Below are 72,089 nucleotides of genomic sequence, written 5' to 3'. Positions count from 1 at the left end.
TAACGGTGCATAGAACCTTTATATGTTACACAGGGGTTCTTTAAACTTACATTCCATATCCCATTCACATAAATGGTTCTCCAAAGAACCACTGAAAGAAAGATTTTTTAAATAAGTGTTTCATCTTTGGCATCACACTAAGAAACCTTTGCTTCATGTTAAGTGATACTATTTTCATCCCACAAATGGGGAAATTCCACCTCTGCATTTAACCCATCCATGAAGTGAAACACCACATACACACTAGTGAACACACACACTAGGGGAGCAGTTGGGAGTTAGGTCTTGCTCAAGGACACCTCAGTCATTGACTGTCAGTGCTGGGAATCGAACTGGCGACCTTCCGGTCACAAGGCCAGTTCCCTAACCTCCAGTCCACAACCCCTTAAATTTTCCCTTGCCTTTTTGTGTTAATCTCGTTTGCATTTTGTGTGGGGGCTGCGGAGAGTCGGTCCTTCTGTCATGTAACAACCCCCGACGGTTAGTCTATTTCACTCCAATCTAGTCATCTAGTCACAGCTCCCCAATGATTAGTGTTAAGAGTGGGTCAGTAACCTGTTATTCATCCTTTATTTATTCTACTTCATGTTGAACTTTTTAAGTAGGAAAATTAGCCACTTTAAAATATTCCAAAATGTAGTTCTATAAATACAAATTGTTACATGTATAACATTTTATAACATTATAATACAATTATACAATTAATACTGTATAACATTACTCACCAGTAACGTTTACCCAGAGTGCATCACTGTAGTGTGTATAGTAGACTGGGTTTCCTCTGCCAGCTCTGCACCAGTACTGACCTCCATCAGAGAGTCTAACTGAGCTGATGGTGTAGACGTTGGTGATGGTCTCCTTCTCAGAGCTCTGTGTGTGTTTGGACCAGTAAAACGTCCATCCAGCAGACTGATGGAGTTTACAGTACAGAGTCACTGTGTTTCCTGTCAGTGCAGCTCCTTCAGGGTTTGAGGTGATTGTAGGTTTGACTTTTACTGCTGATGAAGAACAAAGTTCAGCTGATAGAATTTAGACTTTCAGCTTCATGTTATTTAGAGATGTAGCAGTGTTGGTTTAATGTAACACAGACAGCTTATGTTCAGTGTAACTGTCATGGTCAGTTGTTGAAGACTGAGACCAACTGATTGAACAAGTGGACTCAGGTGAACTTCTGTTTAGTCAGTATGAAAATCTACAGACACGTCAACCTTTTGCAGATCAGACTGGACACCCTGGACTAAACAAATCTGCTGGTGTGACTAATGTAAACACGGTTTCCTCAACCCATTTTTTGTTCACTTTAAATTGGCCAGCATTCATATTTTGTCCATTTTAAACATGTAAGTCTTCACTGCCTTTTACAGTCAGTTTCTATGTTACATGTTACCAGACTTACTGCTCTGTGAGCTTCTGAATTCTTCTTTATATCTCAATGTTTTAGTCTGTTAGTGTTACAGATGCTACCAGGTTACCAGAACTAAAAGGATGATGGACGTAGCAACAGTAACTAAGGAAGGCAGGACTTTCTTTGGATTTTGTAGTTGGTTAATTATTGCTGACCATGAGAACTTCTCTAATGCATGATTTCTCAAGATGATTGATCATCAGATATGGTGACACAAATAAAATGCTTTTACAGTGCACTTCTGAGGTTCTCTTGTAGGACTGGAAGTGTCCAGTTTTAGACTAGACTCTATTTACACCAACAAACAAATGTTTTATTTCTATTGTCTGTGGTTAAACTTGTCCTAAAGTTGTAGGTCAATGTAGAGAAAAACTTTATTTGATTCCAATGAACACAGCCTATAAGTTATTGATTGTTCAGGAGAAACTTCTAGGAGATTAGTTAATCCACTTAGTCAAAAGGAAGAGGAAATGCCAAGTAAGTGAAAAACCAGAAGATTCCTAAACTGGAGCTGAAAAATTATTATAAGATAAAAAGAAAACAACCGAGTTAAACATCAGATCTCAACATAATTGAATGTGTGACTTTCTGGAGTTTGAGAGAGAAAAATAAATACATTCAACTAAACTGGAGAAACTCAAAAAGGGGGGAAAGCAGAACATTTTTCACTGCACTTCCAGAAAACCCTAAAACCAGCCCCACTGATATGTGTGGTTTATTATTTTTACATTTATTAATTACAGTAATATATTTTTGACTGTTAATCATAGAAATACAGTGAGAAAGTCGCCACACTCACCTGATACAGTCAGTGTAACAGCTGCACTGGTGTGTGTGTAGATCCGGCCTGTTGACTGTGTTCCCTTACAGGTATAATTACCTGCATGAGTCTGATCAACATTAGAGATTTCATATTTCTTCCTTTGAGCATCTCTGAGAAGATTATTATTCTTATACCATTCATAATTCCAGTCATCTCCACTTTCTATTTCACATGTCAGAGTGACTCTCTCTCTGATGAACACATGACCAGCTGGCTGGACGTTCACTGTAGCTGTTGGTCTCTCTGTTCAAAGATAAATACTTTTGGAATGTATATTCACCCTGAAGATTAATGACTTTTACATGTTTCACACTTTAATAATTCTTTGAGTGAGGCTACAGTAAAACCACTTTCCATTCCCTATAAAATATCACTCTTACTCACCAGTAACGTTTACCCAGAGTGCATCACTGTAGTGTGTGTAGTAGACTGGGTTTCCTCTGCCAGCTCTGCACCAGTACTGACCTCCATCAGAGAGACTAACTGAACTGATGGTGTAGACGTTGGTGATGGTCTCCTTCTCAGAGCTCTGTGTGTGTTTGGACCAGTAAAACGTCCATCCAGCAGACTGATGGAGTTTACAGTACAGAGTCACTGTGTTTCCTGTCAGTGCAGCTCCTTCAGGGTTTGAGGTGATTGTAGGTTTGACTTTTACTGCTGATGAAGAACAAAGCGGTGGTTGGATAGTGTAGTGGGTAACACCTCTGTCTTCTACGCTGTAGACTGGGGTTCAATCCCCTGCTTGGACAAGCACCTGCACTATACCAATAAGAGTCCTTGGGCAAGACTCCTAACACCGCCCTCGCCTACCTGTGTAAAATGATCAAATTGTAAGTCGCTCTCGACAAGAGTGTCAGCCAAATGTTGTAAATGTAAGTTCAGCTGATAGAATTTAGACTTTCAGCTTCATGTTATTTAGAGATGTAGCAGTGTTGGTTTAATGTAACACAGACAGCTTATGTTCAGTGTAACACAGGTCATGGTCAGTTGTTGAAGACTGAGACCAACTGATTGAACAAGTGGACTCAGGTGAGCTTCTGTTTAGTCAGAATGAAAATCTACAGACACGTCAACCTTTTGCAGATCAGACTGGACACCCTGGACTAAACAAATCTGCTGGTGTGACTAATGTAAACACGGTTTCCTCAACCCATTTTTTGTTCACTTTAAATTGGCCAGCATTCATATTTTGTCCATTTTAAACATGTAAGTCTTCACTGCCTTTTACAGTCAGTTTCTATGTTACATGTGTCTGCCCTTTGAGCATACTTACAGGCTGTTAATAACTATTGTTCCTCTTTTATTCTGCAAACCACTTGCACTTTTGACTTACTGGATTTTGATGTTGAACTGAGCACATCCAGAGATGGAGAAAAACAACTCCATGTATGGACCAGCAGGTTACGACATATGTTAGAATGTGGTCGGGCCCTTCCTGGCTGCCTGCGTGCACGTGGGACAGGCTCTCTGTGTTTATAAAGAGGGGACTGCTCCTTCTTCTGTGTGCTTTGTGAATAAAACTCTCATCTCTCTACGAGAGTGTTGTTCATTATTGCATCGAGAGCTCTCTCTGTCTTGGGACTTAGTAGGATTGCCGAGCTGGTTTATCGCTTCATTCTCTGGTTTCTGAGGGAGAACCCTAGTCAAGGAGACCCTTCCTAACACCAGACTTACTGCTCTGTGAGCTTCTGAATTCTTCTTTATATCTCAATGTTTTAGTCTGTTAGTGTTACAGATGCTACCAGGTTACCAGAACTAAAAGGATGATGGACGTAGCAACAGTAACTAAGGAAGGCAGGACTTTCTCTGGATTTTGTAGTTGGTTAATTATTGCTGACCATGAGAACTTCTCTAATGCATGATTTCTCAAGATGATCGATCATCAGATATGGTGACCCAAATAAAATGCTTTTACAGTGCACTTCTGAGGTTCTCTTGTAGGACTGGAAGTATCCAGTTTTAGACTAGACTCTATTTACACCAACAAACAAACGTTTTATTTCTATTGTCTGTGGTTAAACTTGTCCTAAAGTTGTAGGTCAGTGTAGAGAAAAACTTTATTTAATTCCAATGAACACAGCCTATAAGTTATTGATTGTTCAGGAGAAACTTCTAGGAGATTAGTTAATCCACTTAGTCAAAAGGAAGAGGAAATGCCAAGTAAGTGAAAAACCAGAAGGTTCCTAAACTGGAGCTGAAAAATTATTATAAGATAAAAAGAAAACAACCGAGTTAAACATCAGATCTCAACATGATTGAATGTGTGACTTTCTGGAGGTTGAGAGAGAAAAATAAATACATTCAACTAAACTGGAGAAACTCAAAAAGGGGGGAAAGCAGAACATTTTTCACTGCACTTCCAGAAAACCCTAAAACCAGCCCCACTGATATGTGTGGTTCATTATTTTTACATTTATTTTATTACAGTAATATATTTTTGACTGTTAATCATAGAAATACAGTGAGAAAGACGCCAAACTCACCTGATACAGTCAGTGTAACAGCTGCACTGGTGTGTGTGTAGATTCGGCCTGTTGACTGTGTTCCCTTACAGGTATAATCACCTGCATGAGTCTGATCAACATTAGAGATTTCATATTTCTTCCTTTGAGCATCTCTGAGAAGATTATTATTCTTATACCATTCATAATTCCAGTCATCTCCACTTTCTATTCCACATGTCAGAGTGACTCTCTCTCTGATGAACACATGACCAGCTGGCTGGACGTTCACTGTAGCTTTTGGTCTCTCTGTTCAAAGATGATAAATACTTTTGGAATGTATATTCACCCTGAAGTTTAATGAAACTATACAAAAGATTTATGGAATATTGTGAAATAAGTTTAGAATATTTTGAACAGTCGTTCTAAACTAGTTAATAGTAAAAAGTAACTCAGAGAACATGACGGACCCCTCACTGTAATCCTGATGGGATCACTGTCCTGTGTGTTATAGACTCCTCTGCTCACTGCACACCGGTACTCTTCTTCTCCTGGACTAGACACTGTTATACTGATTGTGTTCAGCTGATGCTGTAAATCCTGAGAGTCTTTCTTCCAGAAAAAGGTCCAGTAAGACTGAGACGGCGTCTCACAGCTCAGAGTAACTGTGTCTCCAGTAAAGACTGAGCTCTGAGGATCCACTCTCAGTCTGGGTTTACCTGCTGATATAAAATGATGACGTCAGCAGAGCCGCTTTACTCTTTATAATATAAGAGGTAGTTTATCATCCTAATCTCGTGATCTGAGACTAACGAGACGGATGTTTTTATTTTCTATAGTTACAGAAATTAAAGACAAATTATATCCTCAAGTTTTCATTCAAAGGCCAGTTATTACCATCAGCTGATGCTGCCTGTGTTTATGAGATGAGCTACATGTACTTCTGACATTTTAAAGGGGAATTTGCCAAACTCACCTGATACAGTCAGTGTAACAGCTGCACTGGTGTGTGTGTAGATTCGGCCTGTTGACTGTGTTCCCTTACAGGTATAATCACCTGCATGAGTCTGATCAACATTAGAGATTTCATATTTCTTCCTTTGAGCATCTCTGAGAAGATTATTATTCTTATACCATTCATAATTCCAGTCATCTCCACTTTCTATTCCACATGTCAGAGTGACTCTCTCTCTGATGAACACATGACCAGCTGGCTGGACGTTCACTGTAGCTTTTGGTCTCTCTGTTCAAAGATGACAATATGATGAAAATCTGAAGAGAATCTTTAAAATCTGTACATTTGTATAATTTTCAAAAAGATTGACAGCTGATTTTAGTGGAATCTTTTGGTCTCTCTGCTCAAAGATGAGTTTTAATGTAAATGGGTTATTTTAACTGATGTGGAATTTAGACTGAAATCATTTAGTCTTGAATGACTCTATAGCTTAATTACTTTATAGTTTATTTTATTTAAACAAATCATTAATAATTCCAATTTTTCACTGGAAAAACATCCATAACACTTCCAGAACTTTACCAACTGTTTTCATAGTGAGTGTTTCAGTGGGGATTTTACTCAATAATGCTTTCTTATATGATTAGCAAGCTCAGCTCTGAACAGCTGGAAACACATACAACCATAATATTTTTCATTTAAGCACAAAAATCAACTTCATTCTAGAAAATGTGTTTCAGTGCTGACGATTCCTGATGTTACACTAGGATTTTCAGATTTGGGGCAAATTTACCTCAAAACAGTGAAAACTGCTCACCATGAGGGGCAGAGATGCAGCCTCACTGCCTGCTCTAAAATGCAGGGGCGTGGCTTAAATAAGGACCCCCTGTTACAGTAAGGACATGAAAATGAGGGACAACATTTCTGATTATTTTTATAATTGATCAAATAAATGTTTTATTAAAACGGGACCAAAGAGAAAATATTATGTAGGCAAGTGTAAATGTAGAGGTGAGGGTTCAGGACAGACGCCTCTCAATAGAAAATCCCTATAAATGTTGATTTATAACTATTTATCTTATTACTAGCCTGGATTTATTACTTTACACTGGATTTAAATACATCAAAACAATCACTGTTCATATTTAATAATTAATATAATAATAATGATAACAACAACAGCAATAATAATAATAAATAAATAATTTATTATATTAATTTAATATATTATTATTATTATTTTAAATGGACCTTCAGTTTTATAGGATTTAGTGTAATGGGCCATTAATTCTCTGAAAACTCATCACATTATTTTACAACTTTATAGAAAACTGAAATAAATTTATAACATAATTAAAATGAAAATTTGAAAATGTAAAATTAAAATAACAGTCTTTCTAAAATCAAGTCACTGGTAAAAAAAAAAAAAAGTAAACAGAAAACATGTCATACCTCTCACTGTAATCCTGACAGGATCACTGTACTCTGACTGAAAGTGTCCCCACCGTGTTAAACACCTAAACTCTGTTTCTCCTGGATGAGACTCTGTTATACTGAATGTGCTCTGATGATGATGATGATTTATAGTCTGAGAGTCTTTCTTCCAGTAAAATCGCCAGCCAGTAGACTGATACGGCGGCTCACAGCTCAGAGTAACTGTGTCTCCAGTATAGACTGAGCTCTGAGGATCCACTCTCAGTCTGGGTTTACCTGCTGATATAAAATGATGACGTCAGCAGAGCCGCTTTACTCTTTATAATGTAAGAGGTAGTTTATCATCCTAATCTCGTGATCTGAGACTAACGAGTTTAATGTTCCTCTGTTCTATGAATGAGTTTGTTCAGTGTGGAATTATTAGCCTTAGTATTGTTCATATTACTTTTTAAGATGTATTATGTCTAGCATTGAAAGCTTAATGGTTATATTGTACAATTCTAAGAGCTAAGAGTCAGCACATAAGGCTGTGTGCTGACTAATGTTGGAATACACAAGGATGTCAGATAACAGGAAATACCTCGAAGCTAATAGTAGTAGACCCTGGGATTAGCACACCACACATGTGGTTCATCTGGTCAGATAAGCAGAGCCATTGTCTGGAAAACGGGGGGAGTTGGTAAACACAGGGAATACCTTAAGCTGACCTTGCAGACGCACTCACGTCTCGAGCGCATCCTTAAACTTTTATGATGTGGATTGGTGAGATGGCCTAACACACACATTTGGAGGCTTGATGGAATCTACTGATATCTTGGGTAAGGAAGGAGCGGTCATGCGACTATAAAAAGGGAGTCAGATGAGAAGGGGTCAGAGCTTACTTGGGAGATACATGATGCATGTTCTCTGTTTGTAACCTCTCCAGAATTCTGTAATAAAACCGTTTGTTTCACTTCAGTCTGATCTACTCGTCTCATTTATTTTGCATCAACGAACACGCAGGACTGGTTTCGTCCACATCAGGCTGCACTGTAACTCCTGACTTTGTCTCTTTAAGACCCTTTTATCATCTTTGATCTATGGTGCATTGATAACTTCAGCTGCAGGGCTGTTTGTTCAGTGTGCTGCTGCTCTGATTTCTCTCAGAGGGAACGCTCATCTACAGGACTGTAATGGGGATTAAGAGCTCAGAGAGGTTCGTTTAGCAGGAATGTGACAGAGTGAGGAACCCACACTGCTGAATATGTGCAGAACTCCAGGTGCTGATTTCTCCTTTTCTCCTTTGTGCGCCACACAGCTGCAGTATATGTAAATGAGGCCTGTGAGAATCTGCACGTTGATCACGTGATATCGAGAAAGACTTTATTCATTTTCATTTTATACGGGTTACACGCGGCTTAGTGAATGTTCTACGTCATCAAGGCATCATTAGTTTCATTAGTGGACAGCAGCAGCTCCTAAGGTTGATAAACTGGTAGCCTGATTACATTTACATCATTTACAGGAAAAGCCCAATCAACTCTTTTGGAGTTGCTACCAGGGACACCTGAACACCCCCTAGAGCCCCTCTAGCACCAACCCAGAAGCAGCGGTTCCACCAACACAGCTGTGTAGTGAATGAGTCCTGAGTGGAGATGAACTTTATGGAAATGAATCTCCCCAAATCTTACTAGGACAAATTTAGGGGCTATAACCTCATATAACCTCATATAAACACATAACCATGAATAAAAATTACTAGTACAAATCATCTGCACTTTTTTCTCATTCACAGTATCCTGTTATAGCAGGGCACAACCTGGGGGAGGCGCTGCTGCTCTAATGCAGCACTGCCTCTTCTGTACTACCAAAGATTGGCTAATGTAGCGTTTATCCAATCATATCAGAGCTCATAGGTTGTAAGCCAATCACATCAGATCAGGGGGCGGGTCTCTTATGCACTGCAAAGTAATCAGTGACGAGCTGAAGACAGGATTTTGGCTGAAGGCTCAGCAAGATAAACATTAGACCTTATTCAAGATCTATAATCTACAGAGAGAGACGGTGATGAACAGCCAATATTTCCCCCAACAATATGGATTTGTGGTAAATTATGGTCAGCATAGCTGGACATCCGTTTATTAGCAGTAATAAAAATAATAGTAAATGGCTTGATCATTATTTCCTTGAGTTCTTGTAAATCTGAGATTAATAAAGTTCGTGTATTTCTAAACACAGGAAGAGAGGGAGGAAATGATTAAGATTAATACTCAATTTAATTGAACTGAGAAAATCTAATATTTTCCACCGTGACCATGAAATTCTGTCATCTAGCTTATTAAACATGCCTACAGAGCAAAATCACGACCCCACACCCTGCAGAACAAGCTTAACCCCTCTATCCATGAACATCTACTGACGCCCCTGTTGTCCACTTTATTATACAGTTCTCATCCTGTTCTGGCAGAGGAGAACCAATCACTCTGCCTTCTTGGTCTGTGAGCTTAAGAACTCTACAGTGTCGTTTTTCCAGACTCTGGGATGATTTCAGCAGCGTTCCTGCATGTTAGCTACTTTCTATTAGCAGGATTTTTTATTGAAATTACAACAACGTCTACACATTTGGCTTTGATGATGCTGCCTCAGAGGTTTGTAACAGTGTTACCATCAGTCTAAGCTGATTTTCTAGAACCTGTTAGTGAATCTGCTGTCGCGTCTTTTACGTGAAGCCATTTATGCCACCAAAAGTAGATTTACATGCTGATTTAGTGGTCAGTGTTACAAGCAGTCTTGGCCAATTTCTCCCATACCTCTCTCATTATATCATAGTTATGGCCTACAGAGTAGCCAACTTATACATCCTAACAAACAGGCAGTCGGTCTGGGTAGTTCAGCCTCCTGCAGAGATAAATACAGCGGCCAATAAGTCTATAAACAAACCACCTCTAAGGTCAGTAGAGAATCAGCCATGTCACTGCTGGTTGGGTCATCTTGTAAAACAAGCTTTTCCACAAAGCAGACTAGACTACACAGACTGCACTACACAGACTAGACTACATAGACTGCACTACACACGCTGCACTACACAGACTACAGTAGCCTGTCCTCCTCGCTGGTTGTGATAATGTTTGTGTATTAAATGTGGGGAATAAGATGAAAGTGTGTGTTAAAGTGAATGAAATACTGCAGTAGAATCAGGTAATGATTCACCTTGAGTTTGTCCACAGTGGATGAGCACAATCAGCACTAAAGCAGGAGAGGAACAGAGAACATGGTGCATTAGTGTGAAGTATTAGCTGGCATCACAGGTAGAATGAAGAAGTCTGAAAAAGGCCGTGCACAGCTGGACAATCAGCTCAAATCACACAGTGTGAGTAAGAATCAGCATCAACATCATGAACAAAGCGCTCGCTCTTCACCATCACCATGACCGCTGCACCATCACAGATTAGAATTAAGAAAAAAAACAATGTACATTTCAAAAGACATGCAATAAATAAATCAGTGAAAATCTACAGTTAAAACACAGGCCTGCTTTTAGCTCAAGAACAAATCCAACAGGTTTAAAGTGAAGACGGTTTTGGTCACTTTCTCTTGGTCCCACAGTCACATCATCTGCTGCGTTTGACAGCAATCTGACAGACATCTCAAGATTCCTAAAGATTCACACTAAACAAACAGTAAAGCTTGTTTTATATGATATTAATGACCTTTTTATTGTAAAAAGTCTGTTACTGAGTGTAGGTGACAGAAGTCTCACCTCGGGTGGTGCAGCTAAATAAAATGGGACATCAAGCAAAATGGAGCTGCTAAACATCGCTAAGTGTAAAATAAATGAACATCCTCTACAGAGAAGACGCTTAAATACGACATGTAACATAATCTTCTGCACATTTTAACACGTTTTTATTTATTTGTAGAGTTTAACAAATTGGAAAAGATAAACATGAAATATAAAATGTCGTAATTTCTGTTTTCTTTTTTTCCAGCGTGTTAAAATCAGCAAATAAACAGCCGCTGTGCATTAAACTGTGCAGAAGTGTGTTCTGTGTAAAGGATGTGATCACTTTATGTTCTTTCACATGAAAAATCAAATGAACATCATTTTACTATTGAGCTAATCAGGCTAAAGTTCAGCCTCAGCACAGCTGATATTATATTAATAAAAGATTGGAGTTTTATAGAGTTTGTGTTTGCTGTGTTTGTTAAAAATCAATTTGCTAGACTTTTCAAGCTCTTACAGCCGGACCCTCAGCCTGATATAACTAAACCCACCTATCAGAGAAGTACAGACATCAAATAAAAGCAGCTGAATTACAGACAATCACTTTATCAATAACTTCATACAGCAGCACTGAATCTAATGAAGATATAAAGAGAAGCTTTACTCACAGAGCGGCACAGAGAGAGAACTGAGCTCCATACTGTCCCAGTAATGACTGACTGACTGTTCTGTGTTCAACACTCAGCATTTCCTGTGTTCTTACACACACAGTACGTCAGAGAGAGAGAGAGAGAGAGAGAGAGAGAGAGAGAGAGAGAGAGAGAGAGAGAGAGAGAGACAGAGAGAGAGAGGGAGAGAGAGACAGAGAGAGAGAGAGAGAGAGACAGAGAGAGAAAGAGAGAGAGAGACAGAGAGAGATAGAGAGAGACAGAGAGAAAGAGACAGAGCGATATAGAGAGAGACAGAGAGAAACAGAGAGAGAGAGAGAGACACAGAGAGAGAGAGACAGAGCGATATAGAGAGAGCCAGAGAGAGAAACAGAGAGAGAGAGACACACAGAGAGAGAGAGAGAGAGACAGACAGAGAGAGACAGAGAGAGAGACAGAGAGAGAGAGAGAGAGAGAGCTGGACCTGCTAGAGAAGTACTGTCAGACCTGGGCCCTGACAGTAAACCCTGATAATCCAAATGTAAATCCCTGATAATAAACCCTGATAATTCCAAATGAAAGCCAGATCAGGAAAGCAGACATGTTTTCTATCTAGGAGACACCGCCCTAGACCACACCCTCTCCTATAATTACCTGGGGCTCAGAATCAGCGCCTCAGGAGGCTTCGGTCTGGCAGTGGATGCACTGAAAGAGAAGGCCTGCAGAGCCCTCTACTCAAACTCAAATTCAACAAGATTGACATCCCAATTCCAATCTGGCTGAAAATCTTCGACAGTATAATCCTGCCCATTGCGCTGTACGGTAGTGAAGTGTGGGGTCCACTCAGTCGCCATGACTACACTAGATGGGACAAGCATCCCATTGAAGCCCTGCATGCAGAATTCTGCAGATTAATTTTACGTGTCCAGAGAAATACCCCAACTAATGCATGCAGCGCTGAATTAGGCCGATTCCCATTAATCATTAATATCAAAAAAAGAGCTCTCAAATTCTGGATGCACCTAAAATCAAGTCCCACAACAAGCCTACAGTTTCAGGCCCTCCAATCCCAAGAGCTGAACCCTGAAAAGAGTCCCCTGTGTCAGCTGGTTCAGAGACTGACCAACACACTGACCCCTAATAACCCCAACTCTCTGACCAGCCCTGCTTCCCAAACACCAATCAGAATAACCCAAATTATTAAACACCGCAAAAACACTTATCTGGAACATTGGAGAACCCAAACTCATTCCCAAAACAGAATGAACTGCTTTCTGACCCTAAAACACGAATATGCCCTGGCCACGTATCGCCTCACTGTCCGAGATACGAAGCAGAGACAGATCCTCACCAAATACAGACTGAGTGACCACAGCCTGGCCGTCGAGAGAGGCTGCGTTAAACACTCCTGGATCCCGAGAGAGGACAGAGTGTGTGGTCACTGCAGGACAGGTGAGGTTGAGACAGAGGTGCACTTCCTTCTGCACTGCCCCAAATATGAACACATCAGAAATAAATACTTCAGTCAGTTTGAAGAAGAAGAGAGCGGCTTCAGAGCGCTGACCGACAGCCAGAAACTGACCATTACACTCGGAGAGGGTCCATCAGCCCCCACTGCAGCCAGATACGTACACGAGTGTCACACACTCCGGGACAGTGAGTGCAATACCAACCCCCCCAAACACACACACACTAAAACCCACACACACACACTTTGTACATATTATCTGTATATAAGTTCTTTCTTCTTCTTGCTTTGTTTCTTTGATGCTGTATGTATATTTAATAATTATATTATTTAATTAACTTTATTAATTAACACTTCTATATGTATATTTTCTTTAATATATATGTGTGTATTTTTCACTGTTTATTTATAGTATGAACGCTTTGACAATACAAATATGTGAATTTGTCATGTCAATAAAGAACTTGAACTTGAGAGACAGAGTGTGAGAGACAGAGAGAGAGACAGAGTGTGAGAGAGAGAGAGAGAGAGAGAGAGAGAGAGAGAGAGAAGGAGATAGAGAAAGAGAGAGAAAGAGAGAGAGATAGATGAGAGAGAGAGAGAGGAGAGAGAGTGACAGAGAGAGAGTAGAGAGAGAGAGAGAGAGAGAGAGAGAGTAGAGAGAGAGATAGAGAGAGAGAGACAGAGAGAGAGAGAGAGAGAGAGAGAGAGAGAGAGAGAGAGAGGGGGGGGTGGGGGGGTCGTCTGCTTTCATCAAAACTGATCTCTAATTAACTATATAAGGACTTTAAAACGTCGCAGGTTAGACTGACAGTTAAACACAGAGCTGTGATTCTGTTTTTGGGCAGATTATAAGTGGATGAAACGTTGCGCCTAAAATCTAAACTCAGACAGAAGCTGAGAGAAACTGTTTAATGAAAGAAACACAACTGACACAGATTTCTTCTCTCCTCATTAAAGGCCTTTCAGGGGCGTCTTCACTAAAGTTGTTTTTGTCTGAATACGAGGAAAAAAAGAAAAGAAAATGCAAAAACTAAAAGACAGTAAAATACAGCTCTTAGCAGACACAATCTAGATCTGTTTAGATTTAAAAGTTGTATTAAGTAAATGTGCTTTAAGAATCTTCTTAAAAATACTCTCAGGGTTTCGGGGAGGGAATTCAAGAGCTTCAAATCTGATCCCTTCCGCTGAATTTCTTTGATGACCTGAGTGACCTTGCTAGACCACATCTATTTAGTATTTTGCTATGAATGCCACAAGTACATTTTTAAAAATGATAAAATAATTAAAAATCATTCTAAAAGATTTTAATGTGGTCTCTGATTCTGGTCTGAGGTTTCAGCAGCAGCATTCTGATCTCTGTATTCAGAGCTCTTCATTAGGCCGGATAAGCCAGTGCTGCAGTAATCCAGTCTAGAAGAGACCAAGGCTGCATATGTTTCACTCTCAGCAATGAAGATGTTACAGACCTGGGAGATACTGCAGGAGTGATAATATGCTATGCAGACAGCACTGCTGTGCTTCTTGAAGCTGACATCAATGTCAGAAACAATGTTGATGTAGATTTCTGCCTTCACAGAGAAAGACTATAAAAATGAGGTTTAGTTTTCTTGGAGTCTCATTTCAGGATTTTCTGTCTCATTTGTGTTTTTTTTGCAGGGAGTTCAGAGGCAGCCACATGTAGCTGGGTGTTGTCTGCATGCTGATAAAAATGTATATTGTGGACAAAACCAGTCCTGCGTGTTCGTTGATGCAAAATAAATGAGACGAGTAGATCAGACTGAAGTGAAACAAACGGTTTTATTACAGAATTCTGGAGAGGTTACAAACAGAGAACATGCATCATGTATCTCCCAAGTAAGCTCTGACCCCTTCTCATCTGACTCCCTTTTTATAGTCGCATGACCGCTCCTTCCTTACCCAAGATATCAGTAGATTCCATCAAGCCTCCAAATGTGTGTGTTAGGCCATCTCACCAATCCACATCATAAAAGTTTAAGGATGCGCTCGAGACGTGAGTGCGTCTGCAAGGTCAGCTTAAGGTATTCCCTGTGTTTACCAACTCCCCCCGTTTTCCAGACAATGGCTCTGCTTATCTGACCAGATGAACCACATGTGTGGTGTGCTAATCCCAGGGTCTACTACTATTAGCTTCGAGGTATTTCCTGTTATCTGACATCCTTGTGTATTCCAACATTAGTCAGCACACAGCCTTATGTGCTGACTCTTAGCTCTTAGAATTGTACAATATAACCATTAAGCTTTCAATGCTAGACATAATACATCTTAAAAGAGTAATATGAACAATACTAAGGCTAATAATTCCACAATATGTAGAATACATACATAAAAATTATGAAGGGTCCAGAATTGAGCCTTGAGGGACACCATAATGTGCTGCCTGTACCCAGTGCAACATAGTAGTCATGACCACTTCATTTAAACCTGAATGAATCTAGCACTGAGACAGAAATGTGAGCCCAGTTCTATGGTTTCTAAGGCAGCACTTTCATGTAGGAGAACCAAGATCACATCCTCAGTCCTATGTCAATAATTTTGTCAAGAAATGGGATTTTGGAGAAATATAGAATAGAATACCAAGCCTTAAGCACTATGTTGCCTGGCGATGACCACTGAGTCATTCTGTCCAGCACTCTGATGCAGTACTTTTATAGGCTGATGATGAGCTAAATAAAGAGCACTGAACAGAGTTTAGAATCCAGCCAGCAGCACCAACAGAGACCACTGACCTGCAGCCAGAGACATAGATGTGAGCTTCAGTGGTAAATTGACAATATTTTACACATTCACAAACAATAAGCTGTAAGAATTCCTACAGACTCATCACTGTACAGTCATTTTTTAAAGATGAAAAAAAAGAATGTCACAAATTTTTATAGAATAATTAAGGTCAGACATTATAAGAGAAACTAAGCCATTTATCTGTCGTGGAAAAAGCCATTTGGGTTTTATCAATTAGACTTGAGAAGAAAGAATTCCTGCCAAATTTTACAAACACACACACACAGACACGCACACGCAGACACACACACACGCACGCACGCACACACACACACACGCACACATACACACACATTTTCTAAGCCGCTTATCCTTCTGAGTCATGGGGGAGCTGGAGCCAGTCACAACAGTCACTGGGTGGAAGGCAGGATACACCCTGGACAGCTCGCTAGTCCATCGCAGGGCAGACAGACAGAGATATGTCCACAAACACAATGACACCTGGAGGCAATTTAGCAAGTCCTCCTGGCCAGACTGCCTGTCTTTGGACTGTGGGAGGCAACTGGAGCACCCAGAGGAAGCCCATGCAGACACGGGGAGAACATGCAAACTCCACACAGAAAGGACTCTGGTCGCGCAGCCTTCTTGCTCTTCTTGCTGTGAGGCGGCAGTGCTACCCACTTCTGACTGTAGAGCATGCTGGGGGTCCTGGAAGGCCAGATTCCTGCACAGTTGGATGATTTTCCTGCTCAAACACACCTCATTCAACTAATTAGTCAGTCACCAGTTTATCTGGAGCAGAAAACACCAAACTGTGCTGGACCCTCAGCTCAGCTCCACTGCTTTAGACCAACTGAAGGTTTTATTAAACATGACCCTAAAAAACAGCATGGAAAGTTTCAGTTGCTCATTCACTGATGATGTCACTGCCACTAGAACAGACGTCAGACCACAAACACATCTCACTCCTCTCTGCTCTCAGTGCTCAGATGTATTCTGGGTGTGAGTTTGGTTGATGGCGTGCACAGCAGTTCTACTAACAGATTATAGATGTGTGAGCAGCGAGACGCTCCCATAGTTTTCTGTGTCTGTGGTTGTGAGTGAGATATTATAATAGAGTCTTCACTTCTAAACGCAGGGAGCTGCTGCATGAAACATTTTGTTACAAGATAAAAGTTTAGAAACACCTCATTGCAGTTCAATTCTGTTTAACTGCTTAATGTCTGTTCACTGGATGATCTACTTTATAGGTGACTGTAGGCTGGTGCCAGTTCACTGCTGGCCAAAGTATGAGTGGGGTTCTTTCTCCAGTCACTGTAAAGGCCTTTACTCACAAACACATCAACACAGTCAGGTGATTTTTGTGGAACTGAATAAATTAATTAGACCAGATGATGAAGTGATAATTTATTGCATGGTTGCTTTTTATAATTATATCAAATCAAATGTGCCTTGGCTGGCGTTTACAAGTTAAGTACAAGTAACAAGTCAATCACAACAGTCACATTTAGCTAAAATGTTCTTTTTTTAAAGAAATGTGGGGGGAGGAGTTCTGGTATAGCAGTTATACCTTTTGCTGTTTCTATATGTGAAGGAAAACTGTCTTTTCATAAGGTGATAAAAACATACATACCAATATGCAGCATACATAGAAAAATATAAAAAATCTGACTAAAATCAAGTTATAGCTCTTTTTGGGTAGAAGATTTAAGAGCTGACAAGCTAATTTACCGTCTTCAGCTGAATTTCCTTAATGACTTGAGTGACGTTGTAGGATCATATCTAAGGGTTGTTTTGTTGCAGTGGTCCAGTCCAGAGGAGACAGAGGCATGTTTGAGTTGTGCACTGTCAACCTCAGAGACACTGCAGAGGTGATAATATACTGTTTTACAGTCAGTGATGTTTTACTTTATTATCAAGTCTTTCTGTTTGTAGCTGTACGCTCACTCTGAAATTGATGCCTATTGATTCCAATACATTTGTGATAGGAGCAATTTAAGACTAGGAACATTGTGAAATGTTCAAAAAACATCTTAAAGAGGCGATTCAATCATGCATAGATATAAAAGGAAGGCGCCCAATAAAGGCTGAAAACGTTCGTGGGTAACTGGCACATCTGTGAATAAATAAAGTGTGAAGGAGAGCAGAAAGATGTGAACCTAGATAAAACCTGAAGTCTTCCGACCACAGAGGAAAGATCTGAGCGTGAGATCTGACTGCAGTGCAGCGTCCAGAGGAAGGGTAGTTTACCACACAGGAGCAAAGACACCAAAAGGAACAGACTCAGCGTTACGGCTGTGCTTAGATTTAAACAAAGGATATGAGCTTGGAAACTGTAACAGTATTGTTATAAATATTTGAAGAAAAGACTGTCATGTAATAAACGGGACTTTATAGCTTTGCATAAAGGATGTAATAATTGTGAGTTTAAAAAAAAACATCATTAGGTTTCAGGTCCTCATTTGGTTGATGTCACTACTGCAGCTTTATTAGAATAGAAATCACAGACACGTCTCTAACTAGCAACAACCAGCATGACCTACTGTTTGTGTCCACCAAATAAAGTAACAGAAGCTGTAGTAAAGCAGATGAGCTGTCAAAAGAGTTTCAACATGTGCCTTTAACAGTCTTAAATCAGTCTTTATCAGGCGATTATTCAGGCAAAGCCTGTTCTATAGGAGGTTTTAGTATAAAGCACTGTTTTCCTACAACTATACAGTTTTATCTTTTTATTTTCCCCATCAAGTGAAGAATAATGTTACTGGTGTTTACAAGTGTTGTTATCAAATGTGTAAGTATGTGTGTATATAAACACTCTCATGTCTTAATTTTTAATGTAAAAATACAGTTTATAACTGTGTAAAACATTAGCATCAAAACTATGGAGGCATCTCTGGTTACAAAGATCAGTATATAAATCCATAAGCTATGAATAGACCTGCTCAGCCAGTCACACTACGCTTTAAATAGTACATATTGTCCACCCGTCTTGTGCTGAAGTGCTACAAAGGCCAGAAACCACAACTGCACACCTGTGATCTGCGATCCCCCAGACGGTGCTGCATTAAAACAACCACGTCTCTGTCATGGAAATCAGAACATGAAGTGGAGAACACTTTGACTAAACATCGCCAATAAGCACTTTTAGTCACTGCATCTGCGAACGCACGGTAAGACAGAACATTGCAGAGATGAAGCCATAGTATGTTATATACTGCATTATGTCAACACTGTCCAGAAATGCTGCCGACATCTCTGGGCTCAAGATCGTCTTAAATGGACTGATACTGCAGCAATGTTTAGGTTGGTGGCATCTGTCAAACTTACACCCACATGAAGATCCGGACCCAGAGTTTCCCAGCAGAACATTGCCTAGAACATCACACTCCCTCCACTGGCTTGACTTCTTCCCATCCCCACTGCCATGTCAATAGACTGACGCACAATGAAAACCTTTTGTATTCTACAGAATTTTCAACAAAGTACTAATGTTATTAATTTAGAGGTTTTTTAATGTCTTTGCTGATGCTGATGAATACAGACGGGTTTGATAACTTGTATCAATACAGTGTCATAGTACATGCACTGGAAGAAAAAACAAAAATGTCATTTCCCTAAATGTAATAAATCAGTGAAAACAGAAAACTATTTCAACAATCTGGACGCCGTTTTTGACAGTGACCTCAGTTTGTATACATGCTCCTCCTGCAGTCTGCAGTTTTTTACTGTAGGCCTCATTCTTCAGAGTAGAAGATCATAGTTCTCGCTTATTGTGGATCTTTGGAAAATGAGGATGTTACTGAACAGAGATGTCAGTTCTGAACCGTCCAATAAAGTGAAAGTAGAACAAAAATCCATTTAAACTGATGAGAGCAGATGCTGCTGAATTGCCCATAGAAGTTACTAGAATCTGGACACTAAATCAAGATATTTCCCATGACTCGGTCACTAAGGATAGACAATCAACACAATTTATCATTCATATTATTCATTTTTATCTTTATTGAACATTAATAAAACAGGAAGTTTATTAGAAAGTGTACAAAAAACAAGTTGATCAGATAAAAATACTATAAAAACAACAAACATTTAAAAAGTAATACTGCATTTACAGTCAAAATAAACACTGAAAACGCCTCAGTTACTGAACTTGTGAAAATATTTTTGCTGAAAGTTCAGTATTTCACAAAAAGGAAGACTGTATGAGCCATATTTAAGGGTTTTGATGGTTTGCTTACATGTTCTCTTTTGTTGGCTTTGAGTGTGCGCCCCCTATAGGTGATTGGTGCCACCCTATAAATCTGTAACTGAGATGCCTGACGAAAAGGAACTCAGAGCAGCAGTACCGTCATTGACCTCAGTTGGCGCCTCAGTTAGCACCTGGACACCCAGCCGCCATTGGGGCCTGTCAGCCAAACAACCTTGCTCTATCCTGGGCTCCTGTGATGTTTATGGACTTCAGGCTATTACTGCAATTTACTTTTATTTTTGTATCTCTATTTATTCCTAATAAATTTCCGGCGATATTTTCCATCAAATACCCTCTTTGGAATTCTTGGAAACCAACTGTGAGTCTGACAATGAATCTGTCTTCTTCTGTGTGGTAAAGACAACTGGAAACTGGAAACAAGGGGTTACAGGACAAACTCAAACTGTTTTTACCATCACAAAGACAAAGATCAACGAAAGGAAGATCAAAGAGGAAACATGATTCATTAGCAAATTAAAACTAACAAGGGAAAGTAGGTATAAAATGTATAAGATAAATATTAGGGCCGGGACTTTAACGCGTTAATTTAGATTAATTAATTACAAAGATTTTAACGCGTTAAAACTTTTATCGGATTATTTATTTTTTAAGTTTGGAGCCAGAACCTTTGTATTCGCGTGTGCTAGCACGCCTGTAAATCTGATGCACAAGCGACATCCGCAAACAACAACGATGGAGGCCGAAGCCGCTTCTCTTGGTCCACTGAGGGAAACTTTAGCTTTAAAAACGACCTGACGGGACTTTCGAAAAGACGTCCTGTTGTGTGCAAGTTGTGCTAAAAGGAGTTTGTTCATCACCGAAGGTGCTCGAGCCTAAAATACCATCTCAATACTAAACATGTGGCGGCGAGCAAAGCCGCCCCCACAGCTGATTACAGCGCCCCCAGCAGGGGTAAATAACCGCCCCCAGCAGGTGTAAATAACCGCCCCAGCAGCGGTAAATAACAGCCCCCAGCAGGGGTAAATAACAGCCCCCAGCAGGGGTAAATAACTGCCCCAGCAGGGGTAAATAACCGCCCCCAGCAGCGGTAAATAACCGCCCCCAGCAGCGGTAAATAACAGCCCCCAGCAGGGGTAAATAACTGCCCCAGCAGGGGTAAATAACCGCCCCCAGCAGCGGTAAATAACCGCCCCCAGCAGCGGTAAATAACAGCCCCCAGCAGGGGTAAATAACTGCCCCAGCAGGGGTAAATAACCGCCCCCAGCAGCGGTAAATAACCACCCCCAGCAGCGGTAAATAACAGCCCCCAGCAGGGGTAAATAACAGCCCCCAGCAGGGGTAAATAACCGCCCCCACAGCTGATTACAGCGCCCCCAGCAGGGGTAAATAACCGCCCCAGCAGGGGTAAATAACCGCCCCCAGCAGCTGTAAATAACCGCCGCCAGCAGGGGTAAATAACCGCCCCAGCCAGCCTCACTGGACCAGGTGACAGGTTTCAGGGCCAAAATCTAGTCTAGGTCTGAAAAATTAAACAACTCCCGGCTAAATGGATCGCAGCAGACTGTAGACCGCTGTCGGTGGTCGAGGACAGGGGGCTACAGTCTGTGTTAGATGGCGACATCGGACCCTGCTCACGAGCTCCCGTGTAGGAAAACCATGGCAAGTAGGATCAGGCAGCTTTATGATGAAGTAAAGCCGTCAAAACAAGACATATTGAATGCAGTTGGTTGTGTTGCATTGACAGGGGACCTTTGGACTTCCGTCAGCAAGTCTAACTACTTTGGCGTGACCGCGCAGGTATGGCAGTCAGCATCTTTCGCCCTCACTGTAGTGAAAGTCAACAGCAGACATTATGCAGTAAACTGCGCAGACCTTTCTTTCTGTAGCTGAGTCCTGGAAAATCGAGCAAAAGGTTACAATTGGCACCGATTGTGCCAGAAACATGATGGCAGCAGCAAGACAGCTCCCATTTCAGCAGATGCCGTGTGTTGCGCATATTTGGCAGAGATCCGTCACTGAGTGCCTGGACAGGATTTAATGATGTTCTAGCAAAGTGCCACAAGATTGTGGGTCATTTCAGACACAGTCCAGCCAACGCAATGGAACTGTATAAAGAGCAAAGGGCACTTGACCAGGAAAATGAACCCCTAATCCAGGATGTTTCCACAAGGTGGAAGCAAAAAACCTGTTTGTTGTTAAGAATATTCGTGTATTAATTCAAAATTTTAGTAGCAATATAGTTTTTGTAATTAATTGCGATTAATTAATTACAGACCCTGCAATTAACTCGATTAAAATTTGTAATCAAGTCCCATCACTAATAAATATATATCAAATCTCCGGCCTGAACGAATGAATTTGGTATTTCTGTCTGTATTTATTTTTTATTCAGAAGCTTCAAAGTGATTGTAGCTTAAAAATGAATTTCATCACAAAAAGCCTTCAGATCATCACACATGCAGACAGTCCTCCAGAGGAAATGAACTGCATTTCCCAGACTCCTCAGCCAAGTCACGTGACAGACTCCACCATCCTATTAAAAGGACTGTGTGTTTATCATGTGACTCTTCTAGCTTAGTATAAGAGCCCAGGCTAGTACTGCAAGTTTGACTTCCTCCCTGTTCTCGTTTTGACTCTTTATTTTTGCCCCTTTTGTACCGTCGCCTGGTTTGTTGACTTCATGGTTCTGACTCATCGCCTGTTTCGTGGATTTTGCCCTGCCTTGCCTCCTGGATTTGACCCATGTCTGTTTATTGATGACTCTCTGCATTCCCGATTCCCCAAATAAAGCTTCACTTTTGGGTTCAAACTGCAAGCGTCTGCTTTCCAGTCACACGTCACATAGATAGAACATTTATTTTTAATAGAAAGAAAACATTTAAAAACTAAAGCAATAATTCACAGCTGGTTTAGATGAATATATCATAAATATTGCCAGGCATCCATATCAGCTCGATTCAGACTGTAATGAACTGCAGCATGTTCAGTTCATTCGTTCCTTCATTTGTTGGTTTGTTTGTTTGTTTGACAGGAACACATGAGATAAACACCGTCACACACAGTGCCGCACATGTAATGGATCCACTCGGCTCAGTGAGCTGCTTCAGGGAGATTTTGGCTCCTTTTCCTCTCAGAAGTGGATCTGTTCTGTCAGACTGTTAGGACCGGCCGATTTTGGTCCGTTTATGGAGAGGAACCAGAGAGCGGATCACCTGTACTGTAGAATCTCTCAGTCTCAGCGAGCGCGCTCGGTGCAGGAAGACAGAACCACTCTTATAAGCAATCAAAGAGTTTATTAAGTCTTCTGCACAAAGAAAGAAGGGCACTCCTTCTTTTATACAAACATGTCCTGCCCTGTTGCGTACAAGCAAACAGGGTGGACCCAAATAAGTTGTCTAACAGTCATGAAATGCTAAGCTGCCAGAAACACACTCATGGACCACCGGAACTGCCCAAGGGAGGGGGGCTTCTGCTCTGTGTACGATAATCTTACCTACAAAAGGGAACAAATGGTTCTGGACGGAATGTTTCATGATAAGAGAAGCAAGTTGTTTGTGCAAACTGCCAAGGACAGCAGCTATGCTTGCTGCAAAGTCTGCTTAGAGCAGAGTTAGAGCAGAGTTAACCCTTTCATTCCCCTCTTTTATGCCTCACCAACTGGTGGGGCATAACATGGCAAGTTACTGTGGTGCGTGAGAGCACACATACATATTGTTGGTGCTGGAGATGAGAGGCTGGTATACGGGCCGCGGGGGTCGCATCGCAGAGGCCAGCGCGTAGACCCTTTCCATGAGGCATCTGAAAAAAAAAACAAGGGCCCAAACACAACAACAGCAAAACCATACAGATAAAGGGGACAGCCATGGCAAAATAAGGAGTAAGTAGTTAATAAGGAGTTAGTAAGGAGTTAGTAAGGACATATTTAAGAATGTACTGCAAACATGTAGCAAGATCTGTAGTGTTGCGAGTTTTAGAACAAAAATCCTGTGATAAAGAAAGAGAATAATTAATGAGTAACATTCAAGCAGTCAGGAGACAGACAGGTGTGTGCTACAGCCTGCAGAGTAGCAGAGAGATCCAGAGGGGCCGTGGTCATGGAGTGCTTGTTCACACTGGAAGGCATCAGGTGACACACGTAACAGGAGTCATTGGTGTACTGCTTGGCTGTCCAGTTAGCATACTGCCAGAAAACGTTATCCATGGGGGATCCGCCAGCACGTTCCACCAGGCACAGGATTAATATTAACTGCAACATACTTCTGTAACACAGGACAGGTTAGAGATAGGAAACAAAAATATTTAGACGTCTATCATGTATATACATCACTGTGGGGCTGACTGACATCTGGAGGCATGAATCCACTGTGGAAAAAGATCAGTTAATACCCCCGTGCGTGTGACAGTAGTGGGTTCAGAGAAAGGGGAGTCTGAAAAACCCTTTCTCTCAAATTTCTTGACCAATACCTGATCGCCCGGCTTAAAAGCATGAGTTGGGACCTTGGGAGGGTCTGTGATAGTTTGGTTGACCCTCTCCCAGTATTCATTCAGAACAGTTAACAACCCTACCGTAACGCGGTATGATTTCCTGGCATAGTTTTGTCACGACTGTATTTGCATTTTCTTTATTGCATGGGAACGCCTCTGTCCAACGAAAAATTGATCTACTAAGACCAGTAAATATTTGTGAGGCCCTACAGTCGTCATGTGTGTGAAATCGATTTGCCATTCTTGGAAAGGTGTTTCCGGTTTAGGAAGAACTTGGTGCGGTCCGGCCAGTTTTGGGTTATTCTGTGCACATGTAAGACAACGGTCTAATATGCGATCAACGGCAGAGTTCAAATTGTGAATGCAAAACAATTCGGACATGTCATGCTTTACCCCTCTTCGTTCCCGATGCGAAATACCATGAAAATCGGGAACGAGGAACGGAACACAATGTGCGGGCGTCGTGCAGCGGTTTGACGGCTGGATCGTAGCCCGATGACAGCCAATGCTTGATATCAGAGTCCGAGGCGGTGGCCTGAATACAGTCAAGATCAAGACCAGGAAGTAAGTCAACCGTGAGTGCAGCACAGGAGAAGGAAGCCGAGTTCATAAAAGGGCAAGGGGGGGCCATGAAGAGCTCCGTGTTTCGTGGCAGAGTCGGCGGTATTGTTACCAACAGAGTCGGGGTCGCTACTACGCTGGTGAGCGCGAACTTTAAGAACGGCCAGTCGGGAGGGCAGGAAGCTAGCCCTGATCAGGTCCTCGATAAGCGACGCATGGGAAATGGGTTTGTTATCAGTAGTAACGAAACCTAGTTGATGCCAGATTCCCCCAAAATCATGAACTACGCCAAAAGCGTAACGGCTGTCCGTGTATATAGTGACATCTTGGTCTTGAGCCAAGATGCAGGCGCGCGTGATAGCGTACAATTCAGCCGCCTGGGCCGAAGTGAAAGGTAGAAAAAGGCCCCACGACCGTGTCGGGGGCAGCGCAAACAGCGTATCCGCAGAGAAATACGCCATCCGATGGCTTGGAACATGATCCATCAACATAAAATGCAAGGCCAGAAGGCAACGGGGTGGAAGACACGTCTGGGCGAATAGAAGTTTCACCGGCCAGACGGGTCTCGCAGTCATGCACGTCTTAGAGTGGGACTGGAGGCGTTGTGTGGTAACAGAAGTAAACGCATTAAAGCGGAAGAGACAGTATCTAGTGAGGAGTGCGGACGCACAGTGAGGATTTCGGTGTTCAACAAAATGTTTTCATAGCCTGCACGCCGCTGAGCAGACAACTTCTGTGTAGAACAGTTATTTAGGAGCTGACAGACCTGATGAGAGGTGTGTAAGGTCAAGTCATGACCTAGAACGATTTTTTCAGCATCCTGTACCATTAGCGCACACGCCGCGACCGCTCGGAGACAGGACGGAAGGCCTCGGGCCGTAACGTCCAATGTTTTAGAATAATATGCGCAAGGGCGCAAACCTCCCCCGTGGGGCTGAGCCAGAACCGCAGCAGCAGTGCCCCCCGACTCCGACACCCACAGGTGAAATGGCAGAGCGTAGTTGGGCAGGCCCAAGGCTGGTGCAGACTGCAGTGAGGACAGTAGAGCAGAATATGCACAGTTCATGGCTGTAGTCCATGTGAGGCGATGAGTCATTGCCTGTTCGTGAGTGAAGGAGGCACGCAGTGTTTTGTCATGCGTGGAGCAGTCAGGAATCCACTGTCTGCAGTAATTAGTTAGTTAGTTAGTTTCTTTATTTGTCTCCCAAAGGAGAAATTTTTCTTGGAATGAGGGCATACTGCACTACAACAAAAGAACAGACAGACATACAAAATTTCATGTGACCAAAACCCATGTCATAACAATACATTAAAATACATTGTAATTGATGAGGCCGAGGAAGGACATCATAGCCTGCTTGGTGGCGGGCTTGGGAAACTGCGTGATGCATGACACTCGGTCAGCGGAGAGGAGGCGTTGACCTTGAGATAGTTCATGACCCAGATATTGGACCCGGGGTAGGCAGAACTGCAGTTTCTTTAGTGAAACCTTGAAGCCCAGGGTAGCCAAGCGCATGAGGACCAGTTTAGATGCCTCAGTGCACGTGGAGCTGTCAGGGGCCGAGATCAGAAGGTCATCTGCATACTGCAGGAGCACAGCACCCCCGGGGAGGGAAAGGTCAGAAATGAGGTATCGGAGCGACACGGCGAACGCCGCAGGCGAGTCGCAGAAACCTTGCGGCAAACGAGACCACGTGTATTGGCGTTGGCGATGAGTGAAAGTGAAAATCGTCTGGGTGTCGGGTTCAACAGGAATGCTGAAAAAAGCAGAACTAACGTCTAAAACAGTAAAAAATGCGTGTTGACACGGAATCGAGGTCAATATCGAAGAGACGTCAGGCACAATTGGGGCGATAGGCACGACGGCGTCATTAAGGCATAGAAAATCTTGAGTGAATCGCCAAGAACCGTCCGGCCTGGGGACTGGGTCAATCGGTGTGTTATACGCACTTTGACATGGGACGACCACACCTAAAGAGAGAAGTTTCTGTAGAATAGAGTCTATACCACACAGTTTGTGCTCGGGCAAAGGGTATTGTTTAACAAAAACAGGAGTGGGGCTTTTTAGAGTAGCCTCATATGGTTTACAATCAACCCTGCCAACATCATCCTTATGTGCAGCCCAAACAGTGTGTGGTATGGAACGCAGAGGCTCAGGAACCTCTGGGGGGTGTGAGACAGACAGCCGAGCAGGCACAGGTGATTTAAAGGATTTATTGGCGATGTTGAGATCACAATTGAAATCTCCCGTGGACACGGTCATGCGCGTACCAGAAAAGGACAGGGATAGACCAAGTTTACTCATTAAATCCCACCCCATAAGGTTAAAGGGACAATCTGGCATGAACATGAAAGAATGAGTAAATTGCACTGTGTCGCATACAACCTGAAGTGGGGGCGTATACGGAGATGAGAAGGGCTGTCCTGTAATACCCACAGAGCTAGTGATTCTAGATGATAAAGGCCCCTCATAGCTGGGTCCGAGCGAAGAGAGCGTGGCGCCGGTATCAATGAGAAAATTATAATCAACACCAGATACACTGAGAGACACAACAGGAAGGTCATGATTCAGATGGTTGGCAAGGTGAAGAGCACATTTTGGTAACAAAAAGTGCAGCTGTGCTGTCATTTATCTGTCTTTTCGTCTTTTCTTAAACCTAACTTGCTTGGCACTGCTGTGGATTGAAGTCCACATTTCAAAAAATACACAGCAGTGATCAGACAATGCAACATCCTTAATAGAGGCTGAAATGTTAAGACCCTTTGAGATAACCACATCCAAAGTGTGACTATGGCAATGTGTGCTTCCAGTCACATGCTGAGAAAGTTCAAAAGATTCAAGTACATCATAGAGTTCTTTGGCGTAATTATCCTTGTGATTATCAATATGAATGTTAAAATCACCAGCAATAACAAAATGATCAAATTCAGTAGAAATAAAAGATAACATATCCGTGAAGTCATCAATAAAATTAGCATTGTACCTTGGAGGTCTGTAGACAGTTACTAATAATATTCTTTGTGCCCCCTTTTAAAATCGCACCTAAATATTCAAAAGATGTGAAATCACCAAGTGGTAACTGCTTGCATTGGAAAGTATCATTAAACAGCATTGCTACACCTCCACCTTTCTTGCCGGTGCTAAAGTTAAAGTTTGGTGGAGCCGTCTCAGTTAACACAATATCAGCACTATATGAGTTTAATGTCTCTGTTAAAAGCATGAAATCAAGCCTGTGAGTTGTAATTAAATCACTAATTATATAAGCTTATTTGTAAAAGATCTGATATTCAGTAGAGCTAACTTAATAACCTGTGCACTTTGTTTCAATAATTGGGACACATGCTTGTTTTGGAAACAAGTACCGCTGATATCATCACTGTAGCAGCACAGACCCAAAAGAGAGAATGCAGAAAGGCTGAGCGCAGATGGCGTAAAACCAAACGTCACATACATAAAGCGAGTTTCTTCCGTTCACCCCACACCTTTTTCATGTCATACCACGATTTATAGCTATCATTCATGTAAGATCCCCTATGCCCTCATTAAACATGCGATGTGCGGAACCCAAATAGCCCGCATCGAAAGTGCCCTCCCTGGGGTATGCGGGTATTTGCGGATTACTTTCGGTCCAACCAGCTAGGTTGGACAAAAATGAATCAACATAATAGCCCAAATTACATCTACGCATCCATGCAGCCGGTGTCTCTTCCGGCTCTGGTTGGAACGACGTGCCCATTATGGAAAAATACAGTGAGAGCTGTACTGAGAGTTTCCACTATAGGACGTTCCCTGTTTCCCACTAAGCGCTTAGGTTTAAACATATACTATACCCTCTATACCCTCACTCTCGTACTCCCACCCACCCGACAGGGCTGGGTCGGTTCGCTCTGAACACTAAGGTGATCTCGACAACCAGGCAGAGGTCCGGAAAAGATTAATTGGACTTACCTGGGTGAAGAGAACACGTCGGAGGTCACCATTTGAAAGGACCGGCCATTTTTGGTCCGTTTATGGAGAGGAACCAGAGAGCGGATCACCTGTCCTGTGGAATCTCTCAGTCTCAGCGGGCATGCCCGGTGCAGGAAGACAGAACCACTCTCGTAATCAATCAAAGAGTTTATTAAGTCTTCTGCACACAGAAAGAAGGGCACTCCTTCTTTTATACAAACATGTCCTGCCCTGTTGCGTACAAGCAAACAGGGTGGACCCAAATAAGTTGTCTAACAGTCATGAAATGCTAAGCTGACAGAAACACACTCACGGACCACCGGAACTGCCCAAGGGAGGGGGGCTTCTGCTCTGTGTATGATAATCTTACCTACAAAAGGGAACAAATGGTTCTGGACGGAATGTTTCATGATAAGAGAAGCAAGTTGTTTGTGCAAACTGCCAAGGACAGCAGCTATGCTTGCTGCAAAGTCTGCTTAGAGCAGAGTTGGAGCAGAGTTAACCCTTTCATTCAGGATGATGTTTCTATAGTTGCAAAGCACGTCTACACTTTAAACTCTTAATGATAGAAATACAGTGAGAAAGACGCCACACTCACCTGATACAGTCAGTGTAACAGCTGCACTGGTGTGTGTGTAGATTCGGCCTGTTGACCGTGTTCCCTTACAGGTATAATCACCTGCATGAGTCTGATCAACATTAGAGATTTCATATTTCTTCCTTTGAGCATCTCTGAGAAGATTATTATTCTTATACCATTCATAATTCCAGTCATCTCCACTTTCTATTCCACATGTCAGAGTGACTCTCTCTCTGATGAACACATGACCAGCTGGCTGGACGTTCACTGTAGCTTTTGGTTTCTCTGCTCAAAGTCAACAAATGTTTAAGCGTCATTCTACTGAACTGATTCAGTGATGAAAATCCAATTTTGACCTGGACTTTAGACTAAAATTCTTTTGCTTTAAGTGAAATTATACTTTCATTATATTTTCTTTATCAGAACAAAGAATTTCAGGCTGTTTTATCAGTGACAAAATGTTTATAACAGTATTGTAGATTTGCTTAAAATGTAAAGTGCCTAACAAATAAAATGTATTATTATTATTATCATTATTGAAATTGTACCAAATCTTTTGGTAGTGACTGTTGCCGTAGTGACAATTTTAGCCAATTCTAAGCATCAGTCAGAAATGCTAGCCGGTACATGACTATCAAACATATCTTCTGAGTCAAACACAAAGGTAATTAAAAACTTATTTGAAGAAAATGTGTGTTTCAGTAATGACAGTTCTTAATGTTACACACTGATTTCAGGCTTTGGGACACATTTTCTACTCTCTCTATGTGGCCATGAGGGACAGAGATGCAGCCTCACATCCTGCTCTAAAACGTAAGAGTGTGCCTAAAATAAATCTGCACCTCTGGACTAAAACTGTGTTTCTGTAGTGACCTGAAAACACGGCAAACCATTTTCAACTTGTTTTCATTTTTAAATAAATCAAAGCATCTTTGAAAATAAAAATATAGATTTTACATATTTAATTTAAATAGATCATAACATAATCAATGTAAATACATAAGGTTTAAATACATTTTCTACTTTGGTAGAATGGTCCATATATACTCTGAAGATTCATGAAATTATTTTAGAATAACATTAAATATGGTGGGACCACCCTTCCTGGATCAGGGGTCTTGCCATGGCAGAGAAGCTTGTGTGATCTAGGGATATTCTAGGGATATGCTAGGCATGGATTGTTTATAACGAACACCAAGTTCAAACACAAGGATGTTAATAAGTGTACGTTATACCAGAGCTCCTTGACTCAAAGGTCAGTGATTGTCTTTGTAATTTCATCTGACTTGGGACCATATGTTCTGGATTCTCAGGTGAAGAGATGCTGAGCTGTCAACCATTACCATCTGGTGGTGAGTCAGGTCAGATGGCAGGGAAGACCACATAGGCCCAAGCAAATAGTGAGGGTGTGCTGTGAATGACTGGCAGAGGCTCCTATTCGGAAAGATCTGGGAGAGCTTTTCTCATGTTCCAGAAGAGGTAGGAGACAGGGAGTCTGAACTGAACCTCTTCAAATCTATCATCATGGAAGCCACCAGGCATCGCTACGACCAAAAGCTTGCTGGTGCCTGTCAGACCACCTCAGGAAACAGGTTGGTCTGTGGATCAGCCCCTCCAAATCTGAGTCCATGGTCTAAGCACCCCAGATGGAGCAGTTTAAGTATCTCTGGGTTTTGTACGTCAATGATGGGAAGAGAAATTGTGAGATCAACCACAGGCTGAGACAGGCGGCAGCAGTAAAGCGGTCACTGTACTGGACTGCAGTGGTGGAGAGGGAGGTGAGCCAAAATGCAAAGCTCTCTGTTTACCAGTCAGCCTACATCCCAACCCTCACCTATGAGCTGTGGGTAATGACCGAAAGAATGAGATCACAAATACAAATGGCAGACATTAGCTTTCTTTGCAGGGTGGTGGGCTACACTCTGCTTGATAGGGTCAGAAGCTCAGTCATCCGGGAGGAGTTTAGAGTAGAGCCGCTACTCCTCCAAACTGAGAGGAGGGCTGTCAGTTGTGGTGGTGCAGGCACCTGATCAGGATGCCGCCTGGATGCCTCCCCGTGGGGGTTTACCAGGCATGGCCTACTGGGACAAGACTGATGGACAAGAGTATATCTCCGAGTTTGTGGGGGACAGGGTCGTCTGCGATTCTCTGCTATACTAACTACATTTTAAAATCATGTCATTTGTCTACAAGGAAAAAAGAAAACAGGACATACCTACTACTGTAATCTTGACAAGATCACTGAATGGTGTATAACTGTGTCCACTGTGTGCTGCACATCTGAACTCTGCTCCACCTTCTTTAGGCAGTGTTTCAGTGATCGTGGTCAGATCATGTTGTAAAATATCAGAGTTTTTCTGCCATACAATCGTCCATCCAGTAGACTGTGGCAGCTCACAGCTCAGAGTAACTGTGTCTGGGCTCTGAGCCTCCACCCTCAGTTTGGGCTTTTCTGTTGATGTGAAATGATGAAGTCAGCAGAGCTGCTTTAGTCTTTATAATATAAGAAGTAGTTTATCATCCTAATCACATGATTTGAGACTAATGAGTTTAATGTTTCCAGGTTCTATGAATGTTCTGTGAATGAATGTTTCTGTTCAGTCAGACTGAATCCTTTTATGTCTTTGATCTATTATGCATTGACAACATTAGCTTCAATTAGAAATTGCCTTTGTTTTGAATGTAAAAGTGTCACTCGTTCTTTTGCTATTTGTCTATGTTTGTCTACAGGGCCCTAACCAGGATTGAGATTTAGTGAGGTTCATACTGAAGATATGTGATCTACTTCACACACTGAGTAAACCACACTGTCAGATATGTGCAGAACAGAAGGGCTGTTTTCACAACTTCACTACTGCTTTATGTACCTTTCTCATTAGTTTGTTTCCTTTCAGTCTTTCATAAACCGCTTTTACTCATTCATAGTAACTTTTGATGTGTCAGGTTTTAGTTTGAATGAGTCTAAGCTGATTTTATATAGCTTATGTTAACCTGCCGTAGTGTCTGGTGGGTGCAGTAAATCTAGGAAGCATTTCCACAAAGTTGAAACATCACAGAGCTGCTTCTACATCATAACTGAAGCTACATGAATAAAAAAGCTAAAAGAAGTACCAATATCAAGACCTCAGTGTTCCCATAGCTAGCTGTTATATTACTTGTGTATTAAATGTGAAGAATAAGGAGTGCATGCAGGTGTACATGAGAGCTAATGAACTAATCCAGTAGATCTTCATGTAATGATTCACCTTGAGTTTGTCCACAGTGGATGAGCACAACCAGCACTAAAGTAGGAGAGAAACAGTGAACATGCTGCATTATGGTGAAGTATAAACTGCTATTACACACACGCACACCCACACACGCGCGCACACACACAAACACACACGCGCACACACACACATACCCCCACACACACACGCGCACACACACACGCACATACACACACACACGCACGCACACACGCACACACACACGCACACACACGCACGCACACACACACACACGCACACACACGCGCACACACGCACACACACACACGCGCACATACACACACGCGCACACACGCACACGCGCACACACACACACACGCACACACACGCACACACAAACACACACGCACACACACGCACACACACACAAACACACACACACAAACACAGACACGCACGCACACACACACACACAAACACTCACGCACACACACAAACACGCACACACACACACACACGCACACACATCCACACACGCACACACACACACACATATGCACACACACACGCACACACAAACACACACACGCACACACACACACAGACACACGCACACACATATACACACACACACATACGTACACATACACACACTAAACTAAACTCTCATTTTTTACCTTAAACTGGGCATGAATGATGCTCAACTTAACGCTGGGCAAAATATAACACAGTGTCTTATGTAGTGATACAGACTCTGCAGTCTGCTGAGACAGTGAAGAACAGTGAAGAACTTAAAGCTGTCAGACACCACCTAAAGACTGGTGTCAGCGCTACAAAACACAAGTACAACACACAAATTGTAGTCTTCTTTGATGGCAGCTCAGATTCCCAAGACTTATGGCACAGAATCCAAGAAATCACTTTAAGAACAAAGTCAGTAAGTCAGTGACCACAGAAACCTCCCTCCCTGCTGACCTGAAGACTTTCTACTCCTGTTCTATCACTGCTTGGGCTCAGCTAACCACCATGCCCTGCCCCACTCCACAGAGCCAGCACACTAGCTATAGATAAGGTGAGGAGAGCACCGAAGAGGGTCTCAACTTGGAAGGCAATAGGCCCAAATAGTATTCCATGTCTTGTCCTGAAAGTGTGTGCCAGCAAGCTGACACCTTTTTCCCTGGTACAGTGCAACATTCCTGCCTACTTTAAAGCCACAAACATCATCCTGCTCCCAAAGAAGCACATCACCTCTTGGATGAATGACTACAGTGAACAAACTTTGGACGATACTAAACCCTGATTCCAAAAAAGTTTAGACATTGTGCAAAATGTAAATAACAACAGAAAGCAATGATGTACAAATCACTTAAACCCTGTATTTAATCAGAAATAGTACAAGACCACATTTCAAACATTAAAACTGAGAAATTTTTATCTTCTTGAAAAATATGCCCAATTTGAACTCCAAGGTTCTAGGTAATTATTTAAGTTAACATGATATAAGTTTCAAGGCACTCTGGTTAAATTACTCTGCAATGTTCTAGAACCTCTTGACACCGTAAGTTTGAACTCTTGTCTCGGCGTAAGGTGGACTCTATTCTTAAGACCAGCCGAGTGCAGAACCTCCATCTGATGTAACTGGAAATGTTTTTTTCTGTCATTACTGAATATTAACAGAACCTTTAAACAGAATAAAACAGACAGGTTTTAAATAACATCTGTTTGCTGCTGGTTGAGGATCTAATTGAACTTTCCATGATGGATTAACTGTGTCTTATTTGTTTGCTGATGCTCATTAGTTACAAAATTCCCAGATCAGGTCGGAATGTTGTTGTTACTGTTTTCATTTGATAATGAAATTATTATTCAGTGATAACTGATGATGAGGTTATTTTTTGTGTCTTCTCAAAAATGTATTCAAAATCACCACCTAAAATCAATAGGATATAAACCAAACAACATAAATCCATTTTTATTATTAAATAAAACATTTTTGATCTGTCCAGTTAAGCCGGCACAGAAAGGGTCAATTACATTCTCAACCGGCAACGGACAGATTTTATTTAAACATGAAGAACAAAAGTCTGAAATAAACTTACAGTGACCACTAATGCTATGACTGCTAGTAATAATAATAACAAAATTAATAATAATAATAATATTAATAATAATATTAATAATAATAATAAATTACTATTATTATTAGCAGTAGTAGTAGTAGTAGTACTATTACTAGTAGTATTGTAGTATAATAAATACATTATTGTAGTATAATAAATACATATAACGTGTGATAAACATTTTAGATTTGTTTGATAATCTTTTCATTGCTTAATTCTGATGCACTGTATCTGCTGCTGTGTGATGAATGAATCAGGCTAATGACAGACCCAAGAGCCGCTACTGTGAGACCCCTGATGTAGATAAAGGACTGTTTACTCTCTTTGAAGTTTTTGTTGATATTCAATAATGACAGATAAAAGTTCAGTTTCTAATTACTTAGATTTCTTAGTCCACCTCAATTCGATATCACACCATTATTAGCTCTGTATTGTGCTTCCTATAACAGGTAATACTGGTCTTGAGGAGTCGAGAGGCAACAGCTCAACAGAAGACCAATCAGACTCATTGATCCTCTTATAACAGCAACTTTTATTTTATTTTACTTAATCCAAATTAAAATTGTAACTACTAGCATAAGGTATTTATGAGGTCTAAAGTAATAGCTAGCTGGCTAAATTTCCTGATCCACCTTAAAATGTGCAGCAATTCTGACGCCAGAGGCACCGCATCACCATTTCAAACAAGAAGCTGGAGAATAACTGACTTCAGCTTCATATCACTGGAGAATTAGGGGTGGGCACTAAACACAGGAAGTTATCAAAGGAAGACTCAATAGTTACAGATTTGCTAGCTAGTTACTAAAAATACTCATAAAGGACAGTTTTCACATTAAATGGTGCTTTATTATGGCATGTTCATTATTATACATCAAGAAATTACGTTATATGTAAAAACATCATGAAATGTCCGCAGTATGTAGTGAGGTACGATCAATGGTTACTTGGCCGAGAAACCATACTCTAAAGCAGGGGTGTCAAAATCAACCAGTAAAAATAATAATAATAAAATCGGCAGACCAGCTGTGTTTTTATTTAATTTACTTGACGTTTTGCCATGACCATTGCTGACCATCGCTTATTTAAAATATTAATAATGCCTTCGGCTCCTGACTGACCAAATCACAGCAGTGATGCTATTTCACGATAACACACTCCTCTTGTTCTATTGATTAAATATATATATATATATATATATATATATATATATATATATATATATATATATATATATATATATATATATATATATATACACTGCTCAAAAAAATAAAGGGAACACTTAAACAACACAATATAACTCCAAGTAAATCAAACTTCTGTGAAATCAAATTGTCCACTTAGGAAGCAACACTGATAGACAATCAATTTCACAGCTGTTGTGCAAATGGAACAGACAACAGGTGGAAATTATTGGCGATTAGCAAGACACACTCAATAAAGGAGTGGTTCTGCAGGTGGGGACCACAGACCACTTCTCAGTACCTTTCTGCTTTCTGGCTGATGTTTTGGTCACTTTTGAATGTTGGTGGTGCTTTCACACTCGTGGTAGCAGGAGACGGACTCTACAACCCACACAAGTGGCTCAGGTAGTGCAGCTCATCCAGGATGGCACATCAATGCGAGCTGTGGCAAGAAGGTTTGCTGTGTCTGTCAGCGTAGTGTCCAGAGCCTGGAGGCACTACCAGGAGACAGGCCAGTACACCAGGAGACGTGGAGGAGGCCGTAGGAGGGCAACAACCCAGCAGCAGGACCGCTAACTCCACCTTTGTGCAAGGAGGAACAGGAGGAGCACTGCTAGAGCCCTGCAAAATGACCTCCAGCAGGCCACAAATGTGCATGTGTCTGCACAAACAGTTAGAAACCGACTCCATGAGGATGGTATGAGTGCCCGACGTCCACAGATGGGGGTTGTGCTCACAGCCCAACACCGTGCAGGATGCTTGGCATTTGCCAGAGAACACCAGGATTGGCAAATTTGCCACTGGCGCCCTGTGCTCTTCACAGATGAAAGCAGGTTCACACTGAGCACATGTGACAGACGTGACAGAGTCTGGAGACGCCGTGGAGAGCAATCTGCTGCCTGCAACATCCTTCAGCATGACTGGTTTGGCAGTGGGTCAGTAATGGTGTGTGGTGGCATTTCTTTGGAGGGCCGCACAGCCCTCCATGTGCTTGCCAGAAGTACAGAGGTACTGAGATGAGATCCTCAGACCCCTTGTGAGACCATATACTGGTGCGGTTGGCCCTGGGTTTCTCCTAATGCAGGACAATGCTAGACCTCATGTGGCTGGAGTGTGTCAGCAGTTCCTGCAAGATGAAGGCATTGAAGCTATGGACTGGCCCGCCCGTTCCCCAGACCTGAATCCGATTGAGCACATCTGGGACATCATGTCTCGCTCCATCCACCAAAGCCATGTTGCACCACAGACTGTCCAGGAGTTGGCAGATGCTTTAGTCCAGGTCTGGGAGGAGATCCCTCAGGAGACCATCCACCACCTCATCAGGATCATGCCCAGGCCTTGTAGGGAGGTCATACAGGCACGTGGAGGCCACACATAATACTGAGCCTCATTTTGACTTGTTTTAAGGACATTACATCAAAGTTGGATCAGCCTGTCGTGTTTTTCCACTTTAATTTTGTGTGCGACTCCAAATCCAGGCCTCCATTGGTTAATAAATTTGATTTCCATTGATGATTTTTGTGTGATTTTGTTGGCAGCACATTCAACTTTGTACAGAACAAAGTATTCAATGAGAATATTTCATTCATTCAGATCTAGGATGTGTTATTTGAGTGTTCCCTTTATTTTTTGAGCAGTGTATATACACGTACACACACACACACACACACACACACACTCTGTCTGCTGTTTAGCACCATGGCAACGTGCATTCAAATGGAGCACTAATTATGATGTCATAATAGACGAGTGATGTCACAACATTCCATAGTTAAAACTTTGTCATGTACGTGAGAATCAGTTCGATAAGAAACAAACAGCAAAGCAGCTCAAGACTAATTTGTCTGAATTATAATCTTGTTTAGTGGAAGCAGAAGATGATGGAGCAGAACTCTGCAGCCACAGGTTCCGTACATTCCTGTTTGAGTTCATTCATTTTTTTAAAATTATTTGTTATTTCATTTTTTTCAGCAGCACAATACGAGCATGTTTAGATATAACTAAATTTCTTAATAAGAATATTAAATATCTAGCAGCACAGAACTATCATTACTACAAATATGTTCAGCTCATTTGCTAAGAAATAACATTAACTAGTCAAATAGTCATCCTGTACTCAAAAGAGGAAGAGAGCAGAGGAGGGATACAGCCAGAGTGCTGAAGAGGGAACAAGCAAGGTTCCCAACACTGAAGCTTTGGCAAAGAAGAAGAGGAAGGGGGCAGTGAACCGGCCCAAGAGAACAACTCGAGGACAGAAGAAAGCCACCGAGCCAGGTGAGTCCACTCACCTGCAAACTGTAAAATTAGTTGCTATCAATGAGGAGACATGATTAGTTAAAAAGAGCTAATGTGTAGCAAAAAATATTGGTGGTAGAGAAATGCAAATGCAAAGTGAAGGACACAGACTGTAAAAAGAAAAAATAACAGAAAACTGCTAAAGAGAAAAAATGGAGGAAACTCATTTGAAATTTGGAGAAATATATACATTCAGAATGTAACTGTATTCTACAGTAAATATTATCATAGATGTTTTGTTGTCCTACAACTGGACAATTCTGATCTGGTCACTCTCTTGGTGGGTCCGTTGGCAGGTTCAATCATGGGTCAAGTTGTGGGTAAAGTGACAGGTCCAGAACATTAAACAATCATCTTGTACTTAGAAACTTCTTGAGGAAAGAGGAAGAGAGATGAGGAGGGATGCAGCCAGAGTGCCAAAGAGGGAACAAGCAAGATTCCCACACTGAAGGTCTGACAGGGAAGAAGAGCAAGAGGGCAGAGAATCAGCCCAAGAGAAGGTGTCAGGGACAGAAGAACGTCACCAAATCAGGTAAGTCCGCTCACCCCAAACTGTGACTGAGGAAACATGATTGGTCAAAAAGAGCAAATGTGCAGCGACAAGTGTTTGTGGTGGAGAAGAAGAGGAAAGTGATGGACATGGAGGAAATGGAGGAAACTCGGAGGATCGACTTTATTAAAGATAATCTACAATTACAATGTAACGAAGTATTCTACAGTAAGTATTATCGTAGATGCTTTGTTGTCCTACAACTGAATAATTCTGATCTGGTCACTCTAGTGGTGGGTCCAGCTGTGGATCAAGTTGTGGGTAAAGTAACAGGTCCAGAACATTAAATATTCAATATTCAAAAAATCATCCTGTACTTAGAATCTGCACAAGGAAAGAGGAAGAGAGGTGATGAGGGATACAACCAGAGTGCTGAAGAGGGAACAAGCAAGATTCCCGACACTGTAGCTCCGGCAGGGAAGAAGAGGAAGGGGCCAGAGAACCAACCTGAGACATCGACAAAGACACAGAACAAAGCCACCGAGCCAGGTCAGTCCAACTTCCAGACAACTGTGTACTATCACCAACTAATTTCACTTCATTCTAAGAGAGCTGTAATTATCTAAATGAAGTTCACTCTGCATCCTTCATAATCAGTAAGTTTGATTGGTAAACCCCTGATCAGTGATCTAAAGAGGGCTGATGCACATTTGTAGTTTTGTTTTTCACAGACACCTTTGAATCCCACTATGTAGTTGAAGACAAACTGGGTGAAGGAGGCTTTGGATCTGTCTTCAAAGGAAAACGTGTTTCTGATGGCCTACAGGTTCTGCTCACACCTCAGATTTCATTCTAATGGTCATTATTTTCCTTTCTCTACTTTCACCGCTAATAATCTTAATATCTTTTGTCTTTGTGTGCAGGTGGCCGGTAAATTTGTCTCCAAGAGGAAAACAGACCGATATCTCCAAAGGGTAAGTGCACCTACTTAACACGTTGACACGTAATGGTATCAAACCAAGCCAATGAGTTTCGCGCCATGTTCTTCACTCCTCACCATGTAACTATCTACTGTCCTGCAGCCTGTGGAGTCCGAGGCTTTCCATGTGTCTGCAAGAACATAATACAGCTAATCGAGTGGTTTGATGAGCCTGAGAGATACATCCTCATTATGGAGCACCCAGACCCTTGCGTCAACTTAAAAAGATTCCTGAAAAGTCATGGAAATTGCATGGATGAAGAGACGGCCTGAGCCATAATGGTCCAAGCTGTGGAAGCAGTGAGCCAGTGCAGCATGCGAGGTGTCCTGCATCAGGACATCAAAGGGGAAAACTTGCTAATCAAGATGGACACCTTAGAGGTCAAGCTTATTGACTTTGGCTGTGGAGACCTGGTCAAGACAATGGAGTATCACAGATACACAGGTAAAAATTCAACACTTTCCCTCTGTGGAAAATCTGTAGTTAAAGGTGAAGGAGTTGAGCTTCACATCTAAGAAGGATGTGAAGGTGAACCGTGTCCTATAGCCACTTAGCTATTAAATGAATTATTGTGCTCAGCTGTGCTCTTTCTCTGTTTATGTTCTCAGGCACGGTTCCTTACTATCCTCTTGAGTTCTCTGCAAAAGGGAAGCATCACGCTGATCCTGCAACAGTGTGGTCCCTTGGTGTCCTATTGTTCAGGATGGTTTGTGGATTTCTTCCCTCCGCTGACAAAGGGATTTGGAACTTCAAGGATGGCCTGTCTAAGGGTTAGACAAATGGGAACGTCTGGGTAAACAAGGCATCCTTTTGACTTGGTAAATAAGTACAGAGGAAGGAAAATTGATCACATAATTGATAGTTAGAATAATTTACACTTGAGGCCAGACATCCCTAAATGTAGACCTTTACAATCTGAAATTTCGTGGTTAAGCATCTCTCTGCCATCCAATTCCATCAATCTGCACAGAATGCTGTAATCTGATTGGCTGGAGCTTGGAGCAGATCCCTTCCTCAAGGCCTAGTTTGCAGCAGTTCATGCAGCATAAGTGGTTTCAGCTCACCATCCAGAACTAGGAATTGCCTAAATTGTATTAAAGTCCCCATTTTCATGTATTTTTTTTTTTCTTGAGGTCCACTGATGACTTTCAACATATCAAAAACAGTCTAAAATAATTTTTACATTACCACTTTGTCCCTCAGAATTCAACAGGCTGTCGTTTTATAGTATCTTTAAAACTGAAATATGTAAACGAGCTCTGTTCTAGTTAACCTAGTTGCTAGTTGTTAACGTAGTTATAACCTAGTTGCTGGCTTCCCATTCAAAAATGATGAACTTGTATGCGAAAAGTACTTTTGGCCAAAGTGTGGTGTGATAGTGCCAAGTGTGGCCCAGAACCGTCTGCTATCTGGGATGTTATGTCAGCAGTTTGAATAAAATTGAAAGTAACGTTACCTTTTCTTTAGTATTTGTGGTACTGTATATTTTAGAAATGCAACACAGTAACACTATAATAACACTGTTATTATATGACTGTGACTGCAATCAGCTCCACATGTTGAATTTTGAAGCCTGTATTCAGTTTCAACCAATAGAAACAAACAGATAATCTGCTGATTATCTTTGCTGATATATTATCTGCTGATATAATGCTTTGGTGCCACCTGGTGGAAAATAATGATTAACACATTCAGATTCAGATTCAGATTCCTTTATTGATCCCAGGGGGAAATTGCAGTGCTACTGTAACGCGCATGAATCAGCTCAGTTGCGACAGGGCCACGTCTACCACCGTGTAGCATCCCCTGTTCTTTTGACAACAGTCTGTAAATGTATGGGAAGTGAGGACACCAATTGTTGGAGTTTTATTAGAGGAATGTTGCCCTGTTCTTGTCTGATGTGGGACTGAAGCTGCTCAACAGTCCTCTTTGTCAGATTTCTCTTTTCTTGATCTGGCAAATGTTTTCTATTGGTGAAAAGTCTGGACTGCAGGCAGGTCTTTGTGAAGCCATGCTGTAGTAATGGATGCAGTATGTAGTTTATCATTGTCTTGCTGAAATATAGAACGCCTTTCCTGAAAGAGACGTTGTCTGGATGGAAGCTCATGTTGCCAAAACATCTATATTTCATTCAGCATTAATGGTGCCCTCACAGATGTGCACATCACCCATGCCATGTGGACTAATGCTCCCCCAAACCATCAACTTTTTTCAGATGCCTTGTTGCCATCAAGTTCTAAATGAGTTGTTTTCCATGAATTTGTCAAATGTCTCACCTTCAACATCTGATATGTGCTCTGTGTTCTATTGTGAGTAAAATACGAGTCTATGAGATTTGTAAATCATCACAAACTGTTTCTATTTACACGTATTTACATTTTACACAGCATCACAACTTTTTAAAAATTGGGTTTGTACAAAAAATTCACTGCAGTATTTATATTTAAGAAAATATTTTATCTCTTCTTTCTGCTATTTTCATTGAAATGCTATAGAAGTTTACAAATCACTGCTTTGTTTATATTTACATTTTACTTGCTGTCCCAACTCTTTAGGAATTGGGTTTGTATCACAGCAGTGGTGAAACGCTGATGGTGAGCTGGAGTGCAGCCAGAACTTTCACAGAGGAGAACAAAGTGTCTTTTTCTGTTTCAAGACTTTCATCTTTTGACCAAAGCTTAACATTAAAATCAGAGTTTTATCATTGCAGAGTTTAAATACAACAATTTTTAAAAATGCATTAAAATTACAGACGAGTATTTTTCAGTTCCCAGAATTCATTAGGACTCCTCTGAAGACTTAGAAGGTTTCACTGATGAATGAATTCAGCCAGATAAAACATCAAAGCAATGTTTTCGTTCATGAACACTTTATTACAATTGTAATTTAACTGCATTAAAAAGGATCAACAGTTAGTTTACAATAAATGAATGAGGTTCAACACAAGAAGGAGAACATTAAAACATATGACCACATAACACTGTGTCACCATTAGATCATGAATATGAGGAAAAGATAAAAGACCAGAAGATAAAACTGAAAAAGCAGATTAGAACACATTCAGCATCAAAACCCATGACAATGGAAAATATATAATAATACCAAAACAAAACCAAAGAAAATAAAAAAATAATTCAAATCCATCACACAGTGTTAAAAAAATTACAATATTTTCCTGCTTTATTTTATTTTAATACTTTTAAAATATGTTTAATATTTATATAAACACTTAGTTTAAATGGAAAATGGACAAGTCTTTTATATTGTAGAGTAAAAGCATAACATTTTGCAGGGATGAAGGACCATAAAAAGAGACAGAGGATTTACATTTTAATGCATGAGAGATTGTTTTCTTCTTCTAAAAATAATTCTGACAGTCTAAATGTGTTCAGGTCCTTTTCTGTCTTCACTCCTTAAAACCCAAACCAGGAGCTCCTGTAGAAGCAAATCTTGTTTTAATTTATGGATTATATCTACAATGAGAGAGTCTCATCTCTGTTAGTGAAGCTTTTTCACACTGCTATCGATGTAAACAACACACTAAATAACTAATGACAACTGAAGTGTGATAAACTGTAAAAGAATAATACTGTGACAGCGCCCCCTGCTGTGAGGTCTCAGCTCTGCAGTTTCAGTTTCCATTTCTTAAAGTTTTAGCCTTTAGAACATTAATCCTCCACACAAACAGTCACACATTCAACTCTCCTCATTATTCAGCACCATCACGGCAGCATTTTATTTGATGAATGTAATGAACATTAACTAAGAAGGATGAGCAGAAGTTAGCATTTCAGTTGCCCTGAAGTATTTAGGAAATGATGTCTATGTAAAACACTTCTTAGTCTTTTCTTATTAGTCTCTAATCAGTGTAACTCTAATATACAAACCTGGCATTCAGCACTCAAGATGTTTCAGCTTCCATCATTGCTTATGTTCTACTCTGATCATCAGGTTTAGCTGTGAAAAACGTAATGATGAACAATCCACATTAGTCTTTTATCAGATTTTATATAGTAGTAAAAAAACAAACACTACTAACACTTTGAATAAACACACAAAAAGACTGAGTTTTTACCTCGAGCTCTGTAGCATTTGCCCCCCAGCACGATGGTCACCAGCAAATATGGAGACACTGCCATTAAACTACTGAGCAGACTGAGCGCTGAGACTGGAGCTCCTGAACCTGACAAACATGATACACACACAGTACAATCACTGTAATGTAGAATAGAAATGGCTGCTGAGGGCATTCTTATTAAAATATAAATTATAATGATTAGATATTTTCTGTTAAAGCAGCAGACCTCTGACTGAGAGCCAGCTCTGTGGTGACTCTCCTCTCTCTGGGTGTTTACAGTGGTAGAGACCTTCATCTGACTTTGAGACAGTACGGATGATCATCTCTCCTGTCGTCTGGGTCTGGAGCAGTGATCCATCTTTATAGAAATCAGCTGTGAGGTTTGAGGGCTTTGTGGAGCGAAATAAACAGCGGAGAGTCAGAGAATCTCCCTCAGTCACAGGATGGACAGGAATGTCCAGAATCACATCACCATCTGTAGGAGAGAGAAAGTGATACAGAGTGAAGTAACAACTTCTTAGGCTAAAAGAGTTTTTAAAGAAGCAGTGAAAACTGATGCAACATCACCAATTAGGTATTTTATTATGGAGTTCATTAATAAGTGCATTTCAAATTGACCCATTACTCTGTATTGATTGTGCACATAACAATTTTTGGAATTTCTTAGACTGAAAATTGCTTAAACAAAGTTACAAGTCAAATAACACTGATTAGTTTGCTCTGTGAGTTTGTGTTCTTGAGTAAAAAGATGTTTTCAGTCTGGAAAGCTAAAGCTAAGCTAGTGGATAACCAGTGATAATGATGTATAACTCACAAATGAAAATCCAAATTAATTTTAGTTATTGCTCAATAAATTAGTAATGAGCAGCCAGCAACCAGCTACTGGCTTGTTAAGACATAATAATGGCATTTGACAAGACATTAAAATCTTCTACACTGAAGTGTTTCTAATAGGAAAGTATTTCATTTTTAGTAATTAATTCATTAATTAAATAGCTTTAGAAATTCAGTTGCCCTCTTTATTGACCCCCTGTTATTGGTAAGAGTAACAGAGACTGACTGTGCACTGTGATGTTGAGAGGATCACTTCCTCCTCCAGACTCAGACTGACACCAGTAAACTCCAGTGAGGGATGTGTGGAGGGAGCTGATGCTGCATGTAGATCCTGTAACTGATGAACAATCTGACACCTCCCCACTGTGTGTGTATCGCCTCACTCTCCATCCAGTAGAGTCACTCTGTCCCTCACAGCTCAGTGAGAGAGAGCCAGCAGTAAAGTGTTGAGTTCTGCTGGGACTGATGATCAGAGAGGCTGGAGGAGATGAACCTGAACATGCACACAAGATACACATGGAGCCTGATGCTGGATATGTTCTTAAGTGTAAGTATATATATAAATATTCACTTCTATATTTCCTCACCAGTGATCCACAGTGTCTGTGCAGTGCTGTACTGTGTCTGATAGGCTGGTTCTCCTCTCTCTGCTCTGCACACATAAACTCCTGTGTGATTTAGAGCAGCAGGACTGAGAGTGTAGGAGCCTCCAGCTTCTCTTCTGCTGTCTGACAGGAGCTCTACATGATACAGAACATTGCCATGAACGTCTCTTATTTGTTCTAAGCCTTGTCTGTAGAGAGCAGCTCTGTACCAGCTGAATGTCCAGCCTGTAGAGGAGCCTGTAACCTCACAGCTTAGAGTCACTGACTCTCCTTCAGTCAGCCAGCTCTGTGGAGACACACTCAATAATGCCTGAGCTACATCTGACAGAGAGAACATGGAGAATATCATAGACTAAATCAAGTTTCTACACAGTGATGAGATCATTACATACAGTAGAATTAATGAGAATATTAAAACAAACCCACAGACTCACCAGACACAGTCAGGGTAACAGCATCACTGATCTCTGAGCTCTGAAAGTCATGTGTTCTGTGTCCTCTGCAGGTGTATTTACCACCGTTAGACTCTGTAACAGAGCTGACTGTGAACTCCTGTGTTCTTCTGTTTGAGGACAAACGGTCATTTTTATACCAGCTGTAAGTCCACTCAGTGTCTCCTCCTGCCTGCATGTCACATCTCAGAGTGACCGTCTCTCCTTTAAACACCTGTTTATCAGGCTTTATGGACACCACAGCTTTAGTGCTGTCTGTAAGTAAATCACAGTTCAACACTGTTATTAAAATGAGAGCCGAAGTTTTGAGATTAAAAGATGAATTTTGCTCATCATTTAATACACAGTACTGTGCAAAGATCAGAGATCATGCTTTACTTCTTTATTAAGTTTGATCTGTTGTAAGTGGATAAAGTATTTTAGTCATAATAACTTTGTGCTTAATATAAACTACAAAGAGGCAAATCTACTGTGTGAAACTTTGACCAAATAACCAGTTATCATACATTTTCTGGCTGTTCCTCCTATTAAAGTTCATGATGAACAGACATTTTGGGGCCATTAAAAATGCTCCTGGGGGACCATGCCCCCCCACACCAGGCTTAGCCCCCCGTCCATAAATGTCGAGTGAAGCTCCTGCTGAGGGGGTTGCATGATGTGTTAAAATTTGTTTCTTACTCACCAGTAATATTTACCCAGACTGCATCACTGTAGTGTGTGTAGTAGACTGGGTTTCCTCTGCCAGCTCTGCACCAGTACTGACCTCCATCAGAGAGTCTAACTGAGCTGATGGTGTAGACGTTGGTGATGGTCTCCTTCTCAGAGCTCTGTGTGTGTTTGGACCAGTAAAACGTCCATCCAGCAGACTGATGGAGTTTACAGTACAGAGTCACTGTGTTTCCTGTCAGTGCAGCTCCTTCAGGGTTTGAGGTGATTGTAGGTTTGACTTTTACTGCTGATGAAGAACAAAGTTCAGCTGATAGAATTTAGACTTTCAGCTTCATGTTATTTAGAGATGGAACTTTCACGTTGGTTTAATGTTTAAGGTAAAACAGATAGTTGAGTTACTCATGATGAGACACATGAGAATAAACGTCTCCATCAAGACTGAAATGTTTCTAATGCAACAAATTTATCATCATAATTTGGAAAATGTAATTTATTAAGGTCATCCACACATGGTACCTTCACACCTCTGTTTCAGTCATCATTACAGAGGAAACAGTGTGAAGATCAAAAGAAAAGTGTTATTAGGCCAAGAAATTATGGAAAAGTGTAACTGAGGAACAGATGATGCCTGACAGACACAAATGTGTCCTAATGATCTGGATGTTGGTGTCGTTTTTATATCATTCATGAAGCTGGAAAGGTTTTGGCTTAAACACTGTGGGAGATTCACTCACAGCTCAGTGTTAAAACCATTAACAGACAGAATTATGCTGAACCTGATCCAGATTACTGTATTTGCTAAAAATCACTTTAATATGACGTTTGAGGACAAAGACGGTTATAAAGCAATATGAAGGTCAGTTAACTAACTGGACAGATTGTGATAACTCGGCTGCTGACAGTTATTAATTAAACAGGACTGTTCAGTGCTCACATTCATCAGTAAAATATTGTGTGTAAAGATAAATATTAAAGCACACTAACAGGCCATTCTTTGTACTGCTTCTTTAAAGACCCCTGAAAGACCTCCTGTAAAAATAACTGCTGAACTACTGAAATTTCTAGTCTGTTATAAAGCAGCCTGAGCTGAAAGTTTGATGGACATAGAAACAATAACAAAGGGAGATGAGACTTTTGCAGTTGGTTAATTAGTGCAGACCATGAGAAGATCTTTTATCATGATTTTCTAAATGATCTGAAACTGTCAAGTGAAAAGCTAGAAAACTCAGGAACGTGTGGACGTTTCTGTTTTTTCCAGTGCAGAAAAATGACCAACTTGAAGAACTGCTTTATTTCTGTTTTATGGTTTTGACTGGAAACTAAATAATGAAGGGTGTACATGAACTCATTAAGGCTTCTGAGAAACTTTATATAATAAATAGAAAATTGCTGACATGTTTAGTTCAGGATGATGTTTTTATAGTCGCAAAGCACGTCTACACTTTAAACTCTTAATGATAGAAATACAGTGAGAAAGATGCCAAACTCACCTGATACAGTCAGTGTAACAGCTGCACTGGGGTGTGTGTAGATCCGGCCTGTTGACTGTGTTCCCTTACAGGTATAATCACCTGCATGAGTCTGATCAACATTAGAGATTTCATATTTCTTCCTTTGAGCATCTCTGACAAGATTATTATTCTTATACCATTCATAATTCCAGTCATCTCCACTTTCTATTTCACATGTCAGAGTGACTCTCTCTCTGATGAACACATGACCAGCTGGCTGGACGTTCACTGTAGCTGTTGGTCTCTCTGTATAAAGAAGGGAACTACTTTTACTAATGATTCACTCTCTCTGAAGATGCATGTACAGCAAACATTTCACATAAAGGAAAACGACTCTCATCCGCTGACGCTGCCAGTGTTTATGAGATGAGCTACATGAGCTCACTGAGAGAGTCAAGATAAATTTTAAAGAAAAATTTGCTGAATCTCCTCTTTTCTTAAGTATCTACAGCAAGATGAAATGTACTTAGTTATAATGCACCTCTGCATGTTTAACTCTAAATGATAGAAATACAGTGAGAAAGACGCCACACTCACCTGATACAGTCAGTGTAACAGCTGCACTGGTGTGTGTGTAGATCCGGCCTGTTGACTGTGTTCCCTTACAGGTATAATCACCTGCATGAGTCTGATCAACATTAGAGATTTCATATTTCTTCCTTTGAGCGTCTCTGAGAAGATTATTATTCTTATACCATTCATAATTCCAGTCATCTCCACTTTCTATTTCACATGTCAGAGTGACTCTCTCTCTGATGAACACATGACCAGCTGGCTGGACGTTCACTGTAGCTTTTGGTTTCTCTGTTCAAAGTCAACAAATGTTTAAGCGTCATTCTACTGAACTGATTCAGTGCTGAAAATCCAATTTGGACCTGGACTTTAGACTAAAATTCTTTTGCTTTAAGTGAAATTATACTTTAATTATATTTTCTTTATCAGAACAAAAATTTCAGGCTGTTTTATCAGTGACAAAATGTTTATGACAGTATTGTAGATTTGCTTAAAATGTAAAGTGCCTAACAAATAAAATTTATTATTATTATTATTATCATTACTGAAATTCTACCAAATGTTTTGGTAGTGACTGTTGCCGTAGTGACAATTTTAGCCAATTCTAAGCATCAGTCAGAAATGCTAGCTGGTACATGACTATCAAACATATCTTCTGAGTCAACCACAAAGATAATTAAAAACTTATTTGAAGAAAATGTGTGTTTCAGTAATGACAGTTCTTAATGTTACACACTGATTTCAGGCTTTGGGACACATTTTCTGCTCTCTCTATGTGGCCATGAGGGACAGAGATGCAGCCTCACATCCTGCTCTAAAACGTAAGAGTGTGCCTAAAATAAATCTGCACTCCTGGACTAAAACTGTGTTTCTGTAGTGACCTGAAAACACGGCAAACCATTTTCAACTTGTTTTCATTTTAAAATAAATCAAAGTATCTTTTAAATGAAAAACATAGATTTTACATATTTAATTTAAATAGATCATAACAATCAATGTAAATACATAAGGTTTAAATACATTTTCTACTTTGGTAGAATGGTCCATATATACTCTGAAGATTCATGAAATTATTTTAAAATAAAATATGGTGGGACCACCCTTCCTGGATCAGGGGTCTTGCCATGGCAGAGAAGCTTGTGTGATCTAGGGATATTCTAGGGATATGCTAGGCATGGATTGTTTATAACGAACACCAAGTTCAAACACAAGGATGTTCATAAGTGTACGTTATACCAGAGCTCCTTGACTCAAAGGTCAGTGATTGTCTTTGTAATATCGTCTGACTTGGGACCATATGTTCTGGATGCTCAGGTGAAGAGAGGTGCTGAGCTGTCAACCATTACCATCTGGTGGTGAGTCAGGTCAGATGGCAGGGAAGACCACATAGGCCCAAGCAAATAGTGAGGGTGTGCTGTGAATGATTGGCAGAGGTTCCTATTCGGAAAGTTCTGGGAGAGCTTTTCTCGTGTTCCAGAAGAGGTAGGAGACAGGGAGTCTGAACTGAACCTCTTCAAATCTATCATCATGGAAGCCGACCAAAAGCTTGCTGGTGCCTTTCAGACCACCTCAGGAAACAGGTTGGTCTGTGGATCAGCACCTCCAAATCCAAGTTCATGGTCTAAGCACCCCAGATGGAGCAGTTGAAGTATCTCTGGGTTTTGTACGTCAGTGATGGGAAGAGAAATTCTGAGATCAACCACAGGCTGGGACAGGCGGCAGCAGTAAAGCGGTCACTGTACTGGACTGCAGTGGTGGAGAGGGAGGTGAGCCAAAATGCAAAGCTCTCTGTTTACCAGTCAGCCTACATCCCAACCCTCACCTATGAGCTGTGGGTAATGACCGAAAGAATGAGATCACAAATACAAACGGCAGACATTAGCTTTCTTTGCAGGGTGGTGGGCTACACTCTGCTTGATAGGGTCAGAAGCTCAGTCATCCAGGAGGAGTTTAGAGTAGAGCCGCTAGTCCTCCAAACTGAGAGGAGCCAGTTGTGGTGGTGCAGGCACCTGATCAGGATGCTGCCTGGATGCCTCCCCGTGGGGGTTTACCAGGCATGGCCTACTGGGACAAGACTGTTGGACAAGAGTATATCTCCGAGTTTGTGGGGGACAGGGTCGGCTGCGATTCTCTGCTATACTAACTACATTTTAAAATCATGTCATTTGTCTACAAGGAAAAAAGAAAACAGGACATACCTACTACTGTAATCTTGACAAGATCACTGAATGGTGTAAAATCGTTTCCCCTGTGTGCTGCACATCTGAACTCTGCTCCACCTTCTTTAGGCAGTGTTTCAGTGATCGTGGTCAGATCATGTTGTAAAATATCAGAGTTTTTCTGCCATATTATCGTCCATCCAGTAGACTGTGGCAGCTCACAGCTCAGAGTAACTGTGTCTGGGCTCTGAGGCTCCACCCTCAGTTTGGGCTTTTCTGTTGATGTGAAATGATGAAGTCAGCAGAGCTGCTTTAGTCTTTATAATATAAGAAGTAGTTTATCATCCTAATCACATGATTTGAGACTAATGAGTTTAATGTTTCCAGGTTCTATGAATGTTCTGTGAATGAATGTTTCTGTTCAGTCAGACTGAATCCTTTTATGTCTTTGATCTATTATGCATTGACAACATTAGCTTCAATTAGAAATTGCCTTTGTTTTGAATGTAAAAGTTTCTCTTATCACTCGTTCTTTTGCTATTTGTCTATGTTTGTCTACAGGGCCCTAACCAGGATTGAGATTTAGTGAGGTTCATACTGAAGATATGTGATCTACTTCACACACTGAGTAAACCACACTGTCAGATATGTGCAGAACAGAAGGGCTGTTTTCACAACTTCACTACTGCTTTATGTACCTTTCTCATTAGTTTGTTTCCTTTCAGTCTTTCATAAACCGCTTTTACTCATTCATAGTAACTTTTGATGTGTCAGGTTTTAGTTTGAATGAGTCTAAGCTGATTTTATATAGCTTATGTTAACCTGCCGTAGTGTCTGGTGGGTGCAGTACATCTAGGAAGCATTTCCACAAAGTGGAAACATCACAGAGCTGCTTCTACATCATAACTGAAGCTATATGAATAAAAAAGCTAAAAAAAAGTACCAATATCAAGACCTCAGTGTTCTCATAGCTAGTTTTTATAGGCAACCCACCACCTGAAGCTCAATCCCAGCAAGACTGAGCTGATATTCATCCCTGCGACTACAGGTCCTCATGATCTTGCTATCTCATTCGAGAACTCCCGGATTGTTCCATCTGCAGAGGCAAGAAGTCTTGGTGTGACCCTGGATGGCCAGTTATCGTTCTCGACTCACATCGCGAACCTGACTCGGTCATGCAGGTATCTACTGTGCAATATCCGGAGGATCTGACCCTTCCTCACCCGAGAGGCCACCCAGGTGCTAGTGCAGTCTCTGGTCATCTCAAGGCTTGACTACTGCAACTCGCTCTTGGCTGGTCTTCCCATGCAGACCATCAAGCCTCTGCAACTCATCCAGAATGCGGCAGCACGACTCGTCTTCAATCTGCCCAAGTTCAGCCACGTCACCCCATTGCTGCGCTCCCTTCACTGGCTTCCTGTAGCTGCGCGCATCAGATTTAAAACCCTAACGCTGGCCTACAAAGCCAAAAATGGACCAGCCCCTACCTACTTGATGGCAATGGTAAAATCTCGAACTGTACCATGAGTCCTTCGAGCTTCGAGTACAGCTTGGCTTGACCCGCCATCCTTCAAGGTGCACGGAAGACGAGCGTGGAGAATGTTCTCTGTACTGGCACCCAGGTGGTGGAATGAACTCCCACTGGCTGTCCGAACAGCAGAGTCTCTTGCTGTCTTCAAACACAGACTAAAGACTCATCTTTTTACACAGCACTTAAATGAGCATTGAACTATAAGCTGCACTTATTTTATTTATTGTATTGTATCTTATTGTTATTGTATTGCATTGAATGGCACAGAGTTCTGCGTTCAACTCTCTTTGTTCTCTCTGTTCAACTTTCTTTTTCTCTTGGTGTCTGCAGTGACATTTGTTTCTAGCAGTATCTGAGCTCAGGTCTGTCTTTTTCTCTAAGCTATTGGTAACTAGCAAAGATACTTTCTCTAGATTGACAAAGCACTTCTTGTAAGTCGCTCTGGATAAGAACGTCTGCTAAATGCTGTACATGTAAATGTATATTACTTGTGTATTAAATGTGAAGAATAAGGAGTGCATGCAGGTGTACATGAGAGCTAATGAACTAATCCAGTAGATCTTCATGTAATGATTCACCTTGAGTTTGTCCACAGTGGATGAGCACAACCAGCACTAAAGTAGGAGAGAAACAGTGAACATGCTGCATTATGGTGAAGTATAAACTGCTATTACACACACACACACACACACACACACACACACACACACACACACACACACACACACACACATTAAACTAAACTCTCATTTTTTACCTTAAACTGGGCATGAATGATGCTCAACTTAACGCTGGGCAAAATATAACACAGTTTCTTATGTAGTGATACAGACTCTGCAGTCTGCAGAGACAGTGTAGAACAGTGAAGAACTTAAAGCTGTCAGACACCACCTAAAGACTGGTGTCAGCGCTACAAAACACAAGTACGACACACAAATTGTAGCCGTCTTTGATGGCAGCTCAGATTCCCAAGACTTATGGCACAGAATCCAAGAAATCACTTTAAGATCAAAGTCAGTAAGTCAGTGACCACAGAAACCTCCCTCCCTGCTGACCTGAAGACTTTCTACACCTGTTCTATCACTGCTTGGGCTCGGCTAACCACCATGCCCTGCCCCACTCCACAGAGCCAGCACACTAACTATAGATAAGGTGAGGAGAGCACCGAAGAGGGTCTCAACTTGGAAGGCAATAGGCCTAAATAGTATTCCATGTCTGGTCCTGAAAGTGTGTGTCAGCCAGCTGACACCTTTTTCCCTGGTACAGTGCAACATTCCTGCCTACTTTAAAGCCACAAACATCATCCTGCTCCCAAAGAAGCACATCACCTCTTGGATGAATGACTACAGTGAACAAACTTTGGACGATACTAAACCCTGATTCCAAAAAAGTTGAGACATTGTGCAAAATGTAAATAACAACAGAAAGCAATGATGTACAAATCACTTAAACCCTGTATTTAATCAGAAATAGTACAAGACCACATTTCAAACATTAAAACTGAGAAATTTTTATCTTCTTGAAAAATATGCCCAATTTGAACTCCAACGTTCTAGGTCATTATTTAGGTTAACATGATATAAGTTTCAAGGCACTCTGGTTAAATTACTCTGCAATGTTCTAGAACCTCTTGACACCGTAAGTTTGAACTCTTGTCTCGGCGTAAGGTGGACTCTATTCTTAAGACCAGCCGAGTGCAGAGCCTCCATCTGATGTAACTGGAAATGTTTTTTTCTGTCATTACTGAATATTAACAGAACCTTTAAACAGAATAAAACAGACAGGTTTTAAATAACATCTGTTTGCTGCTGGTTGAGGATCTAATTGAACTTTCCATGATGGATTAACTGTGTCTTATTTGTTTGCTGATGCTCATTGGTTACAAAATTCCCAGATCAGGTCGGAATGTTGTTGTTACTGTTTTCATTTAATAACGAAATTATTATTCAGTGATAACTGATGATGAGGTTATTTTTTGTGTCTTCTCAAAATCACCACCTAAAATCAATAGGATATAAACCAAACAACATAAATCCATTTTTATTATTAAATAAAAAATTTTTGATCTGTCCAGTTAAGCCGGCACAGAAAGGGTCAATTACATTCTCAACCGGCAACGGACAGATTTTATTTAAACATGAAGAACAAAAGTCTGAAATAAACTTACAGTGACCACTAATGGTATGACTCCTAGTAATAATAATAATAATAATAATAACAATAATAATAATAATAATAATAATAAATTACTATTATTATTAGCAGTAGTAGTAGTAGTAGTACTATTACTAGTAGTATTGTAGTATAATTAATACATTATTGTAGTATAATAAATACATATAACATGTGATAAACATTTTAGATTTGTTTGATAATCTTTTCATTGCTTAATTCTGATGCACTGTATCTGCTGCTGTGTGATGAATGAATCAGGCTAATGACAGACCCAAGAGCCGCTACTGTGAGACCCCTGATGTAGATAAAGGACTGTTTACTCTCTTTGAAGTTTTTGTTGATATTCAATAATGACAGATAAAAGTTCAGTTTCTAATTACTTAGATTTCTTAGTCCACCTCAATTCGATATCACACCATTATTAGCTCTGTATTGTGCTTCCTATAACAGGTAATACTGGTCTTGAGGAGTCGAGAGGCAGCAGCTCAACAGAAGACCAATTAGACTCATTGATCCTCGAGTTCTTGTAAATTTGAGGTTAATAAAAACAGCATGTAACTAAACACAGGCTGGGAGAGGGAGAGAAAGAAGCTGAAGGAGACTGAAAGATCTGATGAAGCAGGTCTGATAAAGGTTAGTGCGTGCCCACCTAACCAAATGGCCATTTCTGATCAGTTTTCTGCTGTTGCCAGGGGCGTCGCCTGGGGTGGGCTTCCGGGGCTTCAGCCCCGAATGATTATCCAGTAGCCCCGAACCTTTTCGCTCAGCTGTACTATTTAATGAGGAGGCCAATGCTGCTGTGAGAATAGGAAATCTCTTAACGCCAATCATAGTGCCGCTTCAAGGATAAAGTTCCGCCTTTCAGGAGAAACAGCCAATCAGCTTGCTGGTTTTGCGGGCGCGGAGGAGAGCCCACCCCCACCCCCGTGGGGGAGCGCACATGTGCTCTAGCCATTTTTGGCAGCAGGTTGCAGGAAGCTGACGGTGAAAGAAAATGGATATACGGCGTTTTTTCAAGGAGAAAGGTAACGGTAGTTAACTATGTAAACTGTGATGACATTGTTTGTGGAGCTCTGATAGCTGGTTAAAAACACACGTCTCCGAATCAAAACACACAGATCAAACCCACTGTGTGCTTAATAAAATGCAGCTTGTCACTAGTCAGCTTCGGAATTAGTTAGCTAACCTAGTTAGTTAACCTATCTAGCTAGTTAACCTAGATAGCTTAGGTAGTGAAGGTTTGAGAAAAAAAAACTTATATAGCTAGTTATAGTTATAATGTTCAACATGCCCTGATGTACCTGATAAGCTAATAACTATTTCATTTTCAAATTGTGTTTAATAATTTGGGATTGTAGGACTGTAAGCTATAATGAATGAAAATCCATTTAGCTAACTAGCAGTTAACTAGTTAGCTAGAAGGTGGACGTTGTGGATAGCCAGAATTTAGTACAATACTTTATGATGGTAGTTTAAAGCAGTTTCTTAACCCTGGTCACTGCCCTAAAATTGTGTGTTTTCCACTGGAGCCAACTGATCAGCTAATAAACATGTCCTTTAGTAAAAGCTCACTATCTTTAGGTCACCAACAGTCATTCTGCAGAATTTGTGCACCCTTTGTTAAATTTTAAATCTGTTGAATAAAAAAATATAACTCCATATTATAGTGTTAAACATTATATATCAGGGTACGTATTGTAAAAAAAAAAAATAAATAAATATATATATATATATATATATATATATATATATATATATATATATATATATATAATTAATTGGGCAGAGCCCCGGATCTTTACATACCCAGGCAACGCCCCTGGCTGTTGCTGATCTGAAAGTTCATGATGAACAGACATTTACAGGTCACTGAGTTCACATGCAGTAGAACACAAAGCATCAGCCTCACATGGTACCATGAGGTGCAGTGGATACACTACACACTGAAACATCCTCCTGGGGGAGCCCCCCAAACTCACTAGCAAAGGCTTAGCCCCCCCATCCATAAACCTCCAGTGACACCCCTGTATACTGGATAAGATACTCATATGGACTCCACGGCATTCATCCTGAATAAGAATTCTAATGGAGATCCTTGGGCTACTCAAATAAAAATATTACACACAATACACTATCCTCCAAAAACAAGACTTCATTTCTCAAATCTACACTGAAAAGCAGAAGAGTCACTATATACACATCTTAAAAAGACAAAGATATCTTATGAAGAGAATCTTTACTCACAGAGCATCAGGGAGAGCAGACTGAGCTCCATGCTGCCCCAGTAATGACTGACTGAACAAGGACCTAAACTCCTCCTCTTTACTCACAGACCACGCACGAGAGAGAGAGAGAGAGAGAGAGAGGGAGAGAGAGAGAGAGAGAGAGAGACAGAGAGACAGAGAGAGGGAGAGTGAGACAGAGAGAGAGAGAGAGAGAGAGAGAGAGAGAGAGAGAGAGAGAGAGAGAGAGAGAGAGAGAGAGAGAGAGAGAGAGAGAGAGAGAGAGAGAAACAGAGAGAAAGAGAGAAACACAGAGAGAGAGAAAGAGAGAAACACAGAGAGAGAGAGAAAGAGAGAAACACAGAGAGAGAGAGAGAGGGTAAGAGGGAGAGAGAAAAATAGAGAGAGAAAGAGAGGGAGACAGAGAGGGAGAGAGAAAGAGAAAGACAGAGAGAGAGAGAGAGGGAGAGAAACAGAGAGGGAGAGAGAAAAATAGAGAGAGAGGGAGAGAGAAAGAAAGAGAGAGAAAAACAGAGATAGAGAGGGAGAGAAACAGAGAGAGAGAGACAAAGAGAGAGAGAGAAACGGAGAAACACAGAGAGAGAGAGAGAGAGGGTAAGAGGGAGAGAGAAAAATAGAGAGAGAGAGGGAGAGAGAAAGAGAGAGGGAGAAAGAGAGAGAAACACAGAGAGAGACAGAGCGAGAGAGAGGGAGAGAAACACAGGGAGAGAGAGACAAAGAGAGAGAGAGAGAGAGACAGTGAGAGAGAGTGATATAAACTCATAGCTTAAGCCACTGGTCCTGTATTTCCCTCTACCCTGCACAGTTCCGCTCAGGAAGATCTGACCGTTGGAGCTGATTAGTTGGATCAGGTGTGTTGGAGAATATAAAACACTAAACATGCGGGACAGAGTGAATCTAAGACCAGGGAGGAGAACCTCTGGCTAAGGGTAAAAAGAAGAACACCTGACCAAAATGTACCAAGGGAGGGGGGGTGCAATGGAAGACTAGGAACATGGACTGATGCACAAAATTGTAAGTTAACAATTTCAGGCTTTTCAGTTTATGGAAATAATGAACGTTGTGTTCTCTGGGTCAAAGTCTGCTGTTACTAGAATAAAGTTCACACACCAGGGTCTGTCATGGGCGGGGGGTATAAGTGGGTGTCTTGCACATCTTTGGTGTGAATGAGTGTAAAAATAAGTAACACCTGAAGATACGAGTCTTTAGACCACAGAGGAAAGAACTGAGCGTGAGAACTGACTGCAGTGCAGAGTCCAGGGGAAAGTTCAGTCCACCTCTCTGGGGCAAAGACACCAAAGTGGTGAGACCCGCATCATGGCTGTGCTTAGATTGTAAGGAAAGACAAGAGGAGACCCTGTAAGATGAAGATCAGTATGGATATAAAAGTAGTGAATGAAAGACTGTCTTGTAATAAATATGACTTTATAGCTTTACAGAAAATATGCAGTAATTATGACTTTAAAAAGAATATTATTGGGTTTCCGCTCCTCATTTGGTTGATGTCACAACTGCAGTTTTACTAGAATAAAAGTCAGACCACAAACACGTCTCTAACTGCTCTCTGTTCTCAGGCATCTGAGACATTTTACTCACAGACTACAGAAATAGGATCAGTGAGATGTTCTTATATCTTTGTGTTTGAGGTTTTCTGTCCTCTGCTAAATAATTAGGTCACATATATTATAAAGTGGAGTGCTGAACTCTGGACTTTGAGCTCTTTATTTATCTGTTTTACACGTCACTTCAAATGACCCTACTAATGTAGCATAAAACAGCATTTAGATGAGATGATAGTTCACACACACAACACATTCTTTCATGGTCTAATTTGTTTTCTCATTTGATTAATATCTATTCACAGGATTTACATTCAGTTTATAACAGCAAATTTTATTTTATTTTACTTAATACAAATTACCTCTCCGTGGATCACCACCTTATCGTGGTGGGGTGGTTTGCGTGCTTGAATGATCCTAGGAGCTATGTTGTCTGGAGCAAAAGCTCCTGGTAGGGTCTCCCATGGCAAACTGGTCCTAGGTGACAGGTCAGACAAAGTGTGATCCATAATAACCCCTATGAAAACACAAAAACAGGACTTGTGTACCCTGCCCGGAACAGGGTTACCGGGGCCCCACCCAGGAGCCAGGCCTGGGGGAGGGGCTCGCCAGCGAGCGTCTGGTGGCCGGGCATTTACTCATGGTGCCCGAAGGAGTTACATGAGTCCCCTCTCCCATCGACCCACCACCAATGGGAGGGGCAGTAGTAGGGATTCGGTGCGTTGTGGATCGGGTAGTGTCCGAAGGAGTGGGCCTTGGCGTTCTGATCCGCGGTTGCTGAAACTGGTTTTTGGAACTTGGAACGTTACCTCACTGGCAGGGAAGGAGCCTGAGTTGGTGCGCGAGGTTGAGAGATACCGGCTAGATATAGTTGGGCTCACCTCAACGCACAGCTTGGGCTCTGGGTCCAATTTCCTTGAGAGCGGCTGGACTTTATTCTTTTCTGGAGTTGCCCATGGTGAGAGGTGGCGGGCAGGTGTGGGCTTTCTCATAGCCCCTCGACTCGGTGCCTGTATGTTGGGGTTTTCTCCGGTGGACGAGACGGTAGCTTCCCTACGCCTTGGGGAACGGGTCTGTGCTTATGCACCGAACAGCAGTTCAGAGTACCCAGCCTTCTTAGAGTCCTTGGGAAAGGTGCTTGAAAGTGCTTCTCCTGGAGACTCTATTGTCCTACTGGGGGACTTCAACGCTCACGTGGGCAATGACAGTGAGACCTGGAGGGGTGTGATTGGGAGGAATGGCCTCTCTGATCTGAACCCGAGTGGTGTTCAGTTTTTGGACTTCTGTGCAAACCACAGTTTGTCCATCACAAACACCATGTTTGAACACAAGGATGTCCATAAATGCACATGGCACCAGGACACCCTAGGCCACAGTTCAATGATTGACTTTGTAGTCGTGTCATCGGACTTGCGGCCATGTGTTTTGGACACTCGGGTAAAGAGAGGAGCTGAGCTGTCAACTGATCACCACCTGGTGGTGAGTTGGATCGGGTGGTGGGGGAAGATGCCGGTCAGACCAGGCAAGCCCAAACGTATAGTGAGGGTTTGCTGGGAACGTCTGGCAGAAGAACCTGTCAGATTGATCTTCAACTCACACCTCCGTTAGAACTTTGACCAGATATCGGGGGAGGTGGGGGACATTGACTCAGAATGGGCCATGTTCCGCTTCTCCATTGTTGAAGCGGCTGACTGTAGCTGTGGCCGTAAGGTAGTTGGTGCCTGTCGGGGCGGTAATCCTCGAACCCGGTGGTGGACACCCCAGGTGAGAGATGACGTCAAGCTGAAGGAGTCCTGAAGGGCATGGTTGGCCTGTGGGACACCAGAGGCAGCTGGCAGGTATCGATAGGCCAAGCGATCTGCGGCTTCAGTCGTCGTCGCCAAGGCAAAAATCTGTGTATGGGAGGAGTTTGGTGAGGCCTTGGAAAGTGACTTTAAGTCGGCTCCGAAAAGATTCTGGCAAACCGTCAGGCGACTCAGAAGGGGAAAGCAGTGTGCCACTAGCACTGTATATAGTGGAGATGGTGTGCTGCTGACTTCGACTGAAGACGTCATTGGGCGGTGGAAGGAATACTTTGAGGACCTTCTCAATCCCACCGACACGTTCTCCAGTGAGGAGGCTGAGTCTGGGGACATGGGAATAGGCTTGTCCATTACTGAGGCTGAAGTCGCTAAGGTAGTTAAGAAGCTCCTTGGTGGCAAGGCTCCAGGGGTGGATGAGATCCGCCCTGAGTTCCTCAAGGCTCTGGATGTTGTGGGGCTGTCTTGGCTGACACGCCTTTTCAACATTGCGTGGACATCGGGGGCAGTACCACTGGATTGGCAGACTGGGGTGGTGGTGCCTCTTTTTAAAAAAGGGGACCAGAGGGTGTGTTCCAACTACAGGGGAACACACACACACACTCTGTCTGTTGTTTAGCACCATGGCAACATGCATTCAAATGGAGCACGAATTATGATGTCATAATAGACGAGTGATGTCACAACATTCCATACTTAAAACTTTGTCATTTAGGTGAGAATCAGTTCGATAAGAAACAAACAGCAAAGCTTCTCAAGACTAATTTGTCTGAATTATAATCTTGTTTAGTGGAAGCAGAAGATGATGGAGCATGTTTAGATATAACTAAATTCCTTAATATGAATATTAAATATAATGCAATCTAGCAGCACAGAACTATCATTACTACAAATATGTTCAGCTCATTTTCTATGAAATAACATTAAATAGTCAAATGGTCATCCTGTACTCAGACGCTCCACGAGAAAAGAGGAAGAGAGCAGAGGAGGGATACAGCCAGAGCACTGAAGAAGGAACAAGCAAGGTTCCCAACACTGAAGCTTTGGCAAAGAAGAAGAGGAAGGCAGTGAACCGGCCCAAGAGAACAACTCGAGGACAGAAGAAAGCTGCCGAGCCAGGTGAGTCCACTCACCTGCAAACTGTAAAATTAGTTGCTATCAATGAGGAGACATGATTAGTTAAAAAGAGCTATTGTGTAGCAAAAAATATTGGTGGTAGAGAAATGCAAATGCAAAGTGAAGGACACAGACTGTAAAAAGAAAAAATAACAGAAAACTGCTAAAGAGAAAAAATGGAGGAAACTCATTTGAAATTTGGAGAAATATATACATTCAGGATGTAACTGTATTCTACAGTAAATATTATCATAGATGTTTTGTTCTCCTACAACTGAACAATTCTGATCTGGTCACTCTATTGGTGGGTCCGTTGGCAGGTTCAATCATGGGTCAAGTTGTGGGTAAAGTGACAGGTCCAGAACATTAAACAATCATCTTGTACTTAGAAACTTCTTGAGGAAAGAGGAAGAGAGATGAGGAGGGATGCAGCCAGAGTGCCAAAGAGGGAACAAGCAAGATTCCCCACACTGAAGGTCTGACAGGGAAGAAGAGCAAGAGGGCAGAGAATCAGCCCAAGAGAAGGTGTCAGGGACAGAAGAACGTTACCAAGTCAGGTAAGTCCGCTCACCCCAAACTGTCACTGAGGAAACATGATTGGTCAAAAAGAGCAAATGTGCAGCGAAAAGTGTTTGTGGTGGAGAAGAAGAGGAAAGTGATGGACATGGAGGAAATGGAGGAAACTCAGAGGATCGACTTTATTAAAGATAATCTACAATTAGAATGTAACAAAGTATTCTACAGTAAGTATTATCGTAGATGTTTTGTTGTCCTACAACTGAATGATTCTGATCTGGTCACTCTTGTGGTGGGTCCAGCTGTGGATCAAGTTGTGGGTAAAGTAACAGGTCCAGAACATTAAATATTCAATATTCAAAAAATCATCCTGTACTTAGAAGCTGCACAAGGAAAGAGGAAGAGAGGTGATGAGGGATACAACCAGAGTGCTGAAGAGGGAACAAGCAAGATTCCTGACACTGTAGCTCCGGCAGGGAAGAAGAGGAAGGGGCCAGAGAACCAACCTGAGACATCGACAAAGACACAGAACAAAGCCACCGAGCCAGGTCAGTCCAAATTCCAGACAACTGTGTACTATGACCAACTAATTTCACTTCATTCTAAGAGAGCTGTAATTCTCTAAATGAAGTTCACTCTGCATCCTTCATAATCAGTAAGTTTGATTGGTAAACCCCTGAACAGTGATCTAAAGAGGGCTGACGCACATTTGTAATTTTGTTTTTCATAGACACCTTAATGGTCATTATTTCCCTTTCTCTACTTTCACCGCTAATAATCTTAATATCTTTTCTCTTTGTGTGCAGGTGGCCATTAAATTTGTCTCCAAGAGGAAAACAGACCGATATCTCCAAAGCGTAAGTGCACCTACTTAATACGTTGACACGTAATGGTATCAAACCAAGCCAATGAGTTTCTCGCCATGTTCTTCACTCCTCACCATCTTACTATCTACTGTCCTGCAGCCTGTAGAGTCCAAGGCTGTGCCTGTGGAAGTGGCTCTGATGCAGATAACGAGCCAGCCACCTGTCTGCAAGAACATAATACAGCTAATCGAGTGGTTTGATGAGCCTGAGAGATACATCCTCATTATGGAGCACCCTGACCCTTGCGTCGACTTAAAAGGATTCCTGAAAAGTCATGGAAATTGCATGGATGAAGAGACGGCCCGAGCCATAATGGTCCAAGCTGTGGAAGCAGTGAGCCAGTGCAGCATGCGAGGTGTCCTGCATCAGGACATCAAAGGGGAAAACTTGCTAATCAAGATGGACACCTTAGAGGTCAAGCTTATTGACTTTGGCTGTGGAGACCTGATCAAGACAATGTAGTATCACAGATACACAGGTAAAGGAGTTGAGCTTCACATCTAAGAAGGATGTGAAGGTGAAACATGTCCTATAGCCACTTAGCTATTAAATGAATTATTGTGCTCAGCTGTGCTCTTTCTCTGTTTATGTTCTCAGGCACGGTTCCTTACTATCCTCTTGAGTTCTCTGCAAAAGGGAAGCATCACGCTGATCCTGCAACAGTGTGGTCCCTTGGTGTCCTATTGTTCAGGATGGTTTGTGGATTTCTTCCCTCCGCTGACAAAGGGATTTGGAACTTCAAGGATGGCCTGTCTAAGGGTTAGACAAATGGGAATGTCTGGGTAAACAAGGCATCCTTTTGACTTAAATAAGTACAGAGGAAGGAAAATTGATCACATAATTGATAGTTAGGAGAATTTACACTTGAGGCCAGACAACCCTAAATGTATACCTTTACAATCTGAAATTTCGTGGTTAAGCATCTCTCTGTCATCCAATTCCGTCAATCTGCACAGAATGCTGTAATCTGATTGGCTGGAGCTTGGAGCAGATCCCTTCCTCGAGGCCTAGTTTGCAGCAGTTCATGCGGCATAAGTGGTTTCAGCTCACCATCCAGAACTAGGAATAGGTTATCCAGGGAGGCTAGAAGAAGAAGCCGTAAACCTAAAATATCTGGTGACAATTGAGGAAGCATACATGCTGTAAGTAAACTGGAAATAATGATTAAGATAAAAAATTGCCAGATTTTTAAGCTTGAGAGTCTAATGCATGGTCTTTTGGTTTATGTTTCAGGTTATGAAGGGCTGTTGAGGAGAATGCATAAAAACACCAACAAGTGACCACAGACTACTGGAAGTAGAACAGTGACAACTGACGAAGGACAACAACAATATAAAATGAATAAGGGCAGTGGAAGATGGACAATAGCTATGGAAGAAGGACAAGAGCAATAGAAAAGGGACAATGAAGATGCAAATAGAACAGCCACGGCGAAAAAAGGACAATGACTCTAAAAATGACAACAACAGCAGCTGAACAACAATGTGTTAAAAAAAGACAATGGCAGGAGATAAAAGATAATTACAACAGAAAAACGACCGCAACAGTGGATAAAGGACAATGAAAGTGAAAAAGGAAAAAAAGGAATATATCAGTGAAAATTCTTTTGGTTTAATCATCATCATCGTTAACCGCTTAATCCAGAGAGGGTCGTGGTAGTACTTTGGAGAGCAAAGATTCCCAGGTGATCCTGACCCCCTCAACTACCGCCAGCTCATTCCCAGGGACCCCAAGCCTCTCCCAGGCCAACTTGGAGATGTAATCCTTCCAGCAGGTCCTAGGACGACCCCGAGGTCTCATCCTGGTTGCCGTGCCTGGTACACCCCCACCGGGAGGCGTCCAGGGGCCACCCGAATCAGATGCCTGAACCACCTCAGCTGGCTCCTCAACGTCGATCATTGACCTCTGACCCAAGGAGCTCTGATACCATGCATACTAATGAACATCCTTGCGTTTGAACTTGGTGTTCATTATGGATAATCCATGACTGGCACAGAAGTCCAATAACAATTCACCATTCGGGTTTAGATCGGGCAGGCCATCCCAATCACGCCTCTCCAGGTCTCTCAGTCATTGCCAACATGAGCATTGAAGTCCACCAATAATACTATGGAGTCTGTAGGTGGGAGCCTTTTGAGAACCCTGCCCACTCGCTCCAAGAAGGCCCAATACTCTGACCTGTTGTTTGGTGCTTAAGCACATACAACAGTCAGAGTTTTCCTCTCTGCGATTTTAATTTGCATTGAGGCAACCCTCTTTTCCACCGGGACAAACTCCAACTGCACGGCCGCTAGCTGGGACTCGTGAGTATTCCCACTCGCGCACGGCGCCTCTCACCCTGTGCAACCCATGAGTAGGAGAGGGACCCACCCCTATCAAGAAGTTTGGTTCCAGAGCCGACACTGTGGGTGACACTGTGAGCCCAGCTATATCTAGTTGGTTCCTCTCAACCTCCCGCACAAGCTCCGGCTCCTTACCCCCCAAGTGAGGTTACATTCCATGTGCCCAGAGCCAGTTTCTGCTGCAAGGGCCTAGGCCACCAAGGGCCCCCCTGCAATCTCCCACTGCCTGTGATGCATTGCACTGCTCCCCCATGCTGGACCTTGCGGGTGATGGGCCCACATGGTCCCCACATGTTGCCTCTTCAGGCTGAGCCCGGCCGGGTTACGTGGGCCACCCGACCACCAGGCAATCGCTGGGGAACACTACCCCCAGGCCTGGCTCCAGCGCTAGGTCCTGGTGACCCTATCCCAGGCAGGGTACACAGTTTTCTGTGTCCAGTTTTCATGGTGAGCACATGGTGGTTTCATTTGAAATAAACATTTTGCCTAAATTGTATTAAAGTCCCCATTTTCATGTATTTTTTTTTTCTTGAGGTCCACTGATGACTTCCAACATATCAAAAACAGTCTAAAATAATTTTTACATTACCACTTTGTCCCTCAGAATTCAACAGGCTGTCGTTTTATATTATCTTTAAAACTGAAATATGTAAACGAGCTCTGTTCTAGTTAACCTAGTTGCTAGTTGTTACCCTAGTTATAACCTAGTTGCTGGCTTCCCATTCAAAAATGATGAACTTGCACGCGAAAAGTACTTTTGGCCAAAGTGTGGTGTGATAGTGCCAAGTGTGGCCCAGAACCGTCTGCTATCTGGGATGTTATGTCAGGAGTTTGAATAAAATTGAAAGTAATGTTACCTTTTCTTTAGTATTTGTGGTACTGTATATTTTAGAAATGCAACACAGTAACACTATAATAACACTGTTATTATATGACTGTGACTGCAATCAGCTCCACGTGTTGAATTTTGAAGCCTGTATTCAGTTTCAACCAATAGAAACAAATAGATAATCTGCTGATTATCTTTGCTGATATATTATCTGCTGATATAATGCTTTGGTGCCACCTGGTGGAAAATAATTGAAATTGCAGTGCTACTGTAACACGCATGAATCAGCTCAGCAGCATCCATCAAAAAACAACCACCATGGCATGTTTAACAAGAGAAAACACTGCGTTATTATTAATCTACAACATATCAAATCACTTTTCTCTAAAAAAAAACAAGACCGTTTGAAACCTACAGTGAGAGTGTGAGCCTAAAGGTTTAAATCATTTTAAGAGAAATCTCATCACTGCACACAAATTCCCAGGTTTCTGCAGAGCTACAAGATGTAGAATATTCACTGTTCAGTTTTATTGAACATTAATTAACAGCATAATATTTCTGTTTTCTATGTTGGGCTGTTAATTAGGTTAATTACAGTAACACATTCATAATATTGAATGAAGTTTGAATTAAAACCCTTTTAAAGGTTTCTTTCTCTGATGTTCTTTACTTTTCTGTGGGAGGAATAGATTTTACAAAACACACTTCTTGTTTGAAATCTCACATTTATGTGTTTTTAGTTCATGGCAGAAAAACTAAAGCTAATAAATGAGAGTTAGTGCTTTACAATGACTGAAATCAGTCACTGGCTGCGGTTTATTGGCTGATGTCTCAGTCAGGTTCGGCGGTGGCGTCACACACCGTACCATATAAACAGCTCTCACTTCCATATTTGGCCATTTGGGTGTTCAGAGCGTCGCTATATGAGCAGTGAATGAGAAACAGCACTAACTGTAAGTTCTTTATCGTTCATTCACTTATAATATCCATCCATCCATCCATCCATCCATCCATTTTCTAAGATGCTTCTTCGTCAGGGTCGCAGAGGGGAGGTGCTGGAGCCTATTCACTTATAATAATAATAATAATAATAATAATACAGTAATTTTATTATTATTAATATTGTTGTTGTTGTTGTTATTGTTTGAAGTAATTTCGAAGGTGAAATGAAACTCCACACCCTGCACATACAGTTTTCCTTCATTTGGGGTAAAGTGGAGAACAGAGAACAATTACAAGCGGCCAAAATCTGTCAGTTCTACTAGTGAAGGATGTGAAAGATTAATAGATTAACAGTAAATGATTAACTAACAAATAAAAAACTGACTGATCCGTTTAAAAAACACATTCATGTAATTTAATGTCCAGTTTCATTCAGGCTGAGGATCATGTTTAAATTGTCCACATGAGGGCGCAATAGGCAACTGGTTCTGATAACATTTAAAAAAGATGGTTCTTCAAAGGTTCTCTAGTAGCAGGAATGGCTCTGTTTAGAACCATGTGTTCTGTACAGAATGTCTTAGTTAGTCATTCAGAAAATCTGCATCCGACGTCGGTGTTTAAAGCCCATCTGTCGCTCCATCCACAGTAAAATCCGAGTGTCCCGGCTCACAGCTTTCCTCACAGATTCTCCAGAGAATCCTGAACCAGAGGGTAAACTACAGACTAACTAAATCTCTTAGTCCATCAATAATTACATATTCCTTCCCTGCGTGAATGAGGAGAAGAAGAATTCAACTATTGCTTGGAGGAGGAAGAATTTTTAAATTAATTTTAAATTAAATTATTTTAATTATTTTTAATATAATATATTATAAATATATTACATAAAGATCCTTTTATATCCAGTCATGACAGCATCACTTGTTAACTGTTGAGCTGTGGAAAATTTCAAAACAGGTATTTTTGATCTTTCCACAAACTTCCCAGTCTTACATTATGCAGCCCAACGTTGGGATGTGCTGCAGGCATAAAATTTGGAAACATATATTTACAACCCCACTTCCAAAAAAGATGCTGTGTAAAATGTAAATGAGTGTAAATAAAAACAGAATGCATGATTAAATCTCATAGACCCATATTTCACTCACAGTAGAGCATAGAACACATATCAGATGGTAAAAGTGAGACATTTTACCATTTCAGAAAAACTTTAACTCATTTAGAACTTCATGGCTGCAACGCATCTCAGAACAGTTGGGACAGGGCCACGTCTACCACCATGTAGTATCCCCTCTTCTTTTGACAACAGTCTGTAAATGTATGGGAAGTGAGGACACCAATTGTTGGAGTTTTATTAGAGGAATGTTGTCCTGTTCTTGTCTGATGTGGGACTGATGCTGCTCAACAGTCCTCTTTGTCAGATTTCTCTTTTCTTGATCTGGCAAATGTTTTCTATTGGTGAAAAGTCTGGACTGCAGGCAGGTCAGTTCAGTGCCCAGACTCTTCCTTTGTGAAGCCATGCTGTAGTAATGGATGCAGTATGTAGTTTATCATTGTCTTGCTGAAATATAGAACGCCTTTCCTGAAAGAGACGTTGTCTGGATGGAAGCTCATGTTGCCAAAACATCTATATTTCATTCAGCATTAATGGTGCCTTCACAGATGTGCACATCACCCATGCCATGTGCACTAATGCTCCCCCAAACCATCAACTTTTTTCAGATGCCTTGTTGCCATCAAGTTCTAAATGAGTGGTTTTCCATGAATTTGTCAGATGTCTCACCTTCAACATCTGATATGTGCTCTACCTTCTATTGTGAGTAAAATACGAGTCTATGAGATTTGTAAATCATCACAAACTGTTTCTATTTACACTTATTTACATTTTACACAGCATCACAACTTTTTAAAAATTGGGTTTGTACAAAAAAATCACTGCAGTATTTATATTAAGAAAATATTTTATCTCTTCTTTCTGCTATTTTCATTGAAATGCTATAGAAGTTTACAAATCACTGCTTTGTTTATATTTGCATTTTACTTGCTGTCCCAACTCTTTAGGAATTGGGTTTGTATCACAGCAGTGGTGAAACGCTGATGGTGAGCTGGAGTGCAGCCAGAACTTTCACAGAGGAGAACAAAGTGTCTTTTTCTGTTTCCAGACTTTCATCTTTTGTTTCCAACCAAGCCTTAACATTAAAATCAGAGTTTTATCATTGCAGAGTTTAAATACAACAATTTTTAAAAATGCATTAAAATTACAGACGAGGATTGTTCAGTTCCCAGAATTCATTAGGACTCCTCTAAAGGCCTAGAAGGTTTCACTGATGAATCAATTCAGCCAGATAAAACATCAAAGCAGTGTTTTCTTTCATGAACACTTTATTATAAATGTAATTTAACTGCATTAAAAAAGGATCAACAGTTAGTTTACAATAAATGAATGAGGTTCAACACAAGAAGGAGAACATTAAAACATATGACCACATAGCACTGTGTCACCATTAGATCATGAATATAAGGAAAAGATAAAAGATAAAACAGAAAAAATAAAAGATAAAACTGAAAAAGCAGATTAGAACGCATTCAGCATCAAAACCCATGAAAATGGAAAATATATAATAATACCAAAACAAAACCAAAGAAAATAAAAAAATAATTAAAATCCATCACACAGTATTAAAATAATTACAATATTTTCCTGCTTTACTTTATTTTGATACTTTTAAAATATGTTTAATATTTATATAAACACTTAGTTAAAATGGAAAATGGACAAGTCTTTTATATTGTAGAGTAAAAGCATAACATTTTGCAGGGATGAAGGATCATAAAAAGAGACAGAGGATTTACATTTTAATGCATGAGAGATTTTTTTCTTCTTCTAAAAATAATTCTGACAGTCTAAATGTATTCAGGTCCTTTTCTGTCTTCACTCCTTAAAACCCAAACCAGGAGTTCCTGTAGAAGCAAATCTTGTTTTAATTTATGGATTATATCTACAATGAGAGAGTCTCATCTCTGTTAGTGAAGTTTTTTCACACTGCTATCGATGTACACTAAATAACTAATAACAACAAGTGTGATAAACTGTAAAAGAATAATACTGTGACAGCGCCCCCTGCTGTGAGGTCTCAGCTCTGCAGTTTCAGTCTCCATTTCTTAAAGTTTTAGCCTTTAGAACATTAATCCTCCACAGAAACAGTCACACATTCAACTCTCCTCATTATTCAGCACCATCACAGCAGCATTTTATTTGATAAATGTTATGAACATTAACTAAGAAGGATGAGCAGAGGTTAGCATTTCAGTTGCCCTGAAGTATTTAGGAAATGATGTCTATGTAAAACACTTCTTAGTCTTTTCTTATTAGTCTCTTATCAGTGTAACTCTAATATACAAACCTGGCATTCAGCACTCAAGATGTTTCAGCTTCCATCATTGCTTATGTTCTGCTCTGCTCATCAGGTTTAGCTGTGAAAAACGTAATGATGAACAATCCACATTAGTCTTTTATCAGATTTTATATAGTAGTAAAAAAACAAACACTACTAACACTTTGAATAAACACAAAAAGACTGAGTTTTTACCTCGAGCTCTGTAGCATTTGACCCCCAGCACGATGGTCACCAGCAAATATGGAGACACTGCCATTAAACTACTGAGCAGACTGAGCACTGAGACTGGAGCTCCTGAACCTGACAAACATGATACACACACAGTATAATCACTGTAATGTAGAATAGAAATGGCTGCTGAGGGCATTCTTATTAAAATATAAATTATAATGATTAGATATTTTCTGTTAAAGAAGCAGACCTCTGACTGAGAGCCAGCTCTGTGGTGACTCTCCTCTCTCTGGGTGTTTACAGTGGTAGAGACCTTCATCTGACTTTGAGACAGTACGGATGATCATCTCTCCTGTCGTCTGGGTCTGGAGCAGTGATCCATCTTTATAGAAATCAGCTGTGAGGTTTGAGGGCTTTGTGGAGCGAAATAAACAGCGGAGAGTCAGAGAATCTCCCTCAGTCACAGGATGGACAGGAATGTCCAGAATCACATCACCATCTGTAGGAGAGAGAAAGTGATACAGAGTGAAGTAACAACTTCTTAGGCTAAAAAAGTTTTTAAAGAAGCAGTGAAAATGATGCAACATCACCAATTAGGTATTTTATTATGGAGTTCATTAATAAGTGCATTTCAAATTGACCCATTACTCTGTATTGATTGTGCACATAACAATTTTTGGAATTTCTTAGACCGAAAATTGCTTAACAAAGTTACAAGTCAAATAACACTTTGATTAGTTTGCTCTGTGAGTTTGTGTTCTTGAGTAAAAAGATGTTTTCAGTCAGGAAGCTAAAGCTTAGCTAGTCGATAACCAGTGATACTTAATGATGTATAACTCACAAATAAAAATCCTAATTAGTTTTAATTATTGCTCAATAAATTTGTAATGAGCAGCCAGCAACCAGCTACTGGCTTGTTAAGACATAATAAAGGCTGATTTTGTTAATGGCTCAGATCACCTTTAATATTTGCAGTGGAGAATTGATTTTAAAAGAATTGAGCGCAGTAGTGTACATCCTCAGATAATTCTAGTTTGGCTTCTCTCTCTCTCTCTCTCTCTCCCTCTCTCTCTCTCTCTCTGACTTTAACTGTGTGAGAGGCTTTTTAACTTTAACTGTCTAATAAACTAAAAATAATTCATGATTGTGTATAAAAAATATCACAGTAAAATAAATGAAATTGGATGAATTGCTGCTGGTGTTTGTGATTTTGATGGTAGAAATGTTTTATACAGGTATCATCCATCCATCTATCCATCCGACTTCTAAGCCACGTATACTTATACCGAGTTGCAGAGGGTGCTGGAGTCTACCCCCCTATTCATCAGGTGGAAGGCTCTACAGATATGAGTGAATCTATATAGTTTTAATACAGTGTAATATCAGCTGCTGCTTTAGTTTCAAGTTATTTCCAAGTCACCTCAGAAATATATTCATGATCACTGACATACAAAAGAAGTAATGCAATTACTCAATTAGTCTTTCAATACACTCTTATTGACTCGTACTTACACAATTAACTGTACTTAATTAAATTATCACTACAGTAACTGTTCTTAACAGTTACTTCAGAAGAGATTTTCACTTCTTCTCCACTCCTGTTAAAATACTGAACTATAAAACTCTGATGGGCTGCAAACTAAAGCTGCTGTCTTTGTAACACACTGCTGTCATTTTGTGGGCTGTATATTTTTAGCTGTGTGTTTGTTCCCAGTGTTCTCCTTTTCATTAATGACATCACATGTTATGAGGTGTTACCACCCTGGACTGGGCTGGCAGACTCAGTTGTTGGTCTCTTTTGCACTGGTTTTGTGTTCCTCTGTGGGCAATCAATCCTAAGACTGAAGTTCTGATGTTTCTTTGAAAAAATCGCAGTAAGACTGGGAGGTGTAATAAAGGCAAAGAGGGACTCAGTAGCACCAAAATATTTAAGAATATGTTTGTTATTGAGGCTTCTGTGTAATTTTCTGTAAAATACCTGCTTTATGCTTTTTTTCCCTACACAAATAATGAATAGCTTCTAGTCAAACGTTATGGTCATATGATCGTGCATGATTTGTAAAGAGACATTTGCTGATATATAGTACTGGATGATAGTTT

The 72,089-nt window shown here is 41.1% G+C and overlaps 1 protein-coding gene, 1 long non-coding RNA gene and 2 pseudogenes across 3 annotated transcripts; 2 read left to right on the top strand and 2 right to left on the bottom strand.

Annotated features, from left to right (window-relative positions):
- Positions 1–7,203: 7,203 nt before the first annotated feature.
- LOC119262830 lies at positions 7,204–11,604 on the bottom strand. Of its 2 annotated transcripts, none has more exons than XR_005129948.1 (3): positions 11,430–11,604; positions 10,248–10,283; positions 7,204–7,337 (listed from the first exon to the last, which is right to left on the bottom strand). It is a non-coding gene; the product is annotated as an uncharacterized LOC119262830 (long non-coding RNA). The 2 variants fall into 2 exon arrangements; XR_005129947.1 differs by having other exon boundaries at positions 7,204–7,334.
- Positions 11,605–38,613: 27,009 nt separating this feature from the next.
- Positions 38,614–40,758, top strand: LOC119262784 (annotated as a pseudogene).
- Positions 40,759–42,964: 2,206 nt separating this feature from the next.
- LOC108414076 (B-cell receptor CD22-like) lies at positions 42,965–50,401 on the bottom strand. The gene is made up of 10 exons (XM_037536012.1): positions 50,395–50,401; positions 48,368–48,421; positions 46,333–46,605; positions 45,633–45,905; positions 45,181–45,519; positions 44,820–45,086; positions 43,986–44,234; positions 43,757–43,864; positions 43,569–43,638; positions 42,965–43,116 (listed from the first exon to the last, which is right to left on the bottom strand). The coding sequence occupies exons 1-9, from the start codon at positions 50,399–50,401 to the stop codon at positions 43,610–43,612; spliced, it is 1,599 nt and encodes a 532-aa protein (XP_037391909.1). The 3' UTR covers positions 42,965–43,116; positions 43,569–43,609.
- Positions 50,402–60,744: 10,343 nt separating this feature from the next.
- Positions 60,745–63,370, top strand: LOC108418623 (annotated as a pseudogene).
- Positions 63,371–72,089: the final 8,719 nt, after the last annotated feature.

The sequence above is a fragment of the Pygocentrus nattereri genome, chromosome 29 (genome assembly GCF_015220715.1).
Source record: "Pygocentrus nattereri isolate fPygNat1 chromosome 29, fPygNat1.pri, whole genome shotgun sequence".
Taxonomy (NCBI): Eukaryota; Metazoa; Chordata; class Actinopteri; order Characiformes; family Serrasalmidae; genus Pygocentrus; species Pygocentrus nattereri.
This window is presented reverse-complemented; position numbering and strand designations above follow the sequence as displayed.

Bases quoted from the DNA above. Each gene is read 5' to 3' on its own strand.
- LOC108414076 (XM_037536012.1), bottom strand. The intron at 45,087-45,180 runs GTGAGGAAATAT...GTGCATGTTCAG, and splicing joins ACAGACACTGTGGATCACTG to GTTCATCTCCTCCAGCCTCT. The intron at 44,235-44,819 runs GTCAGTCTCTGT...TCTCTCCTACAG, and splicing joins TCTCAACATCACAGTGCACA to ATGGTGATGTGATTCTGGAC.